The 72,089-nt window shown below is 40.2% G+C and overlaps 1 non-coding gene and 1 pseudogene across 1 annotated transcript; both read right to left on the reverse strand.

The window, feature by feature from the left end:
• Positions 1 to 20,836: 20,836 nt before the first annotated feature.
• On the reverse strand, positions 20,837 to 22,386 carry LOC114373143 (annotated as a pseudogene).
• A 35,240-nt stretch (positions 22,387 to 57,626) lies between these two features.
• On the reverse strand, positions 57,627 to 57,733 carry LOC114377788. Its single transcript, XR_003659222.1, has one exon. It is a non-coding gene; the product is annotated as a small nucleolar RNA R71 (small nucleolar RNA).
• Between the last annotated feature and the right edge of the window lie 14,356 nt (positions 57,734 to 72,089).

The raw sequence follows: 72,089 nt of genomic DNA on the forward strand, positions 1-72,089 counted from the left end.
CGTGAACAATCGGTTGGATTTTATCTTAACAGTGATTAAACGAGATTACAACACAAATTATTGGTTGAAATTCATTTTATCAATTATTAAACGAGATAACGACTTAATTAAACGGTTGAATGCTTGTTAAAAGCGGAAGAAAATAATACCGAAAGTAAACGAGATGAAGAATGAAAGCGAACAAAATAAGAATGAATTGAAAGCTTTGGATTCGGAAACTTATCGGTTGAATACCGAAGAATGATGAAGAACGGCGAAGAACTTCCCCAGAATCGCTCACGGAAGCGTTATGGAAGCACCTCGGTTTTGATTTTTTTTCCTTCTTTCTCTTCTCCTCACCAATTTCAAGTGAAAGCTTAGTGAAAAAATTGTTGGATCCTTAAACTCATCCCCCTTCCCGTATTTATAGGAGAAAAGGGGAGGTGCTTGCCGCCCAGAGGCTTCTTGAGGAAGATTTCTGATGCATCCCCCAAATTACTAAGTTGACCCCCCCATTTTTCATACTTTACGGAAAAGTTACGGAAGCACTTCAACTTGGATTTTCTTCACAGAATTTTTTTTTTACTTCCCTTTCACCAATTTCAATTGAAATATGCTTTTAAGGTTTTTGGAAATTTTTTGGAACATTACAAAGGCCCCGAAGGCCATTTTTCAACAAAACGGGGGAGGTGGTTGCTGTCCAGCTCGCCCAGGCGAGCTAGGTTGCTTCCACCTTAAGCAAGCCAACTTTCAAAATGTTTTGGAAGGGCCCAGAGTTGAAAATTTCTATTTGCACCCCCATTTTGATAAGTTCACCCCCTATTTTTGTGTTTTTTTGTGCAAAAAAACTCTGAGCAAATTCGTGTTCCAAGTCACATATATATAGGCCTTTGATGGCCCTTCAAAAACCATTTGAACAGATGAGACTCTTGGAAATTATTTTTGAAAATCCCTTCTGGTAATCGATTACAAGATTTGTGTAATCGATTACAGGCTTTAAAATTTGAATTCTAACTGTTATAAAACGTTCAATAACTGCTGGTAATCGATTACCATTCCTGTGTAATCAATTACATATTGTAAAATTTGAATTCAAATTTCTAATAGTTGTTATAAATAGTTTCAACTGCTGGTAATCAATTACAAGCCTTGTGTAATTGATGACATGTTCTCAAAAGTATTTAAAAGCATTTTAAAAGCATTTCAGGAAGCATTTTGGCCACTGGTAATCGATTACAACCTTTGGTAATCGATTACCAAAGAGTAAATCTCTTTTAAAAACATTTGAACTTAAATTCTTTGGCCAAACCTTTTGTTGTTTCAACTTGAAATTTTGCTTCCTAAGACTCTAGGGATTATCTTGATCATATTTATTGAATATCTTGGATTCTTGTCTTGAATCAAACTTGAGAAGCGCATGATCCTTTGGCATCATGTAAACATCAAAATATCTTTGCTTCTACATATATTGTCAAGATGCTCAGTTCACCTCTTAAAAAAATCTTCCATTTCTCAATTTTGTCATGGAATAAATTCTTCTAAGATTTTTAACACTGCAATGATAGACTTTCAAGAAGGAAAAAGTTAAACAAAATAGTTAAGAAAATAAGCATACTAGTAAAGTTCCCTCAGAACTTGGTTGGGTTGTCCTGTATTGCAAGATTTTTCTTTTATACTATGCTTCTTTATTCCTACAAATGTATTAGGTCTCCAAATACACTGGAGCTAAATCACCTACAGAAACTTGACCTTACAGATAAAGCATTAACAAGAGTATCAATCAACCAAATCATGGGTACTAGTTAATGAGAAAATAATTAAGAAAAAAAAGAAATTAATCAAAGAATAAAGAATCAATGCCTTAAAACTGAACTAAACTCTTCTAAAAAATCTAGTTCCCCGGCAATGGCACAATAAATACTTTGTTAGTCCGGATTCCCATGCAGTAAATTGTTATGAATTAATATGTTCAAGGGAATCTCGGTTTTCCGGAAAGCACACCGGATCGTCAAGTATTTAAAATTAAAATGGATAAATCCGAGTATCGAACTCAAGGAACTAGTCTTAGACAAAATTTTATTCAAAATCGAGGCATTGACGGAACAAACATTGATAATTGATTATCAAAGATAAAAGTAAACTAATTCTATGCTCAAAACAATAAATGCAAGTAAATAAAATTGACAACAGTAGGTAAAGATGTTGGGTCTTTCTAACAAACAAGCTGATGCATATAAGGGTGTTTCTCTAATCACTCATGCTTTTGTGTTCTATGCCATATCCTAAGATACTAAACCACGATCCCTGCTTAGAATGAATTAGCCCAAGCTTCGTCCTCAGATCCCTCTTGTTGGACTAGGCTTACTTTAAAAAGCCCTTGTAGGTTTAGACTAATGTCACGGCTAGGATCAGATTAGTCAGCCCTCGAAAGTTTAGCCTAATTCAAACTAAGCTTCGTCCGCGGATCCCTCTTGTAAGACTAGGCTCAATTCAAACAGCATTATCGTAATAGCATAATAGAAAACCTAAACTTAACCCGTAGATTCCTCTTAAGATTAAGCTTAAGGCCTGATTCTAACAAGTTCTCAGATAACAATACATTTCCCAATGATAAAGTCATCTAACTAAACACACAAATGGGTGATCAGACCAAGAGCATGCAGAAATTAAGCATGGAAAGAAGCATTGAACACATAAACACAATCAATTAGATATGAAAATAATTACATCAGCTGTTCATTAGAAATCCCCAACAAGGGTGCTTAGCTAGCCATTACAGAAAAACCCTAATAAAATAGAGAGTTAGAGTGAACAATAATTGTTCCTTACAAAGAAGGGGGATCCCTCCTCCTCTTCTCAGCCTCTCACAACAACTCTACAGCTTAATAACCTCTCCTCAATTGAGAAAACTAAGTTTCTCTGCAAAAGCTGCTCCTCTTGTTGTCTTCAGAGCTTCTTCCTCGATTTTTGCACTATGCACAAGCTCTGCTCTGATGATTCTCTGCTAGGTTTGACGGCTTACCCTAATTCTGCATAAAACAAGCTTTAAATAGGCTCTAAAATCGCGACACTGCGCTTAGCACCACCCTCGCGCTTAGCGTGAGTTAGTGGGTTAGGGCTTAGCACCCTCATGTGTTGAGCCTAATTAAAGATGCCCTCTGCGCTTAGCGACAAGATCTCACGCTTAGTGCACGACCTTGAAATGAGTGATCTGCCAAATTCTCTATCGCGCTAAGTGCGCTGAAGCTACGCTTAGTGTGATGCTCGCACTTAGCCTTCATGGTGGGCTGAGCCCAGCTGCCATTTTCAACACTTCAAGAATTGGCCTCTTTTAACCTGAAATTTGCACAAATTTTATCATTAATTCCAATTGAGAATACTCTAAAGACAACTTTACAAATAAAACAAGATTTCTTTACAAATTCCTATGAAAATAACTATAAATTGGGGAACTATACAAGTTTCAAAAAAAGTTTTCTATACAAAAGTTAGTCGTATAAGATGACTAACACTTCTCAAAGAAGTTTCTCAAGGAAGCTTCTCAATGAGGTGACCTTAGATATTAGAAGGGTGTGTGTAGCTAAGCTCTAGCTTTTCAAGGAAGCTTCTCAAAGAAGCTTCTCAAGGAAGCTTCTCAAGGAAGCCTTTCAAGGAAGCTTCTCAAGGAAGCTTTTCAAGGAAGCTACCTAGGCTATAAATAGAAGCATGTGTAACACTTGTTGTAACTTTGATGAATGAGAGTCTTGTGAGACACAACTCAAAGTTCAACTTCTCTCCCCCTTTTCCTCCTTCAATTTCGTGCTACCCCCTCTTTTCTCTCTCTCTCTCTCTCTTTCTTTCTTTTCCTCCATTGAAGCATCCTCTCCAAGCTTCTTATCCAAGGCAAATTCTTGGTGGCGAAGCTCCTTCTTCCATGACTTATTCCCTAGTGGATGGTGCCTCCTCTCACCTCTTCTCCTTTATCTTTCGCTGCATCTCCATGGTGGAATATCACCATTGAAGAACCGCATTGAAGCTCAAAGATCCAGTGATGTAAGCTCCAATGGAGCTTGTAGGCCTAGGATCTTCTTCATCAATGGATTGCTTTGCTTCTTGGAAGATGAATGACAGTAGAATGGAGAAGGGAGAGAGAGAGAGAAGAGACGCCACTTCAAGGAGAAGATGAGTCTAGAAGAAGCTCACCACCATAGGAGGCCATGGATAAGAGCTTGGAGGAAGAAGGAGATGAATGAAGGGAGAGGGAGAGAAGAGCACGAAATTTTGTGCTCTAAAAGAGCTCTGAAATCTGAAGTTAATATTCCAATGATCAAAGTTCAAAAAAATGCACACACATGACCTCTATTTATAGCCTAAGTGTCACACAAAATTGGAGGGAAATTTGAATTTCAATTCAAATTTCACTTGAATTTGAAATTGAATTTGTGGAGCCAAAATTTCACTAATTATGATTAGTGAATTTTAGTTATGGTTCAGCCCACTAATCCAAGATCAATTCCAAGATTCTCCATGAAGTGTGCTTAGGTGTCATGAGGCATGTAAAGCATGAAGGACATGCACAAAGTGTGACTATATGATGTGGCAATAGGGTGTAGTAAGCAAATGCTATTTCTTCTTTTCCCTCACCAGCTCACTCTTAGTCTTTTTCTCTTCACTCTTTTTTCTCTTATCCCCCTCACTTTCTCTCTTTTTATTGTTTTTCTCATTTTCTACTTCATCAACCTCATTTATTTTTCTCTCTCCTGTCTGTTCTCCCTCTTTCTCTTTTTCTTTCTCAGCTCCTAACTCTCCTTCATTACTCCTACTCTCATCCTCCACAAACACTCCCTTTTTGCTTCTAGTAATTACAGCCTTGCACTCTTCTTTGGGATTTTTTTTCAGTATTTGCTCTGAATCCCCCTAAGGAATTTTCTGCTATTTGCTTGGCCAGTTGCCCTACTTGGATTTCCAGGTTCTTAATGGCTGACTTAGTACTCTTGTGATTAGACATTGAGACCTACATAAACTAAGTCAAAGTGTCTTCCAGCTTGGTGGTTCTCTGATATAGGTTTGGCCCTTGATTAGGAGGTCTATTGGAAGACCCTTCTTGATCCTTGTTGAATTGATTGTCTGGATGTGATCTCCACCCTTGTCCTTGGTTTTAATTGAAGTTTCCTCCTTGCTGGTAGCCTAAGAAACCACCTGAGTGAAATCCTTGTCTGTTTTAATTTCCCATATAATTGACCTCTTTGGCTGCATCATCTTAGGCTATAAGCAACCTGATTCGTGAGCCCTTCCATAAATACTGTAGCCACTAACCCGCATAACTACTAAGTGAGATGGTTGAGTTGCTTGCAGTTGTGTTGGCAATTTTCTAAGTGTCTCTGTAAGTGACTCAAGCTGCTTAGCTAACAACTTGTTTTATGCCAACAACGCATCTTGTGAAAAAAGCTCCAACAGACTTCTTTTGGTGGGAATGTGTGTCCTATCATGAAAAATAGTGTGATCACTAGTTGCCATATTCTCAATGAGCTCTGTTATACCCTAATTTTGTTCGGGGATAATCGTTTGTCAACATTTGGATTCTTGCTGGTCGAATTGAGCTGCTTAACACAAATTGTTGCACAATCCATAGGGTTTTGTGACGTTTCGAAAGGAAATGTACAAAATATTCATAAGAAGGGCAAAATGGTCACTTTGGGAACATTTTCCAATCCCTGGGCCCACTAGATTGCTTAGAGTTGAAGTAACCAACTCGCTTGGAGCTCTCTTGGGTGAGCTGCTATGCTATCTCCACCCCTGACTTCCTATAAATAGGCGTGAGGGGGGCTGAAGGAAGGGTCCAACATCTGAAACCAACAAGATTTGAGAGATAATAGTGAGAAGAAGGAGAAAGAAGAATAAAAATAAAGGCTGAGCTGCTTCCGTAACGTTTCCATGATCGATTCCATGATCGTTCTTCGTCCATTCTTCATCGTTCATCGTTCTTCGATCTTCGACTGGTAAGTTTCTATTTTTTGAATTTGTGAATTCAATCTATGCACCCTCAGTGGTTCATTCTTGCTTTTTGCATCTTCATCTTCATTCTTCTACCGTCGGTGATCTTTTTCGTTGTTTAAGCAAATTTCGACCGATTAATTGTGCCGTAATCTCACTTAATCACCGTTTAGAAGTCTAAAATCAGTACTCCACATAACTTTCTTGCTTTGAAAGAACTATGTAGGACTGAGTTCCTCATCGCAATTGAGGATACATAGGAGCAAGAGCCTTGCTCTTGTTGACCCCAAAAAGATAAAAAAACATAAAAAAGGGAAAATAAAAATAAAATTGAAGTCATGGTTTTGCACATTTTGATTAAAGGCTATTGTCCCTTGTGACAGACGCGTGGGGTGTTAATACCTTCCCCATGCATAAACAAACTCCCAAACCTTTATTTCTTAAAATTCATAAACCCATTTTTGGTTTTTCTAACGTTTTCCTCAACTAAACAATGGTGGCGACTCCGCGTATTTTCCTTCCTTGGAAGACGCACCCGTGAGTCTCACGTCGCCCTCTCGCCGAAGGGTAAGTTGCGATGGTTGGCGACTCTACTAGGGATTGTTTTTAGAGAGTTAGACCTTTTTTAACCTGTGTGCATTCTTTATCATGACTCACTCTATTGTATGTTTCCCATTATTTCTCTTATGTTCTTGTATATAACTCTTTGATGTATTTAGTGTAATTGTTTATTTAATATATGCATTGATAAATATTTGTTCATTTGATGCACGCACAACACCTACACCTTTTGCACACACTGTGAGTTGTTAAGGGCCCTATACCCGGGTCCATGGGAACATAGGAAGTGGAGGTGAATCTGTGGTCATGCTAAGTCTCTAACTTGCTTGATGATAGTGAAACCTCATCTAGAGTTTTTTCTCTTTGATTATACGTTGTCGCTGGTGTCATACCCTAATTTCGTCTGGGAACAATTTTTTATCGGCATGTGACCCTCGATTGACCACTTCAAAATGTTTAACACCCATCACCATGGAATCCATAAGGTTCCAGGAAGTTTCGGAAAGAAACCGGCCAAAAACACGAAAATAGGGGTGCATATAGCAAAGTGGAGGGGGTGTACATACACTGTCAAGCCCTAATTTTTGTCCGAAAAACAATTGTTTGTTGGCACACGGACCTCAATTGATCACTTCGGAAAGCTTAAAACCCATTGCCACGAGTTCCGTGATGTTTCAAAAAGAAAACAGTGAAAAACACAAAAAATAGATAAGGGGGGTGAACTTAGTAAAAGGGGGGTTCATCAGGAATCTTCCCGAGTAAGCAACCAGCTCGCCTAGGCAAGCTGGGCGGCAAACACCTCCCCCCATTTGTTGAAAAATGGCTCTGGGGGCTTCCGCAACATTTTTGAAACCCTGAGTAAGCATATTTCACTTAAGATTGGTGAAATGGAAGCAAAAAAAAAGAAGAAAACCAAGTTCAACATGCTTCCATAACTTTTCCATAAAATATTAAAAGGTGGGGGTGAACTTAGTAATTTGGGGGTTGCATCAGGAAACTTGCTGAGGAAGCCTAGGCTCGCCTGGGCGAGCTGGGTGGCAACCTCCTTCCTATTTTGGCAATAAATAGGAGAAGGGGGCTGTGTAAAATTGATCCCTGACCTTCATGTCGTGTATTTCAGGTGGTTTGAGTGAAAAAACATGATTCCATGAAGAAAATCCAAGCCGAGGTGCTTCCATAATGCTTCCGAGATGTTTCCGTGAAGATTTTTCGTCGTTCTTCACCGTTCTTCATCTGTTCTTTGTTCGTTCTTCGGTCTTCAACTGGTAAGTTTTTGAATCTGAGGCTTTCAATTCATTTCTTGTTTTGTTTGTTTTCATCTTCATCTCGTTCACTTTCGGTTTTCTTTTCTCCACTTTTAACGAGCTTTTAACTGTTTATTTATGTCATTATCTCGCTTAATAATTGATAAAATGAATTTCAACCGATCATTTGTGTTGTAATCTCATTTAATCACTGTTAAAATAAAATCCAACCGATCGTTCATGTTGTCAAAAATAATAATAAAATAATAAAAAAAATCAATCGTACATTTTTCTTTGAAAGTTTCCTTGAATGAATTGACTAATAACCAAAGTGAAACTAAGGCTAGAATCAACTCACAAATCAAGCTTTGTCCACAAAAGTCACTTAAAACCATTTTAAGGTCCAACGCCTTAAACGGTCCTCTTTGCTTTTATCGGTTAACATGGACCGTTCAAAAGCATAAAATCAACACATAACTTTACCGCTTTTGCCTAGCGCTGTTCATGTGTCCTCCGTTAACAAGCGCGGAGCCTCTGGTGACTGGGAAATATGTTTTTCTGTTATTTTCCGGATCGGTTCCTTCGCCAAACATGTGTATATGTGTATATGTATATTATATTCGTTGTTCTTGTTGTTGTTTGTATTTTGTTTTGTGTTGTGCAGAAAAAAATAAGGAGTAGAGACGAGAGTCGTCATCACGAAAAGGGCGGGACGGACGAAATCAGTGTCTTATCTTTGCTTTCCTCTTATCTCCAATGAGAGGTAAGTAAAGAGGGGCAACTGTCATACCCTAATTTCGTCCGGGGATTATTATTTGATGATATACAACCTTTGATTGGCCGCTTCGAGATACTTGGCACCCTTTGTTGCATAATATGTGAAGTCCCGAGACGTGCCAAAATCAAAAGGAAGCAGGCTTACGCGATCCGTGAAAATTCCGTAATGTGACGGAAATCGAAAGGAGGTGTTTTTCGCAATCCGTGAGTTTTCGTAACTTCTTCGAAAGCTAAAAAAGGAGTAAATACATAATCCGTAAGGATTCGTAACCTTGTAGAAGGAAAATAAGTATCGTTAAGAAATTCGTAAAGTTTCGTAACGTTACGGAAAAAGAATTACCAAAAAAGGTAAAGGGGGGTGCATTTAGTAAAAAGGGGGTACAAATAGCAATCAGGCCCACTTGGGCCTTCCAGATTCTTCCTCCAGAAGGTTGTTGCTTCTGGAGGAAGCAACCTTGCTCGCCTGGGCGAGCTGAGCTCGCCTTGGCGAGCTGGGTGACAAGCTCCTCCCCTATTTTGCTATAAATAGGGGGAGGAATGAAGGGAGAAGGGGTTCAGCCTTCTTGGCACTTCTTATTCTCTCGAAATTGCTGAGGAAAATTGTTTACGTGAAGAAAATCCAAGTCGAGGCGCTTCCGTAACGTTTCCGTGAGTAATTACGCGAAGATTTTCAACCGTTCTTTAACATTCATCGTTCGTTCTTCGTTTTCTTCAATCTTCAACTGGTAAGTACCCCAAACTGAGCTTTTCAATTCATTCTATGTACCCGTGGTGGTCCACATTTTGTTTCATGTATTTTTATTCTCGTTTTCATTCGCTTTCTGTACCCCCTTTTGACGTGCTTCAGTCATTTATTTAAGTCATTTCGCGCCTAATCTAAAAATAAAATAAATTTCCACCGATCATTTGAATTGTAGTATTCGTTAATTTCTGTTAAAATGAATTTCGCCCGTTCGGTCGTGCCGTAACGACGTTGGAAATCAAAAAATAGGTAAAATAATAATATAATAATAAAAAAATATCTTTTAGTAAAATGAAGCACAAAAATCAATCGGACGTTTTCTCTTTGGGATTTCTCATTCTTAATTGAATTGACTAATAACTAAAGCGAAACTAAGGCTAAAATCAATTCGCCAAGTCAAGCTCGTCCACCAAAAAATCACTAAAAAAGGATTTGAAAGTTTTATCTCAGCTTTTTCTTACCAAGTTAAATGGATCATTTTTAAAGGCCCAACACCTTTAAGTGATCACCTTTCAAGTAAAAGAATCGCTTGATTCACCTTTAAAGAAAGAACTACGTAGGTCTGATTTCCTATTCGATGGAGGGTATGTAGGAGCAAAAGCCCCGCTTTTGTCGACCTTAAAAATAAAAAAGGAAATAAAAGTTAAGGTAACACAATTTCCACAATTCTAAAAAATAGGTTGTTGTCTTTTGAGACAAACGTGAGAGGTGCTAATACCTTCCTCAAACGTAAATACAACTCCCGAACTTAGAATTTTCATTTTGACCGGTTTCCTTCGGTTTTTCCGACGTTTTCCACAAATAAACGTTGGTGGCGACTCCGCGCATCTTTCCTCCTTTGGAAAGCGCACCCGTGAGCCTCGCCTTCGCTCGCCCGCAAAAGTCGACATGTCGGCTTTGAGAGATCAAATAGCTTCCATGGTGGAAGCTATGCTAGGGATGGAGTGGTTAGTAGAAAGTAACACGGCTGCAGTTGCCGCCGCCAGTATTGCCGCTGAAGTGGATCCAGTCCTTCAACCTGCAACAAGCCCGGCACACCACCTCGCCTCGGACATGAGGGGACGAGGAAGAGACACTAAGGGACACGCCAATATCCCGCATCTGGAGTACAACCGGGGCGCCCACCCCTACGACTTACCCCCCAACTTTACGCCACCTACCATGCATGATAGCATGGATGATGCCACTCCCGCTACTCGTAAAGGGGAGCCACCCCAACCCACCGGGTGTGCCCATGAGAATCCTTAGGAGCGCCCCTACGAAGGCATTGACAGCTGCCCCTATTTCACCACCAAGGGACCAACACCTAATGCATTGCCTCAGCCCAACATCAAGGGAGTGTCTCAAACCCGCCTAATCCTACCATTACTTTTCTCTGTGGGAGAACCGCCGCTTGCAGGGGAGCGAAGGGAAAAACTCGATCCCATCAAAGAGAGGTTAAAAGCTATTAAAGGATTCGGCGAATCCTTGCTTAATATTGGACGTCGTCATTCCCCCCAAGTTCAAAGTGCCCGACTTCAATAAATACGAGGGGACTACTTGCCCCAAGAACCACCTGAAGATGTATTGTCGGATGATGGGCGCACATTCAAGGGATGAAAGACTACTTATGTGTTTCTTCCAGGAAAGTCTTGCTGGGGTAGCTATCACCTGGTACACTCATCTAGAACCTTCCCAAATCCATTTTTTGAAAGACCTAAGGGTTGCCTTCATTAAGCAATACCGGTACAATTTGGGTGCAGCTCCAGATAGGACGCAGCTACGGGACATGTGCAAAAAGGAGCACAAATCTTTCAAAGGGTACGCCCAAAGGTGGAAGGATATGGCAGCTCATGTGGCGCCCCTAATAATGGAGAAGGAGTTGATAGCAATGATAATAAACACATTGCCAATGTCCTACCATGCGGAAATTGCGAGTTACATGCCTTCAAGCTTCACCGATTTAGTGTTTGCCGGCGAAAGGATCGAGGTAGCTCTGGGAATTGGCAAGTTTGATCATCTCGCATTGACAAGGAGAAGGGGAAGGAACCCGTGTTCTAACCGCTAGTCCTACATGGCCAAATTTCCCACCTACTCAACCATGCCATTACTCAGCCGATATCGGCCCTTCTCATTACCCACCGCCCAGTCAGCCACAAAGTCTGCCCGCTGCACAACCAATGTCGAACTCCACCTTTAGCACAAACCAAAACACCAATCGAGGAAGGAATTTTGCAAAAAAGAAACTTGTAGAATTCACCCCAATTCTGGTGTCCTATGCTAACTTACTCCCATTTCTACTCCATAAGTCAATGGTAGCCATAAACCCGACCAAGGTTCCTCAACCTCCATTTTATCAAGGATACGACTCAAATGCAACATGTGCTTATCATGGAGGAGCCTCGGGGCATTCCATTGAGCATTGTAGGAATCTGAAGCATAAGTGCAAAATCTAATTGATGCAGGCTGGCTGAAATTTGAGGAGAATCGCTTGTGGAATCCTGACATTGATTGACGATACCATACATGGGGCAATTTTGAAAGTTATTGTTAGATGTCTCTAATGACTCAGTAGGATTTTCATGTTTTATGTCATCATTGTAAACCGTTGTTGCAATGCTAATAAAATGGATAAATTTGACATCCTGGTCTCTCGTCCTCTCACAATTACGTCTTGCCTATTTGGTTTCCATTGGAATGTAAATGTAAGCCATTGGCTTGTTTGCCCAAGCGACCTGCGCCCATGAGTTTTGACTTCCAGGACTGTCCAATAAGAAATCACTGGTTTTGCGCGTTTGGTAAGGTTCAAAACAAAAAAAGGGGGGAAAGCATTTGGAAAATATACAGACATTCATATGGCATCATTCCTGAAAGAAAGTGAGTTATCAAGAATAGGAGTCATTTGACTTAATCTATCTATTGAAAAACCTTTCAAATGTTTCTCATCTTTGAGAATTCATTTTCCAAAAAACCCTGCACAGTTTCTTGTCCTCCTTGTTGTAAGGTCATTGATACCTCAAAGACCTACACTCGAGCAATGAGGGGCACCGTACATGAGCCTCAAGCGAACCTAGGGGCAGATCAAAATTTCTCATCCAGTAGGTTGAAAATGCAAAAGGGTGGCCTAAGAAAAATTAGGGCTAATAAATAAATAAATAAGGAGAAACCCTTGGCATTCGCACTTGCACGTTTGAGAAGCAAACTCATTTGGCTAAGAGCTTGTGGGAAATCCCCAAACACCTATGTTAGACTCTCATATCCAAGGGTATCTTTGTTACATAAAGAACAGCCTGGCATCAAGTTATAGTGGGGGCAACAGACCCATGGTTTCAAATCAAGAAAGTCTCACTTAATCATACACCAAAGCGTGGCATTTCATTGACATCGCCTCATCATGGTTGCAATCGACTACTTTACCAAATGGGTCGAAGTCGCCTTATACTCCAACGTTAGGAGAAACGTGGTAGTCAAGTTCATTTTAAAAAAGGAGATAATCTGCCAGTATGGATTGCCTAGGAAGATTATCACAAACAACGCCACCAATATGAATAACGAAATGATGAAGGAAATGTGCGAGGACTTTAAGATCCAGTACCACAATTCCATGCCTTACAGGCCCAAGATGAATGGGGCGGTGGAAGTGGCCAACGAGAATATCAAGAAGATTATTCAGAAGATGACTGTGTCATATAAGGATCGACATGAAATGCTCCCTTTTGCGCTGCATGGCTACCGGACCTTGGTACGCACGTCAACCGGGGCAACACCGTTTTCATTGGTGTACGGAATGGAAGTCGTGCTACCATTTGGGGTGGAAGTCCCTTCTTTGAGGATCCTGGCAAAGTTCGGGTTGAAAAAACCAGAATGGGCCCAAGCGCACTTTGACCAACTCAACCTTATAGAGGGCAAGCAACTGACGGCTATGAGCCATAAGCGTCTGTACCAGATACGGGTAAAGAATGCTTTCGGCAAGAAGGTGCCCCTGTGCAAGTTCAACGAGGGAGACCTGGTGCTAAAGAGGGTATCCCAAACCCTAAAGGACAATAGGGGAAAGTGGGCTCCTAACTAGGAGGGGCCGTTCGTCGTAAGGAAAGCTTTTTCCGGAGGAGCCTTGGTGGTAGCCAACATGGATGACACCGAGTTGCTCTCGCCTGTGAATGCCGATGTCGTCAAGCGATACTACGATTGACACTTGGGGCAATTAGGAGAATCGTTGCATGCTTGTTTTTGTGTTTGCCCCCCCCCCCCCAAAGTTTCCTGTCCTTTGTAAACTTTGGTCAAACATCTAATAAACGTCAGATTGATGAGTCATTTTCTAACCCTTGTGTTGTGTCTATTATTGCATTGAGTTGCATATTCTCTTGATAATTCGAGTCCTTTCACTCAAATCCCTAGGGGTGCCACGAGCGCTTAATTAAAATTGAACATAACAAACTTTGTTTGACATTGTTGCATTTAAACTGCTCATGCATACGCATACCCATGCATATTTTTATCATGTGGATCAAAGGACAGGAAAAGATTTGTTTCGAGTGAAGGTCAATGTCGTGCCGAATGGAAGCCCAAGGGAGACCAAGGTAAGTGGAAGCGTTGTCATGTTTTTACTACGTAGTGCCATTTCCTGCTTTTAGAGACCTAGGGACAGGTACGAGCAGATGCTAGGTCCGTGATCAGTAGATCATCATCTCGCATCTGGCTCAAGACGTTAAAGAAGCGCTACTAGGAGGCAACCTAGAATTGGCTACAAAGAAGCTTCCCGTGAAGAGGTCCAGGAAGGGCACCATTGAAGAGGGTTCCAATGGAGCCCCACAAGCTAACATAGGCTTTGACAAACACCGATTCCAAAAGTGCGAAACATCAATAGCATTTTGAGGCCATCAAGGGATGGTCATTCCTCAGATAGAGACAGGGGCAGCTGAAGGATGATGAATTTCCGAACTTCCTTGGAGGAGGCAGAGCCATATGACCGGGATCGCCAAACTTGTGATTATCCTTCATTACTGCTTTCAGTTATTTTTTTATTCTGTTATTTCCCTTGCGATCTGACATTATCTGCTTCCAATTATTATGTCCATTGTGATTAAACTCAGGTTCCTTTTTTCTCTACTAACATAGATTGATGACAATAAAAGTTAAGAGTACTTGACTTTCTTCTCTTCAGCCAATAGAGAACATATTCATTTCAGGCTGCAGGTGTCTGCTATATCCAGCAGATGGAATCGGCAAAAAATGCACGAAGTAGTCCAAAAATAGATGGAATTACGGCAAAAAATGTGAATATGTGAAAGATAATTGAGATAAAAAAATACCATTTTTTACAGCATTCAGAATTTGTTGTGCCTCTTGTTCAGCAGCCAACAACAGCTGAATTCCACCTTGACCCCTATTTGATGTCATTCTATGATGAATACAAGCACTAACTATTTACAAATGGTTAATTGGTTGTATGAAACTATAAGAAAGTAAACATGAAGTGAGTCCTCCAGTAACATATATCAACAATTAGGCAAATAAATAGCCATGTTTTTCAATTTGAAATTCCAAAAAAGAGCAAGGAATATAACAGTAAAAAGAGAATTATTTTTATCATATGAAATTGAAAGTTTGAACTACACAAATTATATAACCAACCAAATGCTCTTCTCCCTCCAAACCAAGGGTGATAAAAATCATTAGACGCATTACCTATAGCAACATCATAAAGAATGGAAGCATGCATCTATATATAGTTTAGATTAAGAGTATTGTCCATCACAATTAGTTTTATTTGCAAAGTCAAAAATAGTTTCAAACTGTGTCTGCAAGACTGCAACCATTAATATTAAGGTTTCAGGTGTGTGAAGTTTTAAATTGCAGCAGTAGTTGCAGTTTCACATATGCCAAGATTTAAATCCGGTTGCAATCCGTGATCTTGCAAATAAAAACCTATAAGAAGGGACATTAAACTTAAAAATGAAATTAAAGGATAGTAGGGATCCTCCAATTACAGAATCACAAATTTTACACAGTCAAATTTAGATCCAACTCTTCTAAAGTGAACAATTTCAAAGTCAACTTTATTTATAATTTTAATTTTGCAGGTTAAAGAAAGAGGGGAAAAGCAATTTGCTAGATTATTAGTGGGAATAATAATAAGGAGAGAAATAAGTCAAAAGGGATGCAAGAAACGACGTGGAATTGGAATCGAATTGCATGCATGCATAATAGATCTGAAAGGGAAGAAGAGAAATGTGCACCTGTTGGATATTTGTTGTTAGATTAAGAAAAAATAGGGGGAGATGCAGAGATGACCATAAATTTTCAAGTGTTGTTCTGTGGTGTCAAAAAAAAAAAGATTTGGAGACAAAGAAATGAGGTGAGGTTGCTGAATAAGGGTGATCAACAGGTCGAGAAGCTTCCTAGCTCAGCAATGTGACCTCATAAGTTTGGTAGCTCAGAGGTGTAGAGCTAATGTAGGTAGGTAGCGCGAGAAGAAAAAGAAAGCATAAATTTGTCTGCTATTTTCAACTCCCCTAACAATGAAAAAAGATGTTAACATAATAATGAGCATAAGGTGAGGATAACAAAAAAAAAAGGACCATATAAAAAATAGCAGCATGTTGTTAAATAAAAGATAAAGAAAGATCGTGGAGAAAAGATGAAAGATTTAAAGATAAAAATAAATGCTGAAAAAAGATAGGATAAGAAAATAAAAGATTAAGATAAAGATAGATAAGATAAGAAAACTAAAAATAAGATGAATAAAAGATAAGTTATCAGAATTTGATCATGTTTGAACCTAGTCTACCTAGGATGTATGTGTAATGACCCGCCTCGTCGTTATGATATCACCACTCTAAATGCGATAATTTCAATCTTTAAATGAAAACTCCCTTAATTTGCTTATGAAAATAAAAGTAATTTTGTTTCGACATACATTCACCAAACAACACACCATTACTTAAGTGAATACATATATACATATACATATACATATATATATAGGAATAGAAACTCCGTACACGTCATACACATAATGGAAAATAAATCTGTTCATACATATAATTAAAATCTGAGATTTACATCTTTAACTCAACAAAAGAAGACTTGAAAACCAACTATGGAGGAGTTGATTAACAAAACACAACTCTCTCCCAAAATAATCCCAATGTCATCACGTTGGCTCGGTGGCTCCTCACCAGAATCTCACTTCCTGCACCCTGCTGCTGTTATTCTGCTTCCACGAACAAGGTTCATGATCATCACAGGTATCAACCTCACGATACAAAATTGCAAGGGTGAGTTCATTATAAAAGAACCAATACTAAATCCAAATAACCACAATTATCAAGAAAACATAGGCAAACATCATGAGCTTACACAACATTCATTTTTCAACACCCACATTCAACAATTATTCATCATCCATCCATGGATCCAATCAATTCTGCTCAGAATGATGCATGCACCTGACCTCAACTCTCAGATGCAATGTGGTACGTACCATCCCCAAGGAAATAGCCTAAACGTGTACACACGACACCTCACTTAGGGAAAATATGCAGTAATTGTTGAGGCCACCCTGTCGTGCACCGTAACTCCCCCCTCCCTTGGTGGTCAGCCTGGGCCACAAGGGAGTTCCCAAACTGAGTGACGCACCACCTAGTACAAAATAGTCCTCCTCACAAGGAACTACAAGTAGATACTGCCATAGTTTATACTACTTCCCGTGTCATATGAGGCATGAACCATGGGTGTCATCAAGTACATGACCAAGGATGAATTAAAGATCCTAAGCATCCCCTCAGAAATGCTTAAACTCTTTAACCACTCTATTTTACCTCACAAGGGACATCCGACAAGGTCAATGCACCCCCCCCATGAACATACACAACATGCACATCTTATGTAGAAGCATATGAACATACACAACATGCACATATGATGCAAATGCGCTTTTCAAGTTTAAGTTCAAGACAATGATTCAAGAATACAAGACACAACATCAAGATGATCACTAGTATTTTAGGAAGGGAATTCCTAATTGATATAGCAAAAGGTTTGGCCAAGTAATTTAAGTTAAAAAGTGTTTTTCAAGAGATTTACTCTCTGGTAATCGATTACTAGAGGATGTAATCCATTACCAGTGGCCAAAAATGGTTTACAACAGCTACTAAATATTTGAATTCCAATTTTAGACTGTGTAATCGATTACACAATATTGGTAATCTATTACCAGCAGTTAATAAACGTTTTGATTCAAATTTTAAAACCTGTAATCAATTACACAAAACCTGTAATCGATTACCAGAGGAGATTTTCAGAAAATAACTTCCTAGAGTCACATCTATTCAAATGGTTTTTGACTGGCCATCAAAGGTCTATTTATATGTGACGTGGAAACATGAATTAAGAGAGAGTTTTCATTGCCCAAAAAGTTTTATCCTCTCAAAAGATTAAGAGAGTTTTTCTGAATTGAAATGTCTTATCCTCTCAAAGATTCCTTGGTCAAACACTTGCATATTCAATAAGGAATTGTGATTAATCTTCATTGTACAATCTATCTCTTTCAAGAGAGATTTCTTCTTCTCTTCTTCTTACTTATGAAAAGGGATTAAGAGACCGAGGGTCTCTTATTGTAAAGGATTCCTGAACACAAGGGAAGGGTTGTCCCTGTGTGGTTCAGACTTTGTAAAAGGAGTTTTACAAAGAGAGTGGAAAATCTCAAGTGGGTTGCTTGAGGACTGGACGTAGGCACGGGAAGTGGTCGAACCAGTATAAACCAAGTTTGCATTTCTCTCTTCCCTTAAACTTCTTTTATTTATTGCTATTTATCTTTGGCTTGAAAGAAGTTTATTTTGAATTGTCTTTTGAGTAATTCATGTTAAGGGTGCATTGTTAATCTAAAAAGAGAGAGTGAAATTTTAATTGGGGAATAGTTCTTGTTATCTTAATTCAACCCCCGTTCTTAAGATAATTGAGGCCATTTGTCTAACATCTTAATGCATTTCCAACATCATCAACATTTCATTTCAATATCTTTCTCAACATAAACATCATCTCATCTCAATGACATTGTCAACAACAACAACAACCTCATTTCATATTAACATAATCATCAACAGTAACATCAATTCATGTTGACATGATCATCATTAATAACGTAATCTTATATAAATATCATCATAAATATTAACATCACCACATGTCAGTTAAAGTCATCAATAGCAACATCAATAGTAGGTCGCATTCCACATATACATATATCTTTTATGCCTGAGATTCACACTCCCTAGGTCTTCAAACAACACAAGTCAAATAAGGACAATAATTTTATTCATCAACAATATATATATTGCATCCCATTCGTCGAAAATATGGTTTTCTAGAAAAAATTCAGCATGCAACAAGGAAAGGCATATATTCCCATAGCTAGGTTCCCTGACCCTAACCATAGTGTAAAAACGGTAAATTTATAATAAACTACCCTCACCTATCATGAGCTTCCCATCGGTTCCTCTTTGCATCACTTAGAGGTCTCTCTCTCGTTCACACTTGTTGGTCCAACGTAAGTCTCTATTACGCCAAAATGAAGGAAATTACTATGGATTTCGGAAATAAAGTTAACAACAATACTCTGAGTCAAATACCCATGTCACTACATGAAAGGGTTGAGGGCATTTCGGATTCTACTAAAGGAACATCAATTTGAAATTCTGATCACGTCAATGTGATCGGGGTTCAGTGAAGGTCACGAAAATAACACCCATTTCAGAAAAGGATACTTCTACAAAGTCTCTTTCTCTAGGGTTTTTCAAAGGAAACGTAAAACATACAATGGTGGTTCCAAAGTCAGAAAAGATGTAAAGATAAGCTTAAACTACCAAGGAGCAAGCTTAGAATCACGGTTAGCTCGAAGAAAAATGAAAGGTCAGATTGGGGCTTCGTTCTTTAGCGAAACCTCGAGACAAGTTTGGAAGATTCCGCTCCGATTAAAGGGTTCCTCTCGGTGTGGGGTTTCAACGGTGAACTATGGCGGCTTGCAGCGGCCACTGGTGGCTGTGGGTTGTGTGGAAGAAGCTTGGGACATTGGAAATGGTTTTAGGGAAGAGGAAGAGAAAGGAAAGGTTGTTTTTCCAAGGCTACACGAAAAATAAGGCTTGCAACACTCAAGTGTTCCTGCTCTCAGGAAAGGAAGCATCTCGAACACACCAGTACTCATATCACAGACCGCAATGTTCAGGTCATGGACAACTTTCCTATGACCCTCCAGACTAAATTTCTAGATGATCCAACGGTTAACGAATGCAGGAGGGCAATTTTACCGAGATAGCTCTTGGCAGCTTCCTTGAGAAGCTTTCTTGTGAGGCTTCCTCAAGAAGCTTTCTCGTGAGGCTTCCTCGAGAAGCTTTCTCGTGAGGCTTCTTTGAGAAGCTAGAGATTTAACTACCCACACCCCTCTAATAACTAAACTAACCTCCTTGAAAATAAATCACAGATAAAATAACACAGTAAATAAAATCAAACATCAATTTATAATTACTAATAATATTTCAGGGTGTTATAATATGATTTTATAACTTTTCATTATCAATTCAAGTAATTTTATCCTACCCACATCTACTCATTTACTTGCCCCTCATTCCTCAGGATGATAAGCCTATTTTATTTATCTATCTCCCAAATGCCTTTGAAGAGATTCAACAAATAGAATGCATGAAGTTTGAATTCTAGATGTTTTCAAAAATGCATAGGCATAAAATTATCATTCTATTTCTAGCAATGACTTTCTTATAAAATCTTTTCTTTTTGTTCTATTAGAAGTTACCCTCTTCTGAGCATCTAACCCCCAAAATTAATGCAGGCATATTTTCTTTAAATCTTATTTAGAAGTTACCCTCTTCCGAGCCCCTAACCCCTAAAAGAATGAAAAGATGAATAATGCATGAAAAGATAAACAGAAAAGATAATATGATAGAAAAAACTTGGTATTGCATTGATAAATAGTGAAGAGTACATCATGCATCGCTTGGCTTTTTAGGCCTTCCAGGCCCTAACTAGGGGGTTTAGCCACTCATGGCCATGAGGGCTTTACAATGACAGGGGGTGAAAGAAAGAAAGCGAGGATTTCCCCTATTTGAGATACTTAGGTTTAAGATGTATTCATTAGAAAGCTCTGAGTCTTCGGGGTTGTGGGGGTGTGTTTTCCCCCTTGGTCCGGCTCTCTATTTATAGCTGTTGAAGTGGGCTTTGGGCCTTTGTAGGCTCGCTTAGAGTGTGTAGATCGTGCGCTTAGCGGGCTCCTCTTGCTTAGCGCCTGTGTCTGTTTTGCCCACTTAGCGCCTGCTGTGCGCTTAGCGCCCGTGTCTCCAAACCCACTCAGCGCAAGCTTCACGCTGAGCGAGGCATCTGAATTGGACTTTGTCGCAGATTTCTTATTTTCTTCGTTATTCCTCCACTTTTTGCTTTTAGTACCTCCAGTTTTTTATATCTGCAGTCAAGATTTAACGAAACATCAATTCTTTCACACTTAAGCGTAAATAACTGCTAAATAATTATTTTTAAAGACAATTTTACTTAATTTTCTATTATCAAAGTATAATTATTTAGCAGTTATCACCTGGGTATAGGAGATCACCTGTGAACCAATAAGAAGGTTCTTCGGTTTAATATCCCTATGTATTACATGCTTTCCATAGCAATATATAAGAGCTCGGGCCAATGATGCAACATACTGCCTCAATCACAAAATAAACATCAATTTGTCAATTAGTATGGAATTTTGTAATCCACAAAAAACAACATATGGGGAGAGGAAATGAATGAATGTTGTTATATGATATATACTTACAGTAGCTACAGGCCTTTCACTGAAATATTTGCATTTTTGCAATTCCTTGTAAAGTTCACCTTTGGGTGCATACTCTAAAATCAAATAAACTTTTTTATGCTAATAAGTTATTTCATAGAAAATGTCAATATCATTGAATTTAAACCTCTTTAGCTATATCAGCATAAAAAAACCATACCTGGTCATCAAAGTATCCATAGAGGCGCAAAATATGGGGATGTCGAAGATGACTTTGTATTTTAACTTCACGTCGAAGTTGATGCACAACTTGGGATTGTTGCAATTGACTCTAGAAGAGTACTTTCAAAGCAACAATATGATTACTCTATATCAAACAACAATTTTGTTTCACAATTAAATTAACATGTGTAAACAATAAGGTGAAGAAAACCATTTCAGATATATAGAAATCAACAAAGCTTGTGTATAATGTAATAGTTATTATGATCAAACCAACAATTCCAAAATCCTGTTAGGTGAAGACATGTTAAATGCTCATGCAACAACTCTTTGGGCTTTAACTATGGAATATGCATAGCAGCTCACGCCCCTACAATCCTTGTGTTGAAATGAAATTGTCAATTAGAAGAAAGAACAATGGTGGTAAAGGCAAAGAACCTTAGACCACACTACCACAAAGATTGTAATACCTTGTCAGAAACCACAATTTCAAAAACTTGAGCTGCTACACCTATAAATAATTTCTCATTCAAATCTTCAATGAGAAAAAATATGTGAAAATCACATACAAAGCTTTCCAAAGCAACCAAGAATAGCACAAGCAAACTTATCAACAAACAAATGTATAAATAAGGCAAATAAATCAAGAAGGGAATGAAATAATCTGTAGAAATTAGTGCAATTATGAACTATTCACGATCAATAGGAATTAGTACTATAATTTTTATTTGAGAGAGAAATTTCAAAAATAATGGAAAACTCATAGTCTTCTCTCTGACCAAATAGACGTGACCGAATTTTCCTCTTCCAAGAGGCTTTCCGATATTGAAATCTTTAAGCATCCACCTTCTTTGCTCTGCAATTGAACCCGAAACCTTTGAAGAATCTTGACAAAATGAACCACGAAAGAATCAGAAACATCACCAGGTTTTGTTTCCAATTAATCAATTCCACAAAAAGGAATAGTTTAGTTTTGAGATATGAAATCCCTAGATTTGAGAAACAAAGAAATGGAGAAAGAGAGAGAGAGAGAGAGAGAGAGAGAGAGAGAAAGAGAAAGAGAGGAAGAGAGAGACCTTGTGTTGTTGAGGTTGAGGTTGAGTCTCTGTTGTGATGGCCATGATGGATGGAAGCACAAGGGATGGAGAGAGAAATTTTAGAGAGAGGTTTCATGGACATAGTCTCTATTGTGTTGTGATGCATTGCGTTTTGCATAAACACACAACTCAACAAGTCGCCCAAGCTAGTCAACAAACGAGACAAATAAATTTTGCATAAACACACAACTCAATGGGTCATTGGAGCTAGTGAATAAAGGAGATGGAGAAATATGCTGAGGTTCTTGAATAAGGATGATCAATAGGTTGAGAAGCTTCCTGGCTCGGCGACGTGACCTTATAGGTTTGGTAGCTCAAAGGTGTAGACCTAGTGTAGGTAGGTAGCACGCAGAAAGAGGAAGAAAACATAAATTTTGGATTTTGAATTATGGATGAAAGCGCAAAAAAAAAAGAAGCATTTTGAATTCTAAAAATAGGAGTGTACGGAATGCAGAGGTGTTGCAAGAACCAAACTGGCGTTGATTATTTTATTGGCAAAAATTTGTGAGAACGCCATGTGTGCAAGCTGGTCATTCTTTTATTAATAGGAAGTAGATTTATTTTAAAGAAAACACTTATAATCCATTATTATCAAATAGTATTTTTTTAAAAAAAATAATTAATCTTTAAATGAAATATTTAGAATTGGTGGCTTAATTTGAAATTAAACGTACCTAAAAAAAGATAAAATCAAGTTTGTCTAGATTGAAGAAGACGAAAAAAATTAAAGGAAACTTAGATACATAACTCATGGAGGTGACTTTTTGCGTTATTTTATTAATGTATATGATATTTTATCAATCGAATGTTGGTGTAATCCCATAAATATAAATTGTGGGTCAAATACAAATTTTATTAACAAGAAATTAATTTTAATTTTTTATGGAAAGATTAAAATATATTTTTTTAAAAATGGAAATGAAAAGAAAATGGAAATCCACTCTAGAAAAATATATTTCAATCATACAATAGTTTTATTTTTTTTCATTTTATTTTCAATTCCAAAAAAATTGTGGATGTAGCGTTATTTTTGCATGATTGAAGAAAAAGGAAAAAATTTTAGGTAAACATAATAATCCTCGGGGACTAACACGATTAAAGTAGAAAATCTTTTTTTTTTTTAAAGTAACAACTGATTTTCAATGATTAATTGTAATTTTATTCTAAAAAAAGTAACAACACAGTTTGCACAATGACTACACATATTCATCACGCAACAGATCAATGATCTCATAAGTCGTTCTTGGTTTCCTTGGTTTGTGCAATAGGGCAAGCATTTCATTTGTAGAATGTCCAAAAGTTGCACTCAACTTAATTGGACCTTTGGTACTAAATTATGAATAGATGAAAAACATTTTCCCCACATCATCGTTGCATTTGAACTCCATATAGTGGTATTCAACACAATCATCACCTACATATATTGGTTGACACTAAAAAGATCAAGTAAAATTCTACAACCTCCATTGGCATCAAAAATTGTTTTCCATAAGACATCAAGCGATATGTCCTCACTTATTGTAATGACTTGAGGATCACTAGGGAATTCAAACATTATCCCTTCATTCATATGATGTAAGCATGTCACCATCACAATACACAAGAATAGATACACTCTCCATATTTTGAGTAATATGGTGAAATAAGACAAAGGTGTTGAGTTGCATCTAACCCTTACTGCTATATATATTAGGTGATCATGTATTCTCCTGTGACTCATACCAACAACTAAGATCGCGATGACAATATAACAATTTTAGATTGCATCTTAATTAATTACAATTGCATTGCGCAATTCAAAAAAATAGTGTTTAGTCAAATTGTCTCGTAAAAAACATCATCCAGTCACATCGTCTCAAAACAAGCAATGTGAGATGAAATCGTTAGGGAAAAAGCAATGCGGGGTCAAATCATCTAAAAAAGTAATGCTTAGTCAATTCGTCTAAAAAAATACAGAGCTCAGCCAATTACTACATTGCTCAATGTTCAATCAATTAACAAGGGCAAACTAATAATCATCATAATAGAATATAACAAGGGCAATTAATGCCATCTGTGTCCACTAGTTCTATATTTTGAAGGTTATATATTTCTTGCCGGCTGTCAACGTACTTGTCAATTTTCTTGTGGTTGAAGTTGTTCATCAGGAACAACATCCTGGACAAAGTCATTAATATTTGGTTGATTGGTTGAAGAAATGTCAAAAATAGTTTGGTAAAAGGACGTAAAAGAAGGTATAGGCATACTTTGCATGTATGCATAAGTAGATTCTGATGTTTGAAGATTTGTATCTATGAGGTTGCTCATAAAGTGTTCTCTGCTAGCACTGAAGAACTGTGAATTGTGCCCATATTCTTGATGGTGATTTTGTTGTGACATGAATTCATATGATTGAGGAGGTGGTTGTAGTTCTTCATCAAACATGCTGACAACAACAAGTGGGCTCTATGGTGGAGGATGTTGTTTAGTTTCCATCTTTGGAGCTGAGCGAGATGTGACGGCAACGTTTGAATGAGTTGCAAACCATGTTGGTTAAACTTTTGAATTTGCTCAGTACCAATTCATGTAATGACTCATGTGTTCAAGATGTCCTTGAATATGTTGGCTGATTAACACATATTTGCATCTTTCCTTCCAAATTGCAATCCATTATTGATGCTCCTCTGCCCAATTTGTGTCAATGTGTCCTTTTATTCCAGTATGATGGAGTTTCTCAAGATTATGCAGTGGGTTTGGTATGTCTTGAGAAAGTCCAAATTAAAGAATGACTTTGTCAATTTTTTGTCCTACTTCCATTGGGAAACAAATTAATGTGACACAAGCACTCCATATTTTGGAATCCTTGATAATTGATGGAACAAACATTGATAATTGATGATTAAAGACAGAAATAAACTAATTCTATGGTGAAAATAGTAAATGCAAGTAAGTAAAAGTTGACAGCAATAGGTAGAAAGCGTTGGGTCTTTCAAACAAACAAGTTGATGCATATAAGGATATTTCTCTAATTAATCATGTTCTTGTGTTCTATGCTATAGCCTAAAGTACTAAACTTCGATCCCTCGTTAGACTAATTTAACTCAAGCTTCATCCTCAGATCCCTCTTGTTGGACTAGGCTTAACTTAAACAGCCCTTGTAGGTTTAGACTAATTTAATCCAAGCTTCATCCGCAGATCCCTCATGTACGACTAGGCTCAGCTTAAACAGCTTTCGTAAGTTTAGACTAATTCATCCCAAGCTTCATCCGCAGATCACTCTTGTAGGACTAGGCTCGGTTTAAACAGCATTATCATCACAACATAATAAGAAAACTAAAACCCCGCAATCCATCCCTGGTAATGTAGTTATTCAGCCCTGCTTCTATCAAGTTCTAAGGCAACAGTACATTTCCCAATGCTAAAGTCACCTAACAGTACACACAAGTGGGTGATCAGACCAAGAGTATGCAGTAATTAAGCATTGAACACACAAAACACAATTAATTAGATATAAATTATTTACATCAACTGTTCATTAGAAATCCCCAACTAGGTTGTTTAGCTAGCCATACACAGAAACCCTAACACAAATGAGATAGAGAGTACAGAATAATTGTTGCTTACACAAGAAGGGGGATCCCTCCTTCTCTCCTTGGCACCTCACAATCACCCTAACACTCACCAATCTCTCTAAAAATGTAGAACCCTAGGCTTCTCTGCACCATTGCTCCTCTTTGCTGCCTCCAGAGTCTTCCTCAAAGTCTGTGCCACTCTGGAATGTTCTGTAATAATTCTCCTCCTTTAATTTTGTCAAATCAGGCTTTAAATAGGCGCTAAAATCACGATGTCGCGCTTAGTGTGAGTTAGTGAATTTGAGCTTAGCGCCAGTCATGCGCTGAGCCTGGCTAAGGACAACCATCGCGCTTAGCGAGCTGATCTCACGCTTAGCGCAAGGCCTTGACTCTTGAGCTCTGCCAGATTCCTTTGTCACGCTAAGCGCGCTGAAGCGGCGCTTAGCGTCAGATGCGCACTGAGCCCAAATGGTCCACTGAGCGTGACTGCTCTTTTAGCACTTCAAGAATTAGCCTCTTTTGACCTGAAATTGTGGAAATTTTATCATTAAATCACATGGGAGATACTCTAAGGACAGCTATTCAAACAAAACAAGATTTATATACAAGTTCCTACAAAATAACTATAAATTGGGGAACTATACAAGTTTTAGAAAATGTTTTCTATACAAAAGTTAGTCATATAAGACGACTAACAACTCCCCCAAATTTATAGTTTTGCTTGTCCTCAAGCAAAGAAAGAACAATTCACTTGTCCTCAAGTGACAAAATATAGTGGTCAATCCAAATGGTGTTTGTTTCACCGAAAAATTTAATCATATGAAATGAATATCATGGAATGCTTCAATCAATTGCTTTTCACAAACATGCAGCTTTTCAAAGATAGGAACATATGCATTAGAGTCACACTGAAATAAGCTGGTGAGAATGGCAGATATCAAGGAAGGATCATCAACCAAAACCTCAATTCATTGTTTCACTCAAGCTCGAGTGTTTAGGCTCATTCCATCATAAACAACTAACACAAGTCCCAACCTTTGCATTTCATCTCATACCACACAAAAATAAATACACAAACTGAATTCGAAAGGCTTTTTAGGCTTGTAATGAGGCTGGGCTATCAACAAATCATGGTTTTTCTAGGATTCAGAAGCTTAAATTCTAGGAGAACATCATCCATAGATCAACCTTTACTTTTTATTTATTCCCAACCCAATACTTGCCCTCTTTGGCATTTAGCTTTCATTTCATTGATTTGGAGCACACACACTTTTATTCATACTTACAGTTTTTTTTAGATATACTTGACTGTGTGTGTATGCTGCTCTACTTTGACCATTTCATTCCTTTACCCAGTGTCTCCCCCAAATTTGGGACAAATTTTGCTTTGACATGCAACTCCCCCAAATTTGGGATAAATTTGTCTTGAACCAAGCTTTTCTATGGATGATGCTCTCCTACAACCTAAGACAATGTAGTAGAAGATAACCTGTATAGGCTCAAGGTTCAATCAATCAAACATTGATTCAGTTCAACTGGGTGCAAGGGATAATTCATTCATTCACATGGTCAGCTTTTTGGCTAAGTGGCTATCACAATCAAACATGGCCTTCATCATCCTCAAAGTCATGCATTCAACCCATACTTCAGAGATTTATGCAAAAATCAGTACTAAATGATAGTCATTTCTCTCAAAATTTAAGGATCACACTCTCACTGGGATATGATTAATGCATTCCTTCACAATCAATCTGACAAACTGACTAACACTTTCAGTCATACTACCAATCACATGTTTTTTCTCTTCTAATGACAGCACACTTGATCCAGACAAAATCCATACATTCCAGTCCATTCAATTCATACAATTCTCATTCAAATCAATCACAAACATCTCATTCATAAGAAATCACATCATGAATATCATAATCAATCAGTTCATTGTTCAAACATGCTTTTGCACAAACTATCTACAAACAAAATAACTGAAATTTAAAAGACTGAAATTTCAATGATTGAAACTTAAAACTAAAATTTAAAACATAAACTAAATAAACTGACAAAAATAAACTATTCGAAAATGCAGAATTTAAAAGGTCTGGTCCTCCTAATGGTGGTCATCTGCATGCTTATTCAAATCTAGCACCGGAGCAGCTGATAGATCCTGTGAGATGTGCTGCTCTGCCTCCAATGCTGATGCAGATGGCTGAATATCCTCAGAAATAGGTGTAGAAGTTGGCTCTAGCATGAGCTTTGGTGAAGGTACTTCCTCTTGAGCCACAATTAAATTAGAAGCAAATGAAAAGGGCTCAGGAGGAGTGTGCTCATCCTCTGCTACTGGTGTATGCTCCTCTATAGGCCCGGGCTCTTGGGCTGCGAAGGCCCCACCCCCTCCGAAAAGAGAAGGCTGGACTCCTGGCCAAGCTACCTGGGTGTGGAATTCCTCCATACTCATGATAGAGGGTATGCCCAAGCTCTGCATCATAATGACCTGTCCTCTGTGCAAGCTCTGCATCATGGCATGTAGTGTCTCTGAAGTAAATGAAAGTGGTCCAATAGAAGCTGGTAACTGAGCTGGTAATGGTGCAGGTAAAGCTGGAGCAGAAGAAGCTGGTACTGAAGAAGGAACTGATGTGGTAGGGGGAACCTCAGAAGATGGAGGAGCCTCAGACCGCTTACCCTTGGCCTTCCTTGGTCCTCTGAAGGTCACTGTTGGATCATCAAGATTCCAACAGTTCTTCTTCATATAAGCAATGTTAATAGCGGGGCTGAGACTCTCCAGGGTCCTAGAATCAGAAGTGACTCCTTTAGCTTTACACAAAGTTGTGATTAAGGTTTGAAATCCAAGCCTAGAGGAGTCGTGCTGGGTGATCAGTGATATCTGATGAGAAATTATATAGCCCATATTCATATCTATCTTCAGCACTATGTTGTAGATTCACTTGGCCATATCCAAAGTAATGTCTGATGTGTGAAAGGTGGGCATCAAGTTGGAGAAGGACAGTACGCTCCAGGTGTGAGCAACAGTAGTCAAATTCTTCCTGAGGATCTTTAAGGGCAAGCCATCAACATTAAGCTCGAATCCCCTCCTTGGGATACAGAGCTTGGCTGCCAATTCTTGAGGATCAGGCCTCAGGAGTGCAAACCTGGAGTAAGCACATAGTGTTTCCCCCTCTTCTATGATCATAGGGGTCTTTAGGAAAGTGTCCAGACTGTCCTCATCAAACTTAATCAAGTGACCTCTGACTTGCACCTACTTAGGTGACTTATCTTTCGGATCGTAGAGGTTTGCATAGAATTCTCTGACAATGGCAACATCGATACTACCCTCTATAAAACTGGTTAACTCTTCATCCCATTTTCTTCTCTCTATTTCCTCCTTGAAGTCATCAAACTCAGTGTAGTAGATCACCACATTCCTCTCTGGGAGTATTTTCCTGGTGACTACAAAATCATTATATCTGTCCCAAGCTTCCTATGAATGGAATCTTGAACTCAAAAAATGCTTTTCTGCATATTAGGCTTAGCGCAACAATTGGGCTTAGCCTATATCCACAATTTTCTAAAATAGTAGAGGACTTGAGCTTAGCGCAGTAGGGCACGCTTAGCTCAACCTCAGTAGAATGAACCTCAGGCTTAGCGCACAGGGCATGCTTAGCCTGAATACAAAAACTTAAAAACAGTGAGATAGTTGAGCTTAGCGCAGCAGGGCACGCTTAGCTCAACCTTTATGAAACATAGCAAGGGCTTAGCGCACAACCTCCACTTAGCCTTATTCAAAGGACTAAAAAATAAAAGCATATTGGCGCTTAGCCCGAGATGTTAGGCTTAGCGCTGAGACAAAATTTTAAAAATTCAGAAGTGTCTAAACACTGATGACGCTTAGTGCGCAGGCGCGCTTAGCGTCTTCCTCATTCATGTTCATTAGAAGTGATGAACGCGCTTAGCGCGGCATGGTCGCCTTAGCGCGTTCTTCTGGAAATTGAAATTTTCTTTGATGCGATGATCACGCTAAGCACAACATGCGTGCTTAGCATGTTCATCACAATTCTTAGCAGAACGAAGGGGTCTTGGCCCCTTTCAGCCACATTGCCCCTAATGGGCTTCTAAGTTACCTAAAATCCTAAAATGACTAATCCTAAAACTAAAAACCCTAACTTAACACACTACTGTCTAAGAAAAGCATGAAATCATCTATCTTATGGTTTGAAAGATGAAAATGAAATAGGAAATGTACTACTTACTTGGATTGCAGATGAGGATGCAAGATAAAAGCAAGAAGAATGCAGGAATACTTGAAGGCACAAGAAGAAAATCACAAAAGCACTAATATGGGCACACAAGAGAGTGAAAGGCAGTGAAGTGTAAAGGTAACTGCCATTGGCAGTTCTATATTTTTTTACCTATTCGAATTGCACGCTTAGCGCACAGCGGCGCTTAAGCGCTTAGCGTGCCAACATGACGTTTGGGTTCTAAGTTACCCTGCACTTAGTCTAACCTCGCGCTAAGCCCAACTTGAAGTTTCAAATTCCAGAGAGGATCTAAGGCTTAGCGCTTCCTGCAACACAAATTTTTTTTGCAATATGCGCTTAGCCTAAGATGTAAGGCTTAGCACGCAGTCAAGCTTCAACTTACAGAGAGTAGTTCAGGCTTAGCACAACACAAGCGCTAAGCGCCCTTCCAAACATTCGAAAGACAGTAAGGGATTGGAGCTTAGCGCATCCTGCCGCTAAGCCTAACTCGTGAAAGTTCAATTCCAGAATGGATATGGGGCTTAACTCAGAACATCGCGCTTAGCGCTGCCCTAAAAAATTTTCCAGAGAAGGAGTGGCACTTAGCGCATCACCTCCCGCTAAGCCCACTACTTGAAATTCAATTCCAGTGAAGATGTTGGGCTTAGCACAGTGATGTGCGCTTAGCTGAACTAATCAACCAATCTATCCATGGGTCTATACACTTAGCGCGACCAAAGCTCGCTTAGCGCGTGAACAACTGAAAAAACTTCTAAGTTCTTTTTCTATTCACCTCTTCACCAAAGCTAAAGAGACCCCTTTTCTCAATGTTAATCAAGCTGAAATCACACACAATCACAAGCAAACAACTATACTATATGCAAACAAAATAAAAAATAAAAACTACTAGGTTGCCTCCCAGCAAGCGCTTGTTTAACGTCATTAGCTTGACGCATCGTCCTGTTATCCTAGGTCCAACAAGGTTCCAATCTCCAGAACCTTTTTCTCAGGTCTCCTTTCCTCCATCACATGAACCTTCATACAGACATTTCGGTTAGGTGGATCTTTATCTTCATGAAACATGTCAAAGCTGATTTTCTGATCTTCTATGCCCATTTGCAGAATTTTCTTTCCCATGTCTACCACGCAGCTAGCGGTAGACATGAATGGGCGTCCAAGAATAAGAGGAATGTCATGGTCCTCTTCTATATCCATCACAACGAAATCAGCTGGAAAAATTAGATGCTTGACCTTCCCCAAAACGTCTTCAATCACTCCATATGGCCTTGTGATGGAGCGATCAGCCAACTGTAAGGTCATTCAAGATCTACTAACAGAGGTAGATACATCAAGTAAACTATGTTTCTTGACTTTTCTAGTATCTAGACCCCACCAATCAGCCCTATCATGTATGCCTTACAATTGGCTGCTAATTGTTGTGGTATGGGTTCTGCTAGGAGAGTCAGTATGTTTTCTTTTAACCATTTTATTTTTAGTGTTGATCTCACCAGTGCATTCTTTGGGGAACAACACCTACATATTTTGCACACATTTGTTTCCAATCATAATATGTTGAGCCAATAATTGGTTTCCAATCAATGTGTAAACCCAATTGAAGAGCAACATCTTCCAAAGCAACTATGCATTCACCAACTGGAAGATGAAACGTGTGTGCTTAGGTATCCACCTTTCAACCAAAGTAGTCACTAAAGAGTCATTGATTTTAATCTATCTGAGCTTTGCAACATCTGAAAACCTAGCTTTAACCAACAAACATTCAATTATGGGATCTAGAGAAGGCATAGCATGAGCATATGGCTGGATTACATCATATGTTGCTTGCTGAAATCAAAATAACAACAACCTGAATATTCATAAATCATAACATAATTAACATTCAATTAAACAAAATGTATCACATACTTCTCCAAATCTATGAAGGTGTTATTTCCAAAGAAGAGGAGTGTAACACCCTGAAATATTGCTAATTATAAATCGATGTTTAATTGTATTTATCGTGTTATTTGACTATATGGTTGACTTGAATGAGTTGAGGTACGGCTTGAATTAGTCATGTATGATTTTCTTGATGTGGATGTTGAGTTATGTGGAGTTTTATTGAGCTAAGTGGAAATTATGAGATTTCAACTTTTACCTAAACCTATTTCAATAAAATCGCGATCCTGGATTCCTTAACCGCTGGATCATCTTCAAATTTTTCCAGAGGTTTCTAAGACAATTCTCCATAGTTTGACCGTTAGGATTTTGAAAATAAAAACTTTTGATCTCTTGCTTAGCGTGAGAAGCGCGCTAAGCACAATTCCAACCCGAGAGGGAATTGCACTGAGCGAGAATTTTCATGCATAGCGAGAATTGCCATGCTAAGCATGAAAAGTGGACTCCCGCTTAGCGAGATGAGCTTGCTAAGCGAGATCTGTAGATTATAAATACATTCTTCAGCATGAAAAACATGATTTTTTCACTCTCCTTCTCTCCAAACGCCCACCCAAACACTAACACCTTCTTCTCCACCACCCACGACCACTGATGGCCACCACGAGCCACCATTGCTTGTCGCTGAACCCCCACACCAAGAAGAGCGTTTTAATTGGAGCTGAATCCTCATAATCCACCGAATCCTTAAGGTGGAGAAAATTCCCTCAATCCTTCCTTTTGTAGCTTCTCTGAGGTAATCTTGACTTCTAAGCCTTTCTCTTAGTTAGTTTGAGTTTCTCATAGTGTCTCTTGTGTTTTGGGTACTATAATAGGGTGTTTTTTTACACTTCCTTGGGAAAACCCTTGAAAATGAGACGTTGTAAAAGTTATCTTTTTATAACATTGATGTTATTTTCATGACCTTCACTAAACGCCGGTCACATTGGCATGAGCGGAATTTCAAAATGACGTATCCTTTTAGTAGAATCCAAAACACCCCTTAACCTTTTTTCTTTTGACAGGGGTATTTGACTCTGAATGTTGTCATTAACCTTGTTTCTAAAATCTATACTAAATTTCCTTCAATTTGGTATATAGAACATTGCATTTGGACTGACGAACATGAACGAGAGAGAGGTCTCTGAGTGATACAAAGAGGAACTGACGTAGAGCTTACAGTGGGTGAGGGGAGTTTATTATAATTTACAGTTTTTTATACTATAATTGGGGTCAAGGAACCTAACTATGGGGTTGCATGCTGGTTTTCAAGAAAAACAATGTTTTTGACTAATGGGATGCGATACGTCTATTATTGATAAATGACATTATTGTTTTTATTAGACTTGTGTTGTCTGAAGACCTGGGGAGTGTGAATCTCATACATGAACGATATATATATATATATATATATATATATATATATATATATATATATACGGGATGTGACTTATTGATGATATTTTTATTAATGATATTAATTGATAAGAGGTGACGTTGATGTTTATGATAATGTTGATATAGAGAATGATGTTGTTATTGAAGGTGATATTGCTAATAATTGATACGAGACTATGTTGGTGTTTATGATAATATTGATATGAGATGATGTTGTTATTGATGATTATGTTGATATGAGTTGATGTTGTTATTGATGATTATGTTAATATGAGATGATGTTGTTGTTGTTGATAATGTCATTGAGATGAGATGATGTTGATGTTGAGAATGATATGGAGATGAGATGATGTTGATGTTGAAAATGACATTGAGATGAGACAATGTTGATGTTGATAATGACATTGAGATGAGATGTTGATGATGTTGAAGATGTCATTGTGATGATGTATGTTGTGTATGTACATGGGGGTGCAGTGACCTTGTTGGATATCCCCGGTGGGGGAAATAAAGTGGCTAAAGATTTCTAATCATCTCTAGACGGGGATGGCTTAGAATCTTTAATTATGCATGGTTAGTGCATTGATGGTGCTCATGTTTCATACTTCATATTGCATGGAAATAGTATAAACTTTGTCAGTAAGTATTTGTAGTTTCTCATGAGGATGAATACTTGTACTTGGGGGGAGGGAAGTTGCCTGTTCACGATAGGGTGACCTCGACACTTATTGCCTAGTTTTTCCTAAGTGAGAGTGTCGTGTGGACACGTTTAGGCTATTTCCTTGAAGATGGTACCACATTGCATTTGAGAGTTGAGGTCAGGTGCATGCATCATACTGAGTATGATTGATTGGAATTGTGGATGGACGTTGACTATTTGTTGAGTGCGTGTTGGACTAATGAATGTTTGTGTAAGGAATGCTGTTTTTTAATGTTTTCTTACTAATTGTGGTTATTTGATTTTTGTATTAATTTCTTTTATAATAAACTCACCCCTCGCAATTTTTGTACCGTGTGGTTGGTACCTGTGATGATTGTGAACCTTTGTTCGTGGGAGCAGAATGACAGCAGTAGAGTACGTGAAGTGAGATTCTTTTGTGGAGCCACCAAGCTGACGTGATGACGTTAGGATTATTTTGGGAGAGAGTTGTGTTTTGTTAATCAATTCCTCCGCTGTTGGTTCCATAATTCTTTTCTGAATTGAGGATGTAAAACACATGTTTAATTATATGTATGAACAAATTTACTTTCCATTATGTGAATGATGTGTACTGAGTTACTATACCTATATATATATATGTATGTATGTATGGATTCACTTAAGTAATGGTGCGCTGTTTGGTGAATGTATATCGAAAAAAATACTTTCATTTTTCATAAGCAAATTAATGGAGTTTTCATTTAAAAATTGAAATTTTCACAGTTTAGAGTGGTGATATCGTAGTTATGAGACGGGTTATTCCAAGGAGCAGCTATAGATTCCATGGTTTAGGTTTTGATACTAACGTCAAGAAGAAGTTAAAGAGGGACATATGAGAATGAGAGAAAATGAGTCTATGAGTGTATATGATGGCAATAAATGTATTGTATTTATAGAAAAACATTTAGCAGTAACACAATTTATTCAGTGGGATCTTATTCATTCAACTTGTGTTGCTTCAATCGGTGTTATCTAGGTCATTGATATTTTGTCAATGGGATCTTCATCGTTCAATGTGTGTTGCTCTAATTGGTGTTATCTAGGTTGTTGATTTTGTCAATGGGATCTTGGCCATTCTTTTTGAAGTTCATGTGACAAGTCATTAAACATTATAAATATATTTTACATTGAGGCAATCTAATACATCACCTCAATCAAAAACCTTATTGCTACCCTAAACCATGACTTCATCATTAGACATTGTGATTGTATATTACAATGGCCCCATCACAAGAACTAAACATGGGTCAACTTTACAATAAAATATCCCTTGATGCCTTGAAACAATGTATTGGAGACAAGATTAGTCTACCAAATGATAAAGTGGTCATATATATATATATATATATATATTTTTTATGTCCTATATCATTTGTTGGTGATTGTTTTCAGTATAGGCATGCATACTGCAAGATGAAGAGGACATAATTACTATGCTTTCTATATTTCTCTCCAACCTCACATGCTTTGAGTTATATCTTACCACTGTAGACACACCAATACAAACATGTGCACAACCACCACCAATGTCTACGAGCTTTTTGAATTTGGAGGGTTTTGATGAATACCTCAATGAAGCAATGAACCTTGACTCGAGTTTTGAACAAAAATCCCCTAATTTATTTGATTGTTATTTTATTATTTAATGATTTCTAGTCATCATACATGTTGTTCATTGTTGTATTGTTGAATGTTTGTCGTGTTTGTTTTCATGCCAAAAGTTTGATGGAATGAAATCTTGATGCTTAAGTGATTTTTATTGTTTTTGGTCACTTCGTTAATGTGCTTTAGGGCCAAATCAAGACTCAAAAGTTATCTTAATGACTTCATTGACATGAAAACTACATGAATGAAACATTATTTTAACAAAAATAAATGATACACATAACAATCTAGGCATCAAAGTTTCTTTCATGGAATGAAATCTTCAAGTTTAAGTTTTTCTCTTCTTATTTTTGCCACTTTGTTAATGTGTTTTAGGGATGAATTGAGACCCCAAGTTGCCTTAATGGCTTCACTGACAGGAAACTATGGAAATGAAATATTATTTTAACCAAAATAACTTATACACATAACAATATAGGTGTCAAAAGTTTCCCTTGTAGAATGAAATCTTCAAGTTTAAGTGATTTTTTTTCTAGTTTTTTGCCACTTTGTTAATGTGTTTTAGGGCCGAATTGAGACCCTAAAGTTGTCTTAATGGCTTCCTTGACATGAAAACTATGGGAATGAAATATTATTTTAACCAAAATAACTTATACACATAACAATCTAGGTGTCAAATGTTGCCCTCATGAAATGATATCTTTAAGTTTCAATGATTTTTCTTGTTTTGGTCACTTCGTTAATGCGTTTCAGGATTGAATTGAGACCCAAAATTTTTTTAATGACTTCATTGACATGAAAACTATGAGAACAAAATATTATTTTAACCAAAATAACTTATACACATAACAATCTAAGTGTCAAAAGTTTCCATCATGGATTACTTTTTTTTAAATAATAGTGATTTTTTTCTAATAAAAAATATGCATAGGCATTTTTATTACGCAATTTAATACATGAATACACTAAATAATGAAACCTAATCTAAACCTTAATTATGTACCATTTTTATTAAGTCTAGACCCTAACTTTAACCCTAATTTTGGACCTTGCACCCTATGTCTGTCGCACAAACCCTAATCCTAACATATAAACTAAACCATGGCCACTAACCCTAGGACAAAGACACCTTTGCTTTATGCCAATAAGTCAAAGACATTTTTTCTTTATGCCAGTACGTCAGAGATACTTTTGCTTTTGCTAGTGCCTCAGAAACACTTTTACTTTATGCCAAGAAATCCAATGTTTCAAACCCTAACCCTAGGTCATGAACCCTAACCCTTATCTATAGAAGTCATATTCACCTTCATTTAAAACATCTACACAACACTTTCTTTCTCTATTACTTTCTTCCAACATTGCAAACATAATACACAACATGTCTTCCTCATCTGTCAATTGGTTAGTACACTCTAATGGTCAAATAATCGAAAGAGATGAAGGGAATATGTTTCAATGCCCCTGCCTGATGTTCTTTCAAACAAAGCAAGACCTCACACTTGAAGCCTTGAAAATAAATATCCACCAAAGGATCCAACTTCAACCACTAGACCAAGCCTATAACATTTCATTTCAATACCCACAACTTGTAGGGCATAAAATAGTCTCAAGTTTACAACAATGCAACTTGTTGACAATGAAGATGTCAAAGGTATGAATTTTGTTGTTCGCCAACATGAGGTTCTTACATGCATTAAATTGCATGCAAACATCTAGCTACATACACTTCCCACCCAAAACCCTCAACTAATATCTCATGAACCTTAATGTTATCCTTAGTCCTATGTTTCACATACATCCGATGCAACCCAAAAGACTTTCTATTTAACCCAACCACAACAAAATTTATTTGAACCCAACACATCTTCTTTTACTAAACTTCTTTTCGCACCATTTTCCACCAATTTGTTAGACTCACAAACATTTGGTGTTACAAGGATCAACCACACTCATACTGAAGTACCCCTGCATTAGAGCTTACTTCATCAACCCAACCTGTCATACCCTAATTTCATCCGGGGACCATTGTTTGGTGGCATGCAACCTTCGCTTGACTGCATCGAGGTACTTAACCCCCATCATTAGGTAATTCGTAAAGTTTCGCAACATTCCGAAAGTAAAAAAGAAACATTGTTGTGCAATCCGTAAAGTTCCGCAACATTCCGGAAGTCAAAAAGAACATTGTTGCGTAATCCATAAAGGTTTGCAACATTCCGGAAAGAAAATGGATGTCGTTACGGAATCCGTAAAGTTTCGTGAGATTTCGGAAAGAAAACAACCAAAAACACAAAAATGGGGGGTGAACTTATCAAGATAGGGGTGTAAATAGAAATTCGAGTCTAGGCCCTTTCGGAACATTTTGAAAGTTGGGTTGCTTAAGGAGGAAGCAACTGGGCGGCAAGCTCTTCCAAGTTTTTGAAAAATGGTTTCCGGGGCTTCCGTGACTTCCGTAATGCTTCTGTAAAATTTATGAAAACCTTGGGTAAGCATATTTCACTTAACATTGATGAAAGGGAAGAGAAAAAAAGATGAAAATCAAATCCGAAACACTTTCGTAACTTTTCCGTAGAATACGAAAAGGGGGTGAACTTAGTAATTCGGGTGCGCTTAGAAATCTTCTTCATTAAGTCTCTGGGCGGCAAGCACCTCTCTTTTTCTCTATAAATAGGGGAGGGGGCTGTTTCAAAAAATAGTCATCACCCCTTAGCTATGCATTTTGGCTATTTTGGGCAAAAAAACATGTTTTCATGAAGAAAAAATCGAGTCGAAGTGCTTCCATAACGCTTCCGTAAGCGATTCTGTGGAAATTCTTCATCGTTCTTCACTGTTCTTCATTCGTTCTTCGGTCTTCAACCGGTAAGTTCCCGAAATCGAGTCTTTCAATTCATTCTATGCACCCTTAGTGGTCCCTACTTGTTTTGTGTATTTTTACTTTAATTTCGCTTACTTTCAGTTTTCTTTTCTTCCGTTTTTAACGTGCTTTAACCGTTTATTTAAGCCATTTTCTCACCTAATAAATGATAAAATGAATTTCAACCGATCATTTGCGTTGTAATCTTGTTTAATGACTGTTAAAACAAAATCTATCCGATCATTCATGTTGTAATCTCGATTAAACCAAAAAAAGCAAAATAATAATAAAATAACCAAAATATCTTGAAAAATAATAATAAAATAATCAAAATATCTTTGAATAAAATAATAAAAAAAAATCAATCGGACATTTTTCTTTGGAAGTTTCCTTGGATCAATTGACAAATAACCAAAGTGAAACTAAGGCTAAAATCAACTCACAAATCAAGCTTTGTCCGCAAAAAATCACTAAAAACTGTTTTAAGGTCCAATGCCTTAAACGATGCTCTTTGCTTTTATCGGTTAACATGGACCGTTCAAAAGCATAAAATCAACATGTAACTTTACAATTTGCGAGAACAACGTAGGTCTGATTTCCTCTTCGATGGAGGATACATAGGAGCAAAAGCCCTGCTTTTGTCGACCTCGTGAGATGGTTAGAGGTCCAACGCCTTAGCTTTCTCACCAAGTAAAATGGATCATTTTAAGGTCCAATGCCTTAAATGACGCCCTTCCAAGTAAAAAGAATCACTTGATTCGCCCCTTCTGATAGAACTACATAGGTATGATTTCCTTATCACAATTGAGGAATACGTAGGAGCAAGGGAAACGCCCTTGTCGACAACAAAAAGATAAATGTCATGCATGTAGTCCTAAATGTCATGTACGCCTTTGCTTGTAATTATTTGTGGATATTGTCGTACTATGTGCGTCCCCGTGTTATGCTTTTGCGCGTCAACATCATATCGTCATGCACGCGTTGTATGTTGGTCTCATCTTTTGTCATGGGAAGCCGGAAGATCCATATCACCTTCTTAAACTGCACACATGGGGCACTGCACCCCCAAATGTGCAAGTAAGAAGAGATAATTTTCCGGGCCCTCGTGTCCGTAAATGCATTCATATCATGCATCGCATAAGCATCTCTTCATGGCATCATAATGAACATATCGTTCCTGCATTTGTCCGTTATCATATTCCAGCATCACATTTTGCATGAGTCATTGCATCATCATGAATATGCTTTCAACATACTTTTTGTTCTACAAACTGCATACCTTTTGTTTTCATGTTCGCTCATGCATGATCCTTGCATTTTCCTCTACAAAACAAAAACAAAAAGGGAAGCATGAAAATTCATGATGCATTCTTAGTTGCATATATTCAGTACCATGAGCCAACCATGTTGGGATCATAAACCCATTTCACTTAAAAACAAAATGATTGAACATGGTACCAACTGCATGGTTAACTTGGAAATGATGTTTCTTCGGGCATCTCAATTTCATAATTACATTTTCCATGCATAGCTTAAAGTATGCCCGAGTTATTCATCCCTATGAAATGTTGCTGAAGTATTGGCGATCAGAATTGCCATTCCTTTGATTATAGGGTTGAACCAAGCTCATGCTTTTATTAAAAGGTTCATCAAGTCAAGTTGAAATATGGAAGTAACCATCTTGCAAAAATTAGGGCAAAAGATAGATCGAGTTACATCACTGCTTCGTCTACTGCCAAACACATTTAGGATTGTTGATGTCCTTGTTACTTCCAGTTTCACCTTGACAAAGATGTCATGGACCATGTTGAAAATCTAAATTGATTCAACCCCATGTCCTGCATAAAAATTCACAATAATGTGCATCATTCGCATACATTCATGCTTTTCATTGGTTGCATTGCTCGTTGCATTATTTCCTTGAATAAAAAAAGAACTTAATCATTGTTATCAAAAAGAAAAGAACACACTTTACGACACCCTTACCGAACCCGTGCTAGAACTAGAGTAATGGGTGAAGTAGAGGAGGTGCAAGAGCAGATGAAGGCCGACATGGAGGCCGTGAAAGAGCAAATGGCCACAATGATGGAGGCCATGATGAGCATGAAGAAGATAATGGAAGCCAATGCGGTTGCAGTTGCCGCTACCAGGGCTGCTGCTAAGGTGAACCCGATGCCCCCATCTGATCTCAACCAAATGAATCATCTAACCTCAGATATGGTGGGCAAAGATTCGGGAAGTACAGACGACCCCATGATGTGCAAATTCAAAACGAGCACGCCTTCCCGCCACATGGCTTGCCTCCCAACTATACGCCACCCAATGTGGCGTACACTCCCAATGAGAATGTCAATAACTCCAGTCCTATACCCATTGAGAGCCAACAACCCCAAACTGATCATGCACATGTCTCTTAAACCGTGGGGGAGACACATGAAATTCCCCACCGCAATCTAGCTGACTTCGAGCCTTACTCGGATATGCCACTGAAGGGCAAGCAGTTGGTGGTATACCCCTGCAAAACACTTTGGAGGGCCCTCAGTATCACCCACAACTACACCTCTTCCATTCCACAACAAGTAAAAACCCTCATGCTATGGCAGAAATGGGAAAGTTGGATCATCTAGAGGAAAGGCTCAGGGCCATTGAAGGAGGTGAAGATTATGCCTTTGCTAACCTAGAAGAGTTGTTCCTAGTACCCAATATCATCACCCCTCCCAAGTTCAAGGTGCTGGACTTTGACAAGTACAAGGGGACTACTTGCCCCAAGAACCATCTAAAGATGTATTGTCGGAAGATGGGGGCATACGCAAAAGATGAGGAATTGCTGATACATTCCTTCCAAGAAAGTCTTACTGGGGTAGCTGTTACCTGGTACACTAACTTGGAACCTTCTTGAGTCCATTCTTGGAAGGACCTAATGGTTGCCTTCGTTAGGCAGTGTCAGTATAATGGCTTCGGATAGGATGCAACTACAGAACATGTGCGAAAAGGGGGCACGGATCTTTCAAAGAATACGCCCAAAGGTGGAGGGATCTGGCAGCCCAAGTTTTTCCCTCAATGACGAAGAAAGAAATAATAACAATGATAGTAGACATATTACTAGTGTTCTATTATGGAAAATGGTGGGTTACACACCTTCAAGCTTTGCAAATTTGGTCTTCACTGGCGAAATGATCGAAGTGGGTCTAAAAAGAGGCAAATTTGATCATCATGCTTTGATAAATGCAAAAAAACTGGGGCAAATGAAGAGGGTGAGAATGAGGGAGAAACCCATGCTATGACTGTCATTCCTATACAGCCAAGTTTCCCACTAACCCAACAATGTCATTACTCAGCCAATAACAAACCTTCTCCTTACCCACCACCCAGTTATCCACAAAGGCCATCCCTAAATCAATCAGCCAAGTTTCCAATGACTAGCACAAACTAAAACACCAACCAAGAAATGAATTTTGCAGCGAAAAAGCCTGTAGAATTCACCCCAATTCCGGTGCCCTATGCTAACTTGCTCCCATATCTACTTGATAATTCAATGGTAGCCATAACCCCAGCCAAGGTTCATCAACCTCCATTTCTCCGAGAACACAACTCAAACGCAACGTGTGCTTGTCATGGAGAAGCCCCGAGGCATTCCATTGAGCATTGTAGGGCCCTGAAGCGTAAGGTGCAAGGTCTAATTGATGCGGGATGGCTGAAATTTTAGGAGAATCGCGTGTAAGTCCTGACATTGACAAGAGATGCCACACATGGGGCAATTTTGAAAGCTGTTGTTAGATGTCTCTAATGACTTATCAGGATTTTCAAGTTTATACCATTGTTGTAAACCACAATTACAATGCTAAATAAAATGGATAAATTTGATATCTTTGTCCCTCATCCTCTCACAAATGCATCTTTGCTTATTCAACTTTCACCGGGATGTGGGTGCAAGCCATTGGTCTGTTTGCTCAAGCGACCTGCGCTCTTGAGTATGGACTTCCAAGACCGTTCAATCAGAAATTACTCGTGCTACACATTTGGTGAGGGTGCCGTAAAACAACAAATAAAGCAAAAATAAGTTTCAAAATAAAAATAAAAAAAAGCATTTGATGGACTGTGTTTTCAACTAAAAATATAGACGTTCATGTGACCTCATTTTATCATTCTGGAAAGTTTTTCTTTTTTAGAGAGAAGTGAGTTGTCAAGAATAGGAATTATTTGACTTAATCCATCAAGTGAAAAAAATCCTTCAACTATTTCTCGTCCTTGGAAAATTATTTTTGCAAGAATCAACCGCTTCTTTCATTCTCCCTTGCTACAAGGTCATGACGAAAGATAACAATTGGTACCTCAAAGCCCTACACTAGGGCAATGAGGGGCACCGTGCATGAGCCTCAAGCGAACCTAGGGGCAGATCAAAAGTTCTCACCCATCGATGTTTTTAAACAAAAAAAGGGGGGGACAAACCCTGGCATTTCAATGGATTGATTAAACATCAAAAAGCTCCATTGTCGTAACTCCAAAATGGTCAAGTGACTAAATCAAATAGAACATACACTCTGAGGGAGTTCTCGGAGAGATTTGCAAAAGATAGGATAAGGTTGCATGAATTATCACCTCTTTCAAAAGGACAGTCCATCTGTGTTTATGTATATGTATGTTTATGTATCAAGATACCTTGGATATGCATGTATATAGCAAAAATACCTCACAAAAATATACACATGTTTAAGTAGCAAAATACCTAAAAAAAAAACAAAAGCAAAAAAAAAAACAACAAAAACAAAAACAAATTCCCAAGAACACAAAATATATCTTTCGGCTGAAAAGCCAACATGCTTTTGAAAAGAATTAACTTCCAGCTTTTCTTTGAAAGAAATTCACTGATCATGACTAGTTTTAGAAAAAAGATGTGTATGCACCTAAAAGGTGAATGTTGTGAAAATTTTCCCGAATGCCCAAAATAGACTCGGATGAATGCATGAATTGATAAAAGAACATGTTTTGGAAACACTGGGTTGACTTAAATTGGAAAAAATGATTCCTAAACCCTAGTATCATGTGACCATAAAAACTTGGTGCCTGAGTGTCCACATGGGTGCATGCATGACCAGTTTTGCATGAAATTTCCTAATCATCATTGTTGCATGTGTATCATGGAAATAATGTGGGACATCCCCTTTATCCCCGAACCACTGGCCAAACCCTGACATATATCATGTATAGCCGTTCTACAAGCCTTGAGCCAAAAAAATCATATGTTGCTCTGATCAGTTGAAGGTTTTGTTTCTTTACTAAAGCATGTTCACATTTTAGTGAAAAAACACCGAGACTATTTTAGTCTCACAGTTATCAAGAACTACGTAGGTCTGAGTTCCTCATCACAAATTGAGGATACGTAGGAGCAAAAGCCCTACTTTTGTCAACCACCCCACCTTTGTTACCGTGACCCAAGAGTCCGGTGGCATGCGGAGACACCTGACGGTAACCCGTAAACATTCTTTTGCTATCTCTAAGACTCAACGCATGATAGCATGCAGAGACAAACGTCGTCTTCTGCATCCTTTGTCAATCGCGGCCAACAAGCCCATTGACACGCGGAGATTTACGTCATCTTCCGCGTAGACAACCTCTGTCAAGCACTAACCCGTGAAGTTAGGGGGCAGGCGGAAATACCCAAGTGGTTATCCGTATAAACATTCTTTTGCTATCTCTAAGACTCAACGCATGATAGCATGCAGAGACTAACATCGTCTTCTGCACCCTTTGTCAATCGCGGCCAACAAGCCCGTTGACACGCGAAGATTTACGTCATCTTCCACGCAGACAACCTCTGTCAGTACTAACCCGTGAAGTTAGGGGGCAGGCGGAAATACCTAAGTGGTTATTCGTATAAACATTCTTTTACTATCCATCAGACCCAGAGCACAATAGCATGCAGAGACTAACATCGTCTTCTGCACCTTTTGTCGTCCTGACCCGTGAAGTCAGGTGACATGCGGGGGAACCTTATGGTCCTGCACCATTTGTCAACTAGGGGCAAACGAGCCCGTTGACGCACAGAGACTAACATCATCTCCTGCACCTTTTGTCGTCCTGACCCGAGAAGTCAAGTGACATGTGGGGGAACCTTATGGTCCCGCACCTTTTGTCAACCAGAGGCAAGCGAACTCGTTGACACGCAGAGACAAATTATGGTCATCTGCACCTTTGTCATCCAGAGGCGGTGGGCCCGATGACATGCGGAGAAACCTTATGGTCCCACACCTTTTGTCAACCAGAGGCAAGCGAGCCCGTTCACACATAGAGACAAATTATGGTCATCTGTACCTTTGTCATCCAGAGGCGGCGGGCCCGATGACATGCGGGGGAACCTTATGGTCCCGCACCTTTTGTCAACCAGAGGCAAGTGAGCCCGTTGACACACAGAGACAAATTATGGTCATCTGCACCTTTGTCATCCAGAGGTGGCGAGCCCGATGACATGCGGGGAACCATTTGGTCCCGCACTTTTTTCACATTTTATCATCCAGAGGCGGCGGGCCTCATGACATGCAGGGGAACCATTTGGTCCCGCATCTTTTTTTTCACTATCCAGAGACAATCAAGTCTGGAGCCCCATGAATTGATTGCCCAGCCCTGTTCATGCATCCTCCACCATCATGTCCGGAGCCCCATGAATTGATTGCCTAGCGCTATTCATGCATCCTCCACCATCAAGTCCGGAGCCCCACCAATTGATTGCCTAGCGCTGTTCATGCATCCTCCATCATCAAGTCCGGAGCCCCATGAATTGATTGCCTAGCGCTGTTCATGCATCCTCCATCATTGAGTCTGGAGCCCCATCAATTGATTGCCTAGTGTTTTTCATGCATCCTCCACCATCGAGTCTGGAGCCCCATGAATTGATTGCCTAACGCTGTTCGTGCATCCTCCACCATCGAGTCCGAAGCCCCACCAATTGATTGCCTAGCGCTGTTCGTGCATCCTCCACCATCGAGTCCAGAGCCCCATGAATTGATTGCCTAGCATTGTTCCTGCATCCTCCACCATCGTGTCCGGAGCCCCACGAATTGATTGTCTAGCACTATTCGTGCATCCTCCATCATCATGTCCAGAGCCCCATGAATTGATTGCCTAGCGATGTTCGTGCATCCTCCATCATCGAGTCTAGAGCCCCATGAATTGATTGCCTAGCGTTGTTCGTGCATCCTCCATAATCAAGTCCAGAGCCCCATGAATTGATTGCCTAGCGTTGTTCCTGTATCCTCCATCATTGAGTCCGGAGCCCCATGAATTGATTGCCTAGCGCTGTTCATGCATCCTCCACCATCAAGTCTGGAGCCCCACGAATTGATTGCCTAGCGCTGTTCGTGCATCCTCCATCATGAAGTCCGAAGCCCCATGAATTGATTGCCTAGAGCTGTTCGTGCATCCTCCACCATCAAGTCCGGAGCCCCACCAATTGATTGCCTAGCGCTGTTCGTGCATCCTCCACCATCGAGTCCAGAGCCCCATGAATTGATTGCCTAGCATTGTTCCTGCATCCTCCACCATCATGTCCGGAGCCCCACGAATTGATTGTCTAGCACTATTCATGCATCCTCCACCATCATGTCCGGAGCCCCATGAATTGATTGCCTAGCGCTATTCATGCATCCTCCACCATCAAGTCCGGAGCCCCACCAATTGATTGCCTAGCGCTGTTCATGCATCCTCCATCATCAAGTCCGGAGCCCCATGAATTGATTGCCTAGCGCTGTTCATGCATCCTCCATCATTGAGTCTGGAGCCCCATCAATTGATTGCCTAGTGTTTTTCATGCATCCTCCACCATCGAGTCTGGAGCCCCATGAATTGATTGCCTAACGCTGTTCGTGCATCCTCCACCATCGAGTCCGAAGCCCCACCAATTGATTGCCTAGCGCTGTTCGTGCATCCTCCACCATCGAGTCCAGAGCCCCATGAATTGATTGCCTAGCATTGTTCCTGCATCCTCCACCATCGTGTCCGGAGCCCCACGAATTGATTGTCTAGCACTATTCGTGCATCCTCCATCATCATGTCCTGAGCCCCATGAATTGATTGCCTAGCGATGTTCGTGCATCCTCCATCATCGAGTCTAGAGCCCCATGAATTGATTGCCTAGCGTTGTTCGTGCATCCTCCATAATCAAGTCCAGAGCCCCATGAATTGATTGCCTAGCGTTGTTCCTGTATCCTCCATCATTGAGTTCGGAGCCCCATGAATTGATTGCCTAGCGCTGTTCATGCATCCTCCACTATCAAGTCTAGAGCCCCACGAATTGATTGCCTAGCGCTGTTCGTGCATCCTCCATCATGAAGTCCGAAGCCCCATGAATTGATTGCCTAGAGCTGTTCGTTCATCCTCCACCATCAAGTTCGGAGCCCCACGAATTGATTGCTTAGCGTTGTTTGTGCATCCTGCATCATCTAGTTCGGAGCCCCATGAATTGATTGCCTAGCGTTGTTCGTGCATCCTCCATCATTGAGTCCGGAGTACCATGAATTGATTGTCTAGCGCTGTTCATGCATCCTCCGTTATCAAGTACGGAGCCCCCGGTGAGGGGAAAATACAGTTTTTGTTATTTTCCCAATCAGTTCCTTCACCAAAAAATGTGTATACGTGTATATTATGTTATTTTTTGTTCTGTGTTGTTCAGAGAAAAAGAAGGAGAGACGGGAGTCAATTATTTCAAATTGTTTTGGTTGCAACCATTGTAATTAAGATCAATTAAATCCCCATGATGGGCAAAGGATGGTCTTCGGGAATCATCATAGATTAATTACGGAAAAGGCTGAGACGGACAAAATCAGTGTCTTATCTTTACTTTCCTCCTATCTCCGATAAAAGGTAAGTAAAGAGGGGCAACTGTCATACCCTAATTTCGTCCGGGAACCATTGTTTGGTGGCATGCAACCTTCGCTTGACCGCCTCGAGGTACTTAACCCCCATCGTTGGGTAATCCGTAAAGTTCCGCAACATTCTGGAAGTAAAAAAGAAACATTGTTGCGCAATCCGTAAAGTTCCTCAACATTTCAGAAGTTAAAAAGAGCATTGTTGCGTAATCCGTAAAGTTTTGCAACATTCCGAAAAGAAAAAGGATGTCGTTACGGAATCCATAAAGTTTCGTGAGATTTCGGAAGGAAAACAGCGAAAAACACAAAAATGGGGTGGTGAACTTATCAAGATAGGGGTGTAAATAGAAATTTGAGTCTAGGCCCTTCCGGAACATTTTGGAAGTTGGGTTGCTTAAGGAGGAAGCAACTGGGCGGCAAGCTCTTCCACGTTTTTGACAAATGGTTTCCGTGGCTTCCGTAAAATTTCTGAAAACCTTGGGTAAGCATATTTCACTTAACATTGATGAAAGGGAAGAGAAAAAACGATGAAAATCAAATTCGAAACACTTCCGTAAGGCTTCTGTAACTTTTCCGTAAAATACGAAAAGGGGGGTGAACTTAGTAATTCGGGTGCGCTTAGAAATCTTCTTCATTAAGTCTCTGGGCGGCAAGCACCTCTCTTTTTCTCTATAAATAGGGGAGGGGGGCTGTTTCAAAAAATACTTATCACCCCTTAGCTATGCATTTCGGCTATTTTGGGCAAAAAAACACATTTTCGTGAAGAAAAAATTGAGTCGAAGTGCTTCCGTAATGCTTCCGTGGAAATTCTTCATCGTTCTTCACCATTCTTCGTTCATTCTTCGTCGTTCTTCGTTCTTCAACCGGTAAGTTCCCGAAGTCAAATCTTTCAATTCATTCTATGCACCCTTAGTGGTCCCTACGTGTTTTGTGTACTTTCACTTTAATTTCGCTTACTTTCAATTTTCTTTTCTTCCGTTTTTAATGTGCTTTAACCATTTACTTAAGCCGTTTTCTCACCTAATAAATGTTAAAATGAATTTCAACTGATCATTTGCGTTGTAATCTCGTTTAATCACTGTTAAAACAAAATCTAACCGATCATTCACGCTGTAATCTCGGTTAAACCAAAAAAAGCAAAATAATAATAAAATAACCAAAATATCTTGAAAAATAATAATAAAATAATCAAAATATATTTGAATAAAATAATAAAAAAAATCAATTGGACGTTTTTCTTTGGAAGTTTCCTTGGATCAATTGACTAACATGGACCGTTTTAAGGTCCAACGCCTTAAACGATCCTCTTTGCTTTTATCGGTTAACATGGACCGTTCAAAAGCATAAAATCAACATGTAACTTTACAATTTGCGAGAACTACGTAGGTCTGATTTCCTCTTCGATGGAGGATACGTAGGAGTAAAAGCCCCGCTTTTGTCAACCTCGTGAGATGGTTAGAGGTCCAACGCCTTAGCTTTCTCACCAAGTAAAATGGATCATTTTAAGGTCCAACACCTTAAATGACCCCCTTCCAAGTAAAAAGAATCACTTGATCCGCCCCTTTTGAAAGAATTACGTAGGTTTGATTTCCTTATCACAATTGAGGAATACGTAGGAGCAAGGGAAACGCCCTTGTCGACCGCGAAAAGATAAAAATACAAAAAAGGCATAAAAAGACATAAAAACATAAAAAAGGGAAAATAAAACAAATTGAAGTCATATTTGCACACTTGATTAAAGGCTGTCGTCCCTTGTGATGGACGCGTGGGGTGCTAATTCCTTCCCCATGCGTAAATACAACTCCCGAACCTTTAACGATTAAAGTTCGTAGACCACACCTTTCCAGTTTTTCCGACGTTTTCCTCGAATAAACGTTGGTGGCGACGCATTTTCCTTTCTTGGAAGACGCACCCGTGAGCCCTCGCGTCGCCCTCCCGCCGCAGGGTAGGTTGCGACACATCCAAATAAGCTCGAGTTTACAGTAGAGCTTGGTTTACCTAACAAAGAACTCGGTCCCTATAGTGAGGATGAAGATGAAATTCGGTGCAATCAATCCCATGAAGATCGTGAGGAAGAAGTTGAGTTTGTTTCTCCAATGACAACCATACCATCATACTACATGCCACCATACATGCATAATGTTTACCTTGAATCTAATTTTAAAGATTTTGAATAGGTAATACATTGGATCACAAAGAAGTCCAAATCCAGTGGGGAGTCTCTTTGAAGGGATGTGTTTTCAAATAAAAGAAGAAGTACAACATGCTTTGTAAAAGAACTAACAACAAGGCATAACTATCAGACTCAACAAAGCTAACTTTCATTTATGATGACAATGGTTGTGCTTGGAGGTGCAGGGAAACATACATTCTTGCAAATAAGAAATGGGAAATGGAAAAGCTTTGTGAATCTCATACATGTTTAAATCCATCAATCTTACAAGATCATGCAAAAATGTCTTATCTGCTGATTTGTAAAAGCATCCACACTTTGATTGAAAATGATCCATCAACTTTAGTGTCAGCCTTGATAGCACACGTCAAAAGCACTAGAGGATACACTACCACGTACCAAAAAGCATGGTTTGCAAAGAAAAAGGCCATTGAAAACATCTACGACAAATAGGAAAGATCATTCCATGATTTGTCGAGATTGTTGCAAGCTATGCAACAATTTGTTCCAGGTATGGTTGCGGAAAAGGAAACACTACCGATGCCACCACAAAAAGGTCAAACATTAGAGGGTTTTGTGAAATTCCATTATCTTTTTTGAAGTTTCACATTGTGTATCGATGGGTTTCAATATTGCAAGCCTGTGGTTCAAGTTGATGGAACATGTTTGTATGATAAGTACAAGAGGACCCTCTTTGTAGTAGGTGCACAAGATGACAACAATAAAATCCTTCCAATAGCCTTTGTCATTGTCGAGGGTGAAACAGCGGAAGCATGACTCTTCTTTCTCAAAAATTTAAAAAGGCATGTCACCCATAAGATAGTCTATGTTTGATTTCAGATGTGCATGAGTCAATAAAAAGTGTCTACTCAAGATGTTATAGTGGGTGGACGACACAAAATTCTGTGCATGTGTTCTGCATTTGACACATTACACAAAATTACACGAGGAGGTTCAAGAAAAATGACATAAAAAAACTACTTATCAATATGGGTGAGTGTCAAACTTCTTTATCTTCATATTAAATATCACTTAATTTTGTATTATTCACAATATTGAAATTGAATGTTTATAACTACGCATCATATGCAAGGACATAGCCTACGTTCAATCACTATTGCAACAATTTGAAGGAGGAAGTAGATGATGACTGTCATACCCTAATTTTGTCCAGGGACCATCCATTGTTGGGATGCAACTTTCGTTTGACCACTTCGAGGTACTTGGCACCCATCGTTAGGCAATTCGTAAAGTTCCATGACATCCTGAAAACCAAAAAGGGGTTGATTACGTAGTCCGTAAGGTTTCGTAACATTACGGAAAGAAAACAAGCATTGTTACGAAATTCGTAAAGTTTCGTAACGTTACAGAAAAAGAATCACCAAAAAAAGGCAGAGGGGTGTACTTAGTAAAAATGAGGGTTCAAATAGCAACCAGACCCACTTGGGCCTTCCAGAATATTCCTCCAGAAGGCGGTTGCTTCTGGGGGAAGCAACCTAGCTCGCCTGGGCGAGTTGAGCTGGGTGGCAAGCTTCTCCCCTATTTTCCTATAAATAGGGGGAGAAGTGAGACCTTTAAAGAATACGCACAGCGGTGGAGAGACCTGACAGCACAAGTGGCCCCTCCCATGGTTGAAAGGGAGATGATCACCATGATGGTAGACACATTGCCAGTGTTTTACTATGAGAAGTTGGTAGGTTACATGTCGTCCAGCTTCGCGGATCTAGTGTTCGCCGGGGAAAGAATCGAAGTAGGGTTGAAAAGATGGAAGTTCGATTATGTTTCCTCCACAAGTGCCAATGCAAAAAGAATCGGAGCAACTGGGGCAAAAAGGAAGAAAGGGGATGCCCACGTCGTCACTTTGGCGCCCGCGTGGGTCAAACCCCCGTAGACATCTCATGGTACACATCAGTACGCGCAACATCATCCGAGCTTCTCAGCTCACGTCGGGAACTCCTCTAATTCAGCACCCGTGCAGCCTAAGGCACTCGTCCAGAGGGAGGCCCCCTAAGTTCCAACTCCAACCACGACTCGCCCAGCCGGCAATTCCAACGCAATGAGGAACTTTCCGCCGAGGCCAATTCCAGAATTCACCCCACTCCCAATGACGTATGAGGACCTCTTTCCGTCCCTCATCGCCAACCAACTGGCCGTAATAACTCTCGGGAAGATCTTCCAACCCCCTTTCCCAAAGTGGTATGATCCTAACGCAACTTGCACGTACCATGGGAATACCCCGGGGCATTCCATCGAAAAATGCTTGGCCATTAAATACAAGGTCCAACATTTGATAGATGTTGGATGGCTGACATTTCAAGAGGATCGGCCCAACGTGAAAACCAACCCGCTCGCCAATCATGGAGGGGGAGCGGTTAATGCCATTGAGTCAGATAGGCCGCGCAGGTCTAAACCCTTGAAGGACGTGGCAACCCCTAGGAGGTTTATCTTTGAGGCCCTACAAAAGGGAGGTGTGATTCCCCCCGGTGGGCATAAAGAGGATTCTTGTTTGTTGCATCCCGGTGAGCTACATAGCATGGAAACATGTTTGGCAGTAGAGGAATTGTTGCAGGGAATGATAGATCAAGGCAGACTGGAAGTCGGTGATGAGGGGAGGGAAGAGCAGCATATATGTATGCAGTCCGTGGATGAGAGAAGTTTTGGAAGGCCTAAACCTTTGGTGATATATTTCACCAAGGGCGCAGCTTCGCAAAAGCCCCGATACCCCTCGGCAGCTAAACCTGTCCCTTTCCCATACCAAAACAACCACGCAGTCCCATGGAGGTACACACCTCCGAACAAAATGGAAGAAGAAGCCACCGACATCAGTTCGTTGTCGGCCAAGGTAACCAATATCACGGGGCTGAGCGGTGTGACCCACAGCGGTCGCGTGTTTGCGCCCCCCGACCTACCAATTCAACCCACAAACGTCAAGGGGAAGGCAAAGGTAGTGGAAGAACAAGATGATAAAACGCCCCTCACTCCGAATGAGGATATTTCGGTGAAAGGTCTTCCAAAGAAAAGGGATGGTTATGGCAAGAAGGAGGTGTCGCTAGAGGAAGCCAACGAGTTTCTCCGCATAATTCAGCAGAGCGAGTTCAAGGTTATGGAGCAGCTCAACACAACCCCAGCCAGGGTCTCGCTGTTGGAATTACTCATGAGCTCGGAGCCTCATCGGGAGTAATGGTGAGTTGCCCATCCTCTATGCCATATGTGGAAGCCGCAGAGGAGTCATTAGAAACCGCTTTCCAGTCTTTCGAGGTGGTAAGCATTTCCTCCGTGGATTCCTTCTCTGGGCAACCTTGCCTGTCAGATACGGCAGTAATGGTGGCCCGGGTAATGTTGGGGAATGGTTACGAGCCCAAAATGGGTTTAGGCAAGGACAACAGCGGCATAACTAGCCTGATAAACCTCAAAGGAAATCGTGGGAAGTTTGGGTTAGGCTATAAACCCACACAGGAAGATATAAGGAAAAGCATTGCGGGAAGGAAAAGCGGAAGTCAAGGCTCGCGATTAAGACAAGAAGACGAAGGAAGCCCGCCCTGCCACATAAGTAGGAGCTTTATTAGCGCGGGTCTAGGGGACGAAGGCCAAGTCGTTGCACTATGTGAAGATGATGCTCCGAGTGGGTCGGATTTGGTACGACCATGCCCTCCTGATTTCCGACTAGGAAATTGGCAAGTGGAGGAGCGCCTGGACATTTACGCGACAAGCATAATGTAAACCTTTTATGGCTTTAAAAGCTCTACAGTTGGGCCTAGGCTTTAGAGTTTCCTTTTGTTAAGGCTTTGTGTCTTTTGTTCCTGAGTTTATAATACGAAGATCTTTCTTCATCTGTTCTTGTGTCTCTACCCATTCTCATCCATTTGCATTTTTATTTCTTTACGTTTAAAACCCCAGATCCGACGATGAGTCCCTCGAAGGTACTAATACCTGGGATTCGCCCATCAATTTCGAGCAAGAAACGAATCAAATAGAAGATAAAGAGAACGAGGAAGTGGGACTTCCCCCGGAGTTGGAAAGGATAGTCGCCCATGAGGACCAAGAAATGGGGCCTCATCAAGAAGAGACAGAACTAGTAGACTTGGGAACTGGCAATGGAAAAAGGGGAGTAAAGATAGGCATAGGTATGACTGCATCCATCCGTGAAGAATTAACAGCCCTGCTAAGAGACTACCAAGACATCTTTGCTTTGTCATACCAAGATATGCCCGGTTTGAGTTCTGACATTGTATAGCACCGATTACCCCTAAATCCCGAGTGTCCCCCGGTAAAACAGAAACTGAGAAGGATGAAGCCCGAGACATCCTTAAAAATAAAAGAAGAGGTAAAGAAACAATTTGACGCTAGGTTTTTGGCTGTCGCACGGTACCCGGAATGGGTGGCCAACATTGTACCAGTCCCTAAGAAGGATGGGAAGGTGCGAATGTGTGTGGATTATCGGGACCTGAATCGGGCCAGTCCCAAAGACAACTTTCCTTTGCCGCACATCGATATCCTTGTGGATAATACGACCAATTTCGCTTTGTTTTCCTTCATGGATGGATTCTCCGGTTACAATCAAATAAAGATGGCGCCAGAGGATATGGAAAAAGCTACCTTCGTCACCCTGTGGGGAACGTTCTGTTACAAGGTGATGTCCTTTGGACTCAAAAATGTCGGGGTAACTTATCAACGGGCTATGGTAACTTTGTTCCACGATATGATGCACCAAGAGATCGAGGTCTACGTGGACGACATAATTGCCAAATCTAAGACCAAGGAGGAACACCTTGTCAACCTGCGGAAGTTGTTCGAAAGGCTTAGGAAGTATCAATTGAGGTTGAACCCCGCTAAGTGCACTTTTGGGGTCAAATCAGAGAAATTGCTAGGTTTCATCGTAAGCCAGAAAGGGATAGAGGTGGACCCCGAAAAGGTGAAGGCCATCCTTGAAATGCCGGAACCCCGTACCGAGAGGCAAGTCTGAGGTTTCCTGGGACGTTTGAATTATATTGCCAGATTCATATCACAGCTCACTACTATTTGTGAGCTGTTGTTCAAACTCTTACGCAAAAACCAAACCGTCCGTTGGAATGAGGATTGTCAAGAGGCATTCGGGAGGATCAAAAAGTGTCTCATGAATCCTCCTGTGCTTATGCCACCGGTACCCGGGAGGCCTCTCATCTTGTATATGATGATTTTGGACGAGTCGATGGGATGTATGCTGGGGCAACATGATGAGTCCAGAAAGAAAGAGCGTGTTGTCTACTACTTGAGTAAGAAGTTCACGGCCTGTGAAATGAATTACTCCCTGCTCGAAAGAACGTGTTGTGCTTTAGTCTGGGCGTCCCATCGCCTAAGACAATACATGCTAAGCCATACCACCTGGTTGATATCCAAGATGGACCCGGTTAAGTACATCTTTGAAAAGCCAGCTCTTTCGGGACGGATCGCCCGGTGGCAAGTCTTGCTATCCGAGTTTGATATAGTTTATGTCACCCAAAAGGCGATAAAAGGAAGCACCTTAGCAGATTATTTGGCTCAGCAGCCTCTCAACGACTATCAGCCCATGCATCCCGAATTCCCGGATGAGGACATCATGGCCTTATTTGAGGAAAAACTAGACGAGGACCGGGACAAATGGACCGTGTGGTTTGATGGAGCGTCAAACGTTCTAGGCCATGGCATTGGAGCAGTATTGGTCTCTCCAGATAATCAATGTATACCTTACACAGCCAGGCTGGGGTTTGACTGCACCAACAATATGGCTGAGTACGAAGCATGTGCCCTGGCCGTCCAAGCAGCGATTGACTCCAATGTCAAGCTACTCAAGGTGTACGGGGACTCAGCGTTGGTGATCCATCAGCTGAGAGGGGAATGGGAAACTAGAGACCCCAAGCTAATACCCTACAAAGCCTATATCAAGGAGTTGGCTAATTCCTTTGATGAGATCTCCTTCCATCATGTTCCCCGGGAGGAAAATCAAATGGCTGATGCGTTTGCCACTTTGGCGTCCATGTTCCAGCTAACACCGCATGGGGATCTACCATACATTGAGTTCTGGTGTCATGGCAAACCCGCACATTGTTGCCAGGTGGAAGAGGAACGGGACGGTAAGCCTTGGTATTTCGATATGAAGCGATATGCCGAAAGCAAAGAGTACCCACTGGAGACTTTCGACAATGATAAAAGGACATTGAGGAGATTGGCGGCCGGTTTCTTCATGAGTGGTTGGATTAAGTGGTTGACTGTTAGGGACGAATTCTCCATAACCCAGGATAAGAGAGTGGCTTCTGAATCAGAGGAAACAACCCATTTTTAATATTAGTAGTTTCGTATTCCATTTTATTTGTTCTACTCTTTAATTACCAAACAACCAAACCCCCCCCCATCGTTACTGTTACTGCAAGTATATTATGAACATTTGGCTTGTCACTGCTCGTTGGGAAACGACCTAGGATCACTTCCTAGTTACTGCATTTTCATGTTTATTTTATTCGGGTACGGCCTCGATCAAATTTGGCGCCGTTGCCGGGGAGCAGTGTCCAAAGGTTCATAATAGCTAGCTAGTGTTGTGTGTTTAATCCTTTCGTGTTTTATGTTTAATTGTTAGTATTGTGTTAGTATGTGTGTTAGTGTTGTTTAGTGTCCTGGTATTTTGTTTAATGTGTGTTCTATTTCAGTTTTCCCATTAAGTGTTTCCCCTGTTTCAGTCTTGGGTGTTTTGCTGTGAAGATTGTGCTTGAAAACAGAGTAGTAGTAGAAATCAGCTTGCGGAAAAACAGAGTAGTAGTAGAAATCAATTAGAGACGGATTTTAGCGACCACCCATGCTGAATTATTTGGGATTTTTTGTTTTAGTAGCTAGGGTTGTTATTTTTGGCTGAATTTTTTTGTGGTAACTTCTTTTAATCCATATTTTGTGGGAAAAATAGCTAGAGCCTTTAGTTTGGTCAGATTTGAAAGTTCCAAAAAAACTAGCAAATTTTGTGTTTGTCAAAACTTCAAACGGCCATAACTTTTGCTCCGGTTATCAGAATCGCAATTATTATATATGCATTTGGGGTAGAAAAAAATTTCCTACGCCGTGGCAGCCGGCCACAGGCCGGCTGAGGTCTCCATCGTCCAAAAAAAGCGATTCTGTCAAAAGTTTTTTATTTTTCAAGTTTTATTCACTTATTTTTCTTAACCTACCAATTTTAGCTTTCATAGTTAGACTTTGAATTTTTGTCTGAAATTTTTTGTGCTATCTTCTCATCATTTTATAAGGTTGCTCACAAAATTTCAAGTCATTTGGATATCATTTGAGGGTAGTTGTAGTTCAAACCTACACCTTTATTTACATGACAAGGCAACTAGTTGTGTGCATGCTGAATGTAGTGTATGACTAGAGGCAATCCATCTGACTTACAACCCTTTGATCCTGAGATAGATAGGACATTTCATAGATTAGTTAGGCATCATTTTATACCTTTTGATCATTCTGAGCATTCCATAACTGGTGAATCTGTGCATTCTGTTATTGGTGATTTTGAACATCCTGATCTTGAGCATTATAATTTTGAGCATTCTGATTCTGAGCATTCTGATTTTGCACATTCTGAGAACATGGCACAACCTCCACCTCGTGAGAGGACTCTAAGGGAAATGGCTGCATCTGATTTCACCTATGAAAGCTTGTGCATCCAATACCCTAATGAGGATGTCCCATATGTTCTTAAAACTGGACTGATTCATTTGCTTCCAAAGTTTCATGGCCTTGCAGGTGAATACCCGCACAAACATTTGAAAGAATTTCACATTGTCTGCTCCACCATGAAACCCACAGATGTCCAAGAGGATCACATATTTCTGAAGGCTTTTCCTCATTCATTAGAGGGAGTGGCAAAGGACTGGTTGTATTACCTTGCTCCAAGGTCCATCACGAGCTGGGATGACCTTAAGAGAGTATTCTTAGAAAAAATTTTCCCTGCTTCCAGGACCACAGCCATCAGGAAGGATATCTCAGGTATTAGACAACTCAGTGGAGAGAGCCTGTATGAGTACTGGGAGAGATTTAAGAAACTATGTGCCAGTTGCCCCCACCATCAGATTTCAGAACAGCTTCTTCTCCAATATTTTTATGAAGGACTCAGTAATATGGAGAGAAGTATGATAGATGCTGCCAGTGGTGGAGCCCTTGGAGACATGACCCCTGCTGAAGCCAGAAATTTAATTGAGAAGATGGCCTCCAACTCCCAGCAGTTTAGCGCCATAAATGATGCCATAGTCATTAGAGGAGTGCATGAGGTAGCTACAAACCCATCTGCATCATCTGAAACTAAGAAGCTTGAAGGCAAACTGGATGCGTTGGTCAACTTGGTAACCCAGCTGGTCTTGAATCAGAAATCTGTACCTATCGCAAGGGTTTGTGGTTTGTGCTCCTCTGCTGACCACCATACAGACCTTTGCCCTTCCATGCAGCAACCTTGAGCAATTGAACAACCTGAAGCTTATGCTGCAAATATTTACAATAGACCTCCTCAACCTCAGCAGCAAAATCAACCACAGCAGAGCAATTATGACCTTTCCAGCAACAGATACAACCCTGGATGGAGGAATCATCCTAACCTCAGATGGTCCAGCCCTCAGCAACAACAACAGCAGCCTGCTCCTTCCTTCCAAAATGCTACTGGCCCAAGCAGACCATACATTCCTCCACCAATCCAACAACAGCAACAACCCCAGAAACAGCCAACAGTTGAGGCCCCTCCACAACCTTTCCTCGAAGAACTTGTGAGGCAAATGACTATGCAGAACATGCAGTTTCAGCAAGAGACCAGAGCCTCCATTCAGAGCTTAACCAATCAGATGGGACAATTAGCTACCCAATTGAATCAACAACAGTCCCAGAATTCTGACAAGCTGCCTTCTCAAGCTGTCCAAAATCCCAAAAATGTCAGTGCCATTTCATTGAGGTCAGGAAAGCAGTGTCAAGGACCTCAACCCGTAGCACCTTCCTCATCTGCAAATGAACCTGCCAAACTTCACTCTATTCCAGAAAAAAGTGATGACAAAAATCTACCTAACAATTTCTGTGCAGGTGAATCTTCTTCCACAGGTAATTCTGATTTGCAGAAGAAGCACATTCCCCCTCTTCCATTCCCTCCAAGAGCAGTTTCCAACAAAAAAATGGAAGAGGCAGAGAAAGAGATCTTGGAAACGTTTAGAAAAGTAGAGGTAAACATACCTCTGTTGGATGCAAATTCCAAGATATGCCAAATTCTTGAAGGAGCTGTGCACTAATAAGCGGAAGCTTAAAGGAAGTGAACGAATTAGCATGGGCAGAAATGTCTCCGCATTGATTGGTAAATCTGTTCCTCAAATTCCTGAAAAATGCAAAGATCCAGGTACATTCAGCTTACCTTGTATTATAGGGAATAGTAAGTTTGACAATGCCATGCTAGATTTAGGAGCCTCTGTTAGTGTTATGCCTCTGTCGATTTTTAATTCTCTATCTCTAGGTCCCTTGCAGTCAACTGATGTGGTAATTCATTTAGCTAATAGAAGTGTTGCCTATCCTGTTGGTTTCATAGAAGATGTCTTAGTTAGAGTTGGTGAACTGATTTTCCCTGTTGATTTTTATATCTTGAATATGGAAGATGGATTTTCTCAAGGATCAGTTCCCATCATTCTAGGCAGACCCTTTATGAAAACTGCTAGAACTAAGATAGATGTTTATGCAGGCACACTGTCCATGGAGTTTGGTGATATAACTTTTCATTATAATATTCTGGATGCTATGAAATACCCATCTGAAGATCTTTCTGTATTTCGTGCTGAAATAATTGACCATGTTGTTGATGAATACTTGACTGATCTTTATTCTAATCTGCATGCCTCTCACTCTTCATGCATTGAGTTTGAAATTGTACTTGATCATATGTCTGAATTTGATGCTGAGAGTGAATCTGAAAGTGATATTGATTACATGCCTGGTGGTGGTGTTTTACCTTTTGAGATTGATTTTATAGAGTCAGATAGGACTAACCATGTTTCAGGAAGTACACATACCTCTGACTTTCTTTATGAGGTAAAGGCTGAGAAACCATCTCCTTCTACCACTGTCCAGCCGACCACACCAGAATTGAAGCCTCTGCCATCAAATTTAAAATACACTTACTTGGATGATAGCAAGAGTTTTCCAGTGATTATATCTGCCTCCCTTGCTGATGAGCAAAAGGAGAAGTTGTTGTCAGTTCTCAAGAAGCATAAGAAGGCTATAGGCTGGACCCTGGCGGACATTCCTGGTATTAGCCCATCCACATGTATGCATCGAATAAATTTAGAGGATGGAGCTAAACCAGTAAGATAGCCACAGAGAAGACTCAACCCGGTGATTCTTGATGTAGTGAAGAAGGAGATAACCAAGCTTTTGCAAGCTGGGATCATTTATCCTATCTCCGACAGCCAATGGGTGAGTCCCGTCCAGGTAGTCCCGAAAAAGACTGGCCTCACAGTGATCAGAAATGAGAAGGAGGAGCTGATTCCTACTCGGGTGCAGAACAGTTGGAGAGTCTGCATTGACTATAGGAGGCTGAACCAGGTTACCAAAAAGGACCATTTTCCCCTGCCATTCATTGACCAGATGCTTGAACGCCTGGCAGGTAAATCCCACTACTGTTTCCTTGATGGTTTTTCTGGTTATATGCAAATTACTATTGCTCCTGAGGATCAGGAAAAGACCACATTCACCTGCCCCTTCGGCACTTTTGCTTATAGGAGGATGCCTTTCGGCCTGTGCAATGCCCCTGGTACCTTCCAGCGGTGCATGATTAGTATTTTCAGTGATTTTTTAGAAAATTGCATAGAGGTGTTTATGGATGATTTCACTGTATATGGATCCTCTTTTGATGGTTGTTTGAATAGTTTGGAAAAAGTTTTGAATAGATGCATTGAAACTAACCTTATTCTAAATTTTGAAAAATGTCATTTTATGGTTGAGCAAGGTATAGTTTTAGGCCACATTATTTCCAATAAGGGTATTGAAGTAGATCCTGCAAAAATTTCTGTTATTTCACAATTGCCTTACCCCTCTTGTGTGCGAGAGGTGCGATCTTTTCTTGGTCATGCAGGATTCTACAGGCGCTTTATAAGGGATTTTAGCAAAGTAGCCCTTCCACTGTCCAACTTTTTGCAAAAGGAGGTGGAGTTTGACTTTAATGACAGATGCAAAGAGGCTTTTGATTGCCTCAAAAGAGCGTTGACTACCACACCCATCATCCAGGCACCCGATTGGACGGCCCCTTTAAGCTTATGTGTGATGCATCAAATTATGCATTGGGGGCTGTCCTTGCTCAGAAAATTGATAAACTGCCCAGGGTGATATATTATGCTTCTAGGACTTTAGATGTTGCCCAAGCAAATTATACTACTACTGAGAAAGAGCTTCTAGCCATAGTTTTTGCTCTTGAAAAATTTCGATCTTATTTGCTTCGTACTCGCATTATTGTTTATACTGACCATGCAGCTCTAAAGTACTTGTTGAAGAAGGCTGATTCGAAGCCTAGGTTCATCCGATGGATGCTCTGGCTCCAAGAGTTTGACTTGGAGATCCGTGATAGGAGCGGAGCACAAAATCTAGTTGCTGATCATTTGAGTCGGATCGAACGTGTCTCTGATGCAGATTCACCTATTCGGGATGATTTCCCGGATGATCATTTGTATATATTGTATAGTATTTCTGACTCTCTTTCTACTCCCTGGTTTGCTAACATTGTCAATTATTTAGTTGCCTCTGCTTTTCCTCCCTTAGCATCTAAGGCCCAAAAAGATAAGATTAAATGTGATGCTAAGCATTTTATTTGGGATGACCCCTACTTGTGGAAATTGTGCAGTGATCAGGTCATTAGACGGTGCATTCCAGATCATGAGACTGACTCAGTCCTGCAGTTCTGTCATTCTTCCGCACCGGGAGGTCATCTGGGTGTTCAAAGGACAGCTCGCAAAGTGCTTGATTGTGGTTTTTATTGGCCCACCATCTTTAAAGATGCGTGGAAGATCTGCAGCACTTGTGAGCAGTGTCAGAGAGCAGGAAATACACTGACATGGCGACAACAAATGCCTCAGCAACCTATGCTATTCTGTGAGGTGTTTGATGTCTGGGGTATAGATTTCATGGGTCCTTTTCCTGTCTCTTTTGGTTATGTTTATATTCTCCTTGCAGTTGATTATGTTTCAAAATGGGTGGAAGCCAAGCCCACTAGAACTAATGATGCTAAAGTTGTCGCAGACTTTGTCAGGTCTAATCTGTTTTGCAGGTTTGGAGTACCTAAAGCAATTGTTAGTGATCAAGGAACCCATTTTTGCAACAGGACAATGCATGCCCTGCTTAAAAAGTACGGGGTGGTACACAGGGTATCCACACTATACCACCCCCAGACTAATGGACAGGCAGAAATTTCTAACAGGGAAATCAAGAGAATTCTAGAGAAGATTGTGCAACCAAGCAGGAAAGATTGGAGTACCAGGCTTGATGATGCTCTCTGGGCACATCGGACTGCCTACAAAGCACCCATAGGAATGTCTCCTTATCGAGTTGTCTTTGGAAAGGCATGTCATCTTCCAGTGGAAATTGAGCACAAAGCATACTGGGCAGTGAAGACTTGCAATTTCTCTATGGATCAAGCTGGCGAGGAAAGGAAGTTGCAACTGAGTGAGTTAGATGAAATCCGCCTAGAAGCCTACGAGAATGCCAAGTTCTACAAAGAAAAGACCAAGAAGTTCCATGATAGTATGATAGTTAAAAAAGACTTCGTGGTTGGGCAAAAAGTGTTATTGTATAATTCTAGGCTTGGACTCATGAGTGGTAAGTTGAGGTCTAAGTGGATTGGTCCTTTTGTTGTTACTAATGTTTTTCCTTATGGTACAGTTGAGATCAAAAGCGAATCCACAAACAAGAGCTTCAAGGTCAACGGACATCGACTTAAGCCATTCCTCACGAACCCTTCTTTAGTGGACGTAGTGGTGGAAGAGACTTCCTTACTCCACCCTACTCTTCCTCCACCATGACTTAGGAAGTTTTTCTTTTCCTATCTCCTTCTTTGCTTTTATTACACTTGTCCGATTCTCTTTGATGATTTAATTGTTTTTAATCTTTTAATTGTGCTACATTGAGGACAATGTGTTGTTTAAGTATGGGGGGAGTGTTCTTTGGTTTTGCTAGTTTTGTTGGTTTTGTTAATTTGTTAGTTGTGTTAATTTGTTAATGTTGTTAGTTTCGTCGGATTTTCAGTTTAATATTTTGGGTCAATTTCGTGTGCACGTACGACTTTGCATGTTTTTCTTTGAATTATAGGATATGTTCAAGAAATGGGTAATTGTTTTGAAAATAAAAGTTCTTGACATTTTGTGACTTGAAATCCTTGATTCTTCTCTACATGTCATGATAGTTTTGAAAGCTCAATTTGAAAGTGATGATTTTACCTTTGTGAGAATTTGAGCCATCCATCATTATAATCATTTGGTGTGTTTTGCCCCATTGATTGCTTGCACAATAGCCTTGGCTTGATTCTTGTTGATGCGTCCTAATTCACATGCATATTTGGAAATGATTAAGACAATTTTGTTCTTATAAGCTTCTAGCCAAATGGACTTACCTTGAATTAATTCCTTTGATAGCCCTTTTGAGCCTTGTTTCCCTTTCCTTGTTTTGAAGCTCACTACAAGCCTTAAGTGAAAAACCATGATATTACCATATCCTTAAGGAATTTTGGAGCTTTGGAATTGTTTTGGGAATAAGTGTGGGGGGTTTTTGTTTCATTGGACAACTTGTTTTGTTGGCTATGCTTCATGTACATTGTATATTGGTTAAATGTTGGACATGCTGAATGAAATGTTGTTTCTCAAAGGCTAAAGAGTAAAAAAAAAAAAAAAAAAAAAAAAAAAAAAAAAAAAGAAAAGCAATAAAGTTGAATGAATAAGATCTTAAATGGCACAAGAATGATGAAACTCTTGGTTCTACTCTTCATGTTTAATTTTTATCTTTACTTCTTTTTATTTTCTTATTTTTTTCTTAATATGCACTTATTCCCCTTTGCTCCTCTATTCCTTTGGGATTTAGCCACTTATTCCATATTTCTCCAATACCTTGTCCTTGGCCCCATTACAACCTTAAAAGACCTTTTGATCCTCATGTGCTTGTGTTTATGGGTTGATTGTCAATTTTAGAATCTTGCCAAGTTTATGTGGTGTTTGGTTTCATGGGTGCTTTGAGGGTAAATAGTAGCCTAGACACTTGAGAGATAGAGTGTATATCTTGTGAGGCTTTATCACTTTTCATTCTTGAGCTGATTAACTATTTTGCCATGATTGGGTTGCTTGGATGATTTTCATGAATGTCTTGACTTTTTGGATCTCCTTATGTTAGATGTTACCCATTCCTTTCATTCCTTGATGTTCATTGAGAAATATGTGAATGTTTTTGTTTGTCTCCCTTTGATATCCTTGGATTTTGTTCTTTGTTTCATTTTGCCCAGGAGTGCAAAAGGCTAAGTATAGGGGGTTTTGATGTGCCATCATTTTCTTCTATTTTCTAAACCCTTTTTGCACCATTTTAATTTTTGATTGGTCTTAATTGTCAATTAATTAGGCAGTTTTATTATTTGGGCTCATTTAGCTAATTTGATGTTTTTAATCTAATTTCAGGAATTAATGAAACATTGGGCTTAATCCGGATTTTGGTTGTGGACTTGAAGAGGGCAAATAAAGCAGCGCTTACCTTAGTTAATTTCTAATTAGGAAATTTCACAATTTTATTTTATGTTGTTCAGTGTTTATTTCGTTTTGGGCCAGAGTATTGTAATAGGGCCCAGTGACTTTGAGTGACTCTTTTTAAATAGCTGCCTTGGGATTCGTGCAGGGCATTCTATTCTGCTAGGCTATTTTCATTATTCAGAGCTTTGGTTTTAGGTTTTCACGTTTTTCTGTTCCCTTGTTACAGTTTTCGTTCTTAATGCAAATTTCCGTTTTCTGCTTCTAATTACGAGTTCATTCTTGCTTCTTCTTCTACGTTCATTTACGTTCTTGTTCATTTACGTTTCTGCTTCATGTTTCATTTGCGTTTTCTGTTTGAATCCATGGAAGGCTAGATTTTCTAGTGTTGTTTCCTTTTGAGGACGAAGCCCAACTCTCTTTGAGGTTTCGTTTGTAATGTGGTTTCCTGGCAGTTTTCCCTTCACTAGTTATCCCAATTTCGTGAATATTAATCAGTGCACGCTTCGTGTTCGATTAATTGCCTCTGAGCCTAACTTGCGTTCATGCTTAATGGACGAAGGGCTAACTCGTGTATGTGGTGCCTAATCACGTATTGAAAACCCTAAGTTGATTTTCGCTTAGTAAATTGAAATAGGGTTGGATTAAGTGGTTGACTGTTAGGGACGAATTCTCCATAACCCAGGATAAGAGAGTGGCTTCTGAATCAGAGGAAACAACCCGTTTTTAATATTAGTAGTTTCGTATTCCATTTTATTTGTTCTGCTCTTTAATTACCAAACAACCGAACCCCCCCCCCCCCCATCGTTACTGTTACTGCAAGTATATTATGAACATTTGGCTTGTCACTGCTCGTTGGGAAACGACCTAGGATCACTTCCTAGTTACTGCATTTTCATGTTTATTTGATTCGGGTACGGCCTCGATCAATGGATACCAAACTTCAGTACGAACTTCTACTGGGGCAACGCCGTATTCCTTGGTTTATGGAATGGAAGCGGTACTCCCATTTGAAGTAGAGATCCCTTCCCCGAGGATACTAGCAGAATCGGGCTTAGAAGAATCAGAGTGGGCTCAAACACGCTATGACCAACTCAACCTTATTGAAGGTAAGCGCTTGAAGGCCATGAGCCATGGGCACCTATATCAACAAAGAATGAAGAATGCGTTCGACAAGAAGGTACGCTTGCGCAAGTTTCATGAAGGGGACCTTGTGCTGAAAAAGATGTCCCACGTTGTCAAAGATAATCGAGGGAAGTGGGCCCCGAATTACGAAGGACCTTTCGTTGTGAAAATGGCTTTTTTCTGGAGGGGCTCTGGTGCTCACCAACATGGATGGCGAGGAACTACCCTCGCCCGTGAACTCCGATGTCGTTAAGTGATATTACGCTTGAAATCTGGGGCAATTAAGGAAACCGCTACATGTTCTTTTTATTTGTGTGTTTGTGTGTTCTTTTTGGTTTCCTCCAGAGATTCCTGTCCGCTGTAATTGTCTCGTCACAATTATTTAAAAGAAGAGAACATGGGTCTGAGGCTTCAGTCCTCACTTTGGTTTTAAACCATGTGCAGTTTGTAATAACCTGAGCCCTTTCGCTCAATTCATGGGGTGCCCCAAGCGCTTAATTAAAACTGAACCTAACCAGCTTTCGCTAAGAAGATTATTGCATTTGAAAACATACATGCATACGCATACGCATGCATATATTTGTGATAATAGGGGCAGAATCGTCTTAGGCCACGGTCAGAGGTCGAGACATAGTTAAAGGCAGAAGCCAATCAAGGTAAGACGACAATGCGGTCACGATTTGCCACGCATTGTTGTTTCCTACTTTCAGGTACTTAGGGACAGACGCAAATAGAGGCTAGGGTCATGACCGACAGATCGTCGTCCCTTCCCAGCTCTGGACAAGCGGAAAACGCCGCTGCAAGGCAGCCTAGTATCCTTTAAATTCACACTAATTATTACTGTTGTTTGTTTAAAATAAATAATGGATGCCTAATCTACCTTGAGTGGGTTCAAGTAAGTGAACGCTGACCTGTAGAGGGTCATGCTCATGTCTTCCCTAAAAAAAAAAAAAAAAGAACAGGTTCTGGGCGAGCAACCCCTGTACGAAAATGTTTAAAAGAAGGGCAGGGGAACGTTTTCTGCACTCAAAAAACTTCCCCCTCACTCAAAAAACGCCAACACCACGGGAATTGAGGATTTTCACCCCTAGGCCACTATTTTTTCACTTTTGCTTCCATTCTTAGTGTTGCTACTCACTCCATCAAGTAAGTATCTCATCCTTTAGCTTTCTAGCTTTCCATTGATGTATTTTGGTCTTCTTTTGGTTCTCTAAATTGTGGGAATGTGCCCAAGTCTATGGGGCAATTTTGGCTTTGTTTCATGCTTGATTGGTGTGAGTTAGGGGGTTGTATGGGATGGCCCTAGGCCTATGTTGCATTCTAGAGTAATGGGGCGTGCCACATTGCCCCCATTCTCTTGCTATTCATGCCAAAACATGCGCCCACCAAGTGCTCGGTGAAATGCCTCAATGACATATGGGCATGGTTTTGTAAGCTTGGGATTGTGGGACTGTTTTATATGTATAGGGACAGCATGAAGGATTTAAAATGAGTGCCCGAATGCGATTCTAGCCCTAGGAACCCAAGCTTTTAATTTCAATGCAAGGAAGCATGACTTATGCCCAGGAATCTAAATTTTGGTTTTGAATGTAAAAAGGCATGAATATTAGGACATGTTTGAGAGGTTTTTATTAGAATTTAAATTTGGCTGCCCCATGAGGAATACCTTGCACCTAGGTAGCATGGAAAATACCTTTCAACGGTATGTATATATGTGAATATATATGGCATAAAAATACGTTGCAAAGTGTGTGAATATATGGCATAAAAATACCTTGCAAAGTGTGAATGTATAGCAAATAATGCATTTCAAAAATCTGTATATGTAGGATAGGTAGAGTAAAAATGCCTTTCAAAATATGTATATTTGTGGATAGTTAGCATAAGGAGCCTTTCAAAAAATGTACCCATGTCAAAAATGGCACGGGAATTCTTCCCAAATGAATGTATGATGTGGAATTGCCTTTCAAGTGTAGATAAATGACATGAAAGTTCCTTCTCAAAAAATGCAAGTGTGTGCATGACATGAGTTTGGCTCTCCAATGTGCATGTATAAAAAAATATGAAACAACAAAATGTATATGTTAATAAAGTACTCCAAATGTGCGTAGGTAGTTTGTTGTAGCAAAATACTTAGGATATGAACATGTGTAATTTTGACACAATACCTTGAGCATGCGTATATGTATTCTTTTCAAAAAAATATATATGTGTGGTAACTAGAATGCTTTGAATATCCTTTTATGTTGATATAAATAGTAGGATATTTTACGCATATGCACGTTCATAAATGTTTTACATTAAGGAAATGTGTGCACAAGTTTGTTCTAAATCGGAAAGATTAGCATGTCGTTTTTGCTTTAAAATAAGCGTTTTCTTGTAAACTAACTTTCCAAATGTTTGTCATCGCAGGAAATGGCTCCGAGAAAGCTTTCTGCAAAGAGATCTAGGAAGGACGCCGCGGCTGAAGGGACCAGTGCCGCTCCCGAGTTTGACAGCCATCGTTTCAGGAGCGCTGAGCACCAGTAGCGTTTCGAGGCCATCAAAGGATGGTCATTCCACCGAAAGAGACGCGTCCAGCTCAGGGACGATAAGTACACAGATTTTCAGGAAGAGATAGCTCGCCGGCGTTGGACGTCGCTGGTCACTCCCATGGCTAAGTTTGACCCAGATATGGTCCTAGAGTTTTACGCTAATGCTTGGCCCACGGAGGAGGGCGTGCGGGACATGCGGTCATGGGTAAGGGGCCAGTGGATTCCTTTTGATGCAGACGCCCTCAGCCAGTTCCTGGGTGACCCGTTAGTGTTAGAGGAGGGCCAGGAGTGCGAGTTTAGTCAAAGAAGGAACCGGGCCGATGGATTTGACGAGGAGGCCATTGCCCAGCTGTTATGCATATCGAGTCAAGATTTTGCCCGGACCGCTGCCGGGAGACGGGTGCGGATCATGCGCACCAGCATGACCATCTTGACTCAGATGTGGATGACGTTACTGCTCAGCAACGTCCTGCCTAGCGATCATAACTCCGACCTCCCTCTGTCGAAGTGTCAGCTGGTGTATGCCATCCTGACACGGATGAGCGTTCATGTGGCTCAGTTGATCGTTGACGCCATTTATTTATTTGCAGGTATGCCACCTACCAGGCACCCTCTAGACCCAGATAAGTCTAACAGGGCCCTGGGGTTTCCAGCGTTGATCACGAGTCTCTGCCAGTCGTTCAGGGAGCCCGTCACACCTAGTAAGGTGATTCAACCGCCGATCACCCGGGCCTTCATTGAGAAGTATTGCACGCCTAGACAGGCGCAGGGTGATGCACCGCAGGCCACAAACGCACCGCCACCACCTCATTAGGCTGATCCAGCTGGGTCATTTGGCATGGAGCGGTATTTACAGCATTTGGTTCGCCAGCAGGCGGCCAACCACAGGGGGCAGGTGCAGATCCATGAGTGTCTCTAGCAGCTCAGCCTCAGTCAATAGAGCCAGGGTTTCGCTCCTTTTGTGTGCCCTACTCCAGATCAGTTCGGGGCTGAGGTTGCATGGCCCGAAGATTGGCCTGAGGCCCAGGCAGGGGAGACGCCCGCGGAGGCTCCTGGCGATCCAGAGGAGGCCCGCATGGATGAGGAGATGACAGATTTACTCGGCTTCTTGGGAGGAAGCAGAGCCACGTGACCGAGGTCACCGCATTTTTTGACATATATGTTTTTTTTATTAGTTTGCTATTAACGTTTTCTGTTATTGCCCATGTTGTTGTTGACATTACTATTTTCTATTTTGTTCATATGGTTACTAACATTACTATCATTATTGCTCGTTTCTGTTAGAAATTTTCGGCGTTATGGGTCTCATTTATTTCGTCACCATATTACGACCTACCATTTTCGTGCGTTTCTCGTTCACCTTGTGGTTAGACGTGAGTAGGTAGTGTGCACCCTTGTCCGCACGACTTTTTCAGAGAGAAAAAGAGAAAAAAAAGAAAGAAGAGAGAGGAAATGAACAAATGATAAATAACTAAAAAAGGAAAAAAAGAGGAAAAGGAAAAGAGAGCAAGCAAGGAATGAAAAAGAATGAAGGAAAAAAGAAAATAATGGGAATAAAAGGTTGTCTAGCTAAAAACAACAAGCTTGTGAAAAGAGATAATTTCCAACTTTTATTTGAAAAAAATTTTCCTGATCATAGCTAGTTTTTGAAAAAAAATGTGTATATACCCCTGGAGGGTGAATGCTGTGAAAGTTTTTCCGAACACCCAAAATAGACTCGGATGAATGCACAAATTGATAAAAGAACATATTTTGGAAATACGAGGTTGACTAAAATAGAGAAAATGAATTATGAGCCCTAGCATCACACAACCAAAACATTTTCGACACTTGAGTGTCCACATAGGTGCATGCATGACTAGTTTTGCATACAATTTCCAAATCATCATTGTTGCATTTGTGTCATGGAAATAATGTGGGACATTCCCTTTTATCCTTGAACCGAACCGAACCCTGACATATATCATGTCCGGCCGTGCTACAAGCCTTGAGCCAAAATCCCAATTTACCATAAACCTTGCCCTCAGAAGAAAACAAAAAAGAAAGGAACTTCCCAATCAAAAGAGCGGGAGAAAACAAAAAGAGAAAATTCCCAATCAAAAGAGCGGGAGAAAACAAAAAGAGAAAATTCCCAATTGAAGAGTGGGAGAAAGCAAAAAAGGGAAAGAAAATTCCTGATCAAAGATCGGAAGAAAACAAAAGAAATATACAGAAAGGCCTTTGGACCAGACAATATCTGAACAATACATAATTGTCACCAAGAAAACATGAAAAGAAAGGAAACCACGACCTAAAGTGGTCCTCTCTCTTTGATTGCCAACCAAAATCATGTGTGTCGGTGACTTGTTCGCCTTGAGCTAAACATAAAAACAAAAAAGGAAAAGGCCAAAAACATTCAAAGCCAAAAATTCCCACAAAAAACACCATTCCCAAGAAAAAGTCCTACTGATCCATGATCACGCATGTAATCTTTGATTTAATAGGAAATAATTTGCAAAATCAAGTCATGGCATATCTATGGTTCGGAATTAGGATGAAATACTTACCTGTGTGAGATTGATACACTTTGAGTGATTTTCTTCTATTTTTGTTGAACCCAGTGCTTCCTCGAAATGGTCATTTAGAAATGAAATGCTAACATCCAAAATCTCATTTGTGGTTATGAGAAAATTTCATCAGCATGCTCCCCTTCCCCGGTAGACACATTGTTTTTCATCCGAAAAGTATACGTTGCTCTGATTAGTTGGAGGTTTTATCTCTTTACTAAAGCATGTCCGCATTTTAGCGAAGAAAATACCGAGACTATTTTTAGTCTCACAAGTTATCCAGAACTACATAGGTCTGAGTTCCTCATTGAGGATATGTAGGAGCAAGAGCCTTGCTTTTGTCGGCCGCCCACACAATTTCTGTCATACTGACACTGGAGTCACGTGGCATGCGGAGATACCCGAGTGGTTATCCGTTTAAACTTTCTTTTGCTATCTCTAAGACTCAAAGCATGATAGCACGCAGAGACTAACGTCCTCTTCTGCACCCTTTGTCAATCGCGGCCAACAAGCCCGTTGACACGCAGAGATTTACGCCATCTTCCGCGCAGACAATTTCTGTCATACTGACACTCGAGTCACGTGACCTGCGGAGATGACCCAGTGGTTATCCGTTTAAACTTTCTTTTGCTATCTCTAAGACTCAAAGCATGATAGCACGCATAGACTAACGTCCTCTTCTGCACCCTTTGTCAATCGCAGCCAACGAGCCCGTTGACACATGGAGATTTACGTCATCTTTCGCGCAGACAATTTCTGTCATACTGACACTGGAGTCACGTGACATGCGGAGATGACCCAGTGGTTATCCGTTTAAACTTTCTTTTGCTATCTCTAAGACTCAAAGCATGATAGCACGCAGAGACTAACGTCCTCTTCTGCACCCTTCGTCAATCGCGGCCAACAAGCCCGTTGACACACGAAGATTTACGTCATCTTCCGCACAGACAATTTTTGTCATACTAACACTGGAGTCACGTGACATGCGGAGATACCCGAGTGGTTATCCGTTTAAACTTTCTTTTGCTATCTCTAAGACTCAAAGCATGATAGCACGCAGAGACTAACGCCATCTTCTGCACCCTTTGTCAATCGCGGCCAACGAGCCCGTTGACACGCGGAGATTTACGTCATCTTCCGCGTAGACAATTTCTGTCATACTGACACTGGAGTCACATGACATGAGGAGATACCCGAGTGGTTATCCATTTAAACTTTCTTTTGCTATCTCTAAGACTCAAAGCATGATAGCACGCAGAGACTAACGTCGTCTTTTGCACCCTTTGTCAATCCCAGCCAACGAGCCCATTGACACGTGGAGATTTACGTCATCTTCCGCGTAGACAATTTCTGTCATACTGACACTCGAGTCACGTGACATGCGGAGATACCCGAGTGGTTATCTGTTTAAACTTTCTTTTGCTATCTCTAAGACTCAAAGCATGATAGCACGCAGAGACTAACGCCATCTTCTGCACCCTTTGTCAATCGCA

This window comes from Glycine soja, chromosome 11 (genome assembly GCF_004193775.1).
Source record: "Glycine soja cultivar W05 chromosome 11, ASM419377v2, whole genome shotgun sequence".
Taxonomy (NCBI): Eukaryota; Viridiplantae; Streptophyta; class Magnoliopsida; order Fabales; family Fabaceae; genus Glycine; species Glycine soja.